Genomic DNA, 72,089 nt, shown 5'->3' on the forward strand with positions numbered 1-72,089 from the left:
AGAGCTTTTTGATAGGGTTACAACTTGGGTCGGGTTTAGAAATCATGGGTCTTGGGTAGGGTCGGGCTTTAGTTTAAAAAAACGGCTCAATCTTGAGTAGAGTCGAGTTTAAAGAAAAAAATACCCAAAACCCAAAACCCAACCCGACTTATGTAGGTGTACTATGACATTTTTAATTATCTTTCGAATAACATAGTAAAATATTTTTCAATATATTGATATATTTGTTTTCATTGAGGTGATCATCTTTGTGATGTGGAAATATAGTTTCCTTGTTAAATTTATACATTAGATTACATAAATTTAGAGATTTTTGGTGTGAAGATTTGTTTTTTTTTATATACAACGCGTCAACGTGAAAAAACCCGATCCGACTCGACCTGACCTGAGAATTATCATGGGTAGGGCCGGGTTTGGGAATCGTGGGTTTTCCGGAAAAAAACCGAATCCGACCCGACCCGAGATATTTCTCGGGTAGCGTAGGGTTCTTGAAAACCCGACCTGCCCAACCTGAGTTACAACCCTATTTTTTGAGACTTAAAATAGCTTTTGACAGCTGGTTAAATTATAAAAGACAAGGTGAGTTCTGTTGTTATCAAAAAATGGCACTGCCCACATTGGTAGCCTAAATAAATAAAGGCTACTGATATTGGCACTACCATGTTTTGATACTTGAACTAAATCACCTTGTCTTTTCTTTTTTAATTTGCTTCTCAAAGCTTTTTGGGAATTATAATAAGCCTTTGACAGCTAGTTAAGTAATAAAAGACAAGGTGAGTGAGTTAATGCAATTATCAAAACATGGTAGTAAGTAGGGCTGCAACTCGAGCCGGGTTTTACCCGACCCGCATCGACCCGACCCGAAAATAGCTTGGGTCGGGTTCAGGTTTCATGGGTTTTGGGTCGAGCCGGGTTCAGCATTCAAAAGCCCGCATGAATCTCGGGTCGAGCCGGGTTTGAAGGGGCCCGACCCGACCCGACCCGAGTTACATAAGTTATAGTATGTACATTTTTTTCTATTGTTAGTTAAAAGTTAAAGGGATAATTACATTTACACCCCCTCTAGTTTCTGACACATCCGCTTCCACCCCTATAGTTTAAAACGTGACAAATACACCCTTGTAGTTTCAATTTGTTTAAGGTAGGCCCCCTCAGCTGAAGGTTCGTCCATAGATTGAAGGGTTAGGATGATCCGATGGAGCTGATTTTTTTGGCACACCCTATCTATGTCAGGACCCATCAAATGAACGCTTTGGATCATCCAAACAATGTGGGCCCACATTATTTGGATGATTTTTTGGTAGTGTTTGGAATCGGGTAGGGGCCCACATTATTTGGATGATCCAAAGCGTTCATTTGATGGGTCTTGACATAGATATGGTGTGCCCAAAAAATCAGCTCCATCGGATCATCCTAACCCTTCAATCTATGGACGAACCTTCAGCTGAGGGGGCAAACCTTAAACAAATTGAAACTACAGGGGTGTATTTGTCACGTTTTAAACTATAGGGGTAGAAGTGGATGTGTCAGAAACTAGAGGGGGTGTAAATGTAATTATCCCAAAGTTAAAAGTGAAAACCCACGCACCCACTGTATGTAAGTGTAATTTCTGCTTCTATGAGTTGAGTTGATTCAAGTGTTTGATTCAGCATTGTTTGATTGTAATTACAACATTGTTTGATTACATCATTGTTTGATTCAAGTGTGATGTGAGTGTAATTACATCATTGTTTGATTCAAGTGTAATGTGAGTGTAATTTCTGCTTCTATGAGTTGAGTTGCCTTGCCAAACAAGAATTTTCCTTAAAAATTTGCGTCAACGTGAAAAAACCCGACCCGACCCGAACCGACCCGAGATTTATCATGGGTAGGGCCGGGTTTGGGAATCGTGGGTTTTCCGGAAAAAAACCCGACCCGAGATATTTCTTGGGTAGGGTTGGGTTCTCCAAAACCCGACCCGCCCGACCCGAGTTGCAGCCCTAGTAGTAAGGATATCTAAATAATAGAGAAATAGAATCTGGCGTGAGACTCATGTCCTCCTTTTACCTTCTTCTTTTCCTAACATTAAATGGAAAATAATAAAATATAGCCTAATTTCCAATGCACCTCTCTCAATTCTTTCCCCAACACCTGGAGCAATGATAGAATGAAGGGTGCCCTTGCAAAAATCAGCTCCAAGGGTGCCCTTATTGGTTGATTTATGCATAGTGCAGCCTAGAAAAGTGGAATGTGCCTAAAAAAGTGGAAAGTGCCGTTTCAACAAAAGAAAAATATTGGAAAGCGTAGGAGAGCCTTTAGAGCTGACTTTTGCAAGGGCCAAAAGTAGAAGGAACCCAGTAACAAAAAAAAAAAAACCTCCAATCCATTTGGGCACACCCACAAGAAAAAAAGGAGAAAGAACACAAGACAGCCTTTTAATCAGAAAAATCCTTTTCTCTTTCGCTCCTCTATCAATATTTTTTTTCTCTCATACTACAGAAAAAAGAAGTATTTCTTGAGTATTATCTTCCCCAAAACCAGTCTTAGGATTGAAACCCCGCATATGAGCAACACCATCAACATTAGAATCCACGCCGGAGTTCCGGCCCCCTTCTCCATTCCGGCCACCGTCAGCGTGTTCTTCGCCATGTGGGGGTTTGTAATACATGCGAGCAGTTTGAGGGCAGTGAGAATGGAATCGAGCCACAATCCTCACACCCAAATCTAACATCTCTACATATTTTCCCATCTTTCTCTCTTCTTCTTTTCGCTTTCTCTCTTGTATTTGTTTATATGTTTCTTCTTGCCTTCTTCTTCTCTTACAAGAAGGGGAAGAAACAAGGAGAGAAGAGTTGGGACTGGAGATTTTTTAGGTTTAGAAAACGTCCCAAATACAAGAGCCCATGAGATGTGGCAATTTGAGGTTGGGCTTGGAGATATGGGAAATGATGAGAGGGACTATTTATAGACCCCTTCTTTACTCTTTTCCTCTCATAGAACTCCTCCACACGTTTTCCTCTCTCTTTCCGTCCTCTATTCTGTATTCTTTATTCTTTCTTTTAGGGCACTGATACTGGCACTCCATGTTTTATAATTGCACTAAATCACTTTGTCTTTTATGGGATTTGATAGGGGACCGACATAGCAGCTGTTGCATGAGAGACCAGCCACTTCGGCTTAATTTTCAACAGAATTTTTCTTTTGTCTGAGGTGGCTGGTCTCTCATGCAATAGCTAGGGGTGCAACTCGGGTCGGGTTGAGGCCAACCCGACCAGACCCGAGAAACACATTTTTCCAACCCAAACACTACGCAACCAGATTTCCAATCAGACGAGGGTTGACCCGGCCCGACATGGACCAACACGAGTTTTTAAGCTTAAAAAAATACTTTTGATAAAAAAATGTTGGGTTTCACTCGGGTCGGGTTGCCCAAACCCTCAACCCGAACCCGACCCGAACTCGATCCGACCTTTTTTCGGGTTGAACCCGACCCGAGTTGTACCCATAGCAATAGCTTGCCCAAACGCCTTATATACGATGGTCCCTAGCAAATCCTATCTTTTATTATTTAACCAGCTATCAAAGTTTATTACAATTCCCAAAAGGCTGTTAGAAACCAATTAAAAAAGAAAATAAAAGTTGAATTAATGCAATTATCAAAACATAGTAGTGCCAATAACAATTGCCTCTTATTTTTGGGGGTTTCAATTTCAAGGACCGCGTCCACATGGAGGGAAGTTTCCATGTTCGCCTCGTTCTCAAGCACGAGAAATCCAATGTGGGAACTAAAATTGGCAGGTGGGTGGGGTCTGTTGCTAGGTTGGCGACGATTAGAAATTGTCTCAATTTTCAAGGGGATTTGTTCAAGTGCCCTAATTCTTTAATTTGGACCACTTGTTTGTCAAAGGGAAAGACTTCTGAGATTTATACAAGTGCCCTACTTTTACTTTGTTCAAAAGGAAACACTTCCCAATGTTGTATTTGGTTGAAAAAGTGACGAGTAAAATGACAAGCAGTGTTTAAAATTTTGGTTTCGGTAACCGTTTCGGATCCCACCGAAAACCAAAATTTCGGCGAAATCTGAAATTCCGAAATTTTGTAACACCTTTTTTTTTAATAAATATTATATGGCATTTAATCGAAATTACGGAAATTTCGGTCTGAAATTTGGTAAATGGCGACAAATGAAATTTCGGAAAACTGGTGGGGGCGAAATTTGTCTTAAGGAAAGCAATTACGCGACTTGAAGCAACTCTACAGATTCATTATAATTTCTATATTTTAGAAAATCCCACCAACACAAGATACTTAGGTACCTTGGACATAAACAGAGTGGCGTACAAGATACTTAGATACCTTGGATAGGAACAGAGTGGTGTACAAGATACTTAGATTCCTTGGATGCCATGATAAGCGACTGTGGAAAGGAAAGACTACAACTATAGTGACAACTAAAATCCTACAGGTTGCCGATGGCTAGAAGTAAAAAAGATAAAATAAAGATCATATCTTTGGCAATGACCCAGAACCAATCAAAGGTTCTTGTATTTAATTATAGACATCTTACGGGGAGTCGTAACTTCTTTCCAATGTCTTTCTCTCTCATTGCTTCTTACTCCATACTCTGCTTCGCATGATGACTTCGTGTGATGTGAGGTGCTACCCATTCCCAGTGGCTTACGTAGCTGGACGGGGCCATTCATAAGCTTCACCTATTCCGTCCGTATGATTTACCACAGACACAGGCTAGGCTTTGGCCAACTCTGAGATCATATTTGGCTACAAGATCGAAAGGTGTTAGGCACCCGATCTTGTCTGATCAACTATCAATACATTCTGGACGGTTTAGAGGTTAGGCCAGTATTTGCATTATGTTCGCTTTTTAATATAGAACTTGATGGATGTCCTCAATTACCTAGTAGAATCTTATGGCAAAGTTCAATTGCTAGGGCCCATCCTCCTAAACTCATATAGAGCAGCATTATTAAGAGAATAAACTCTCTATGATTCGATCACTCTAGTCACTTTTTAATATTTTTGAAAATATATGATGTATGTTTTGAGGAATCATGACTTGTTGGTCAGACAACAATTACACTTTATAAGGCTTAAGCTATTAGAGAAAGCTTAAGCTATATAATCATTTATACTCCGAAGGCTTAAGCTATTATATGAAACCAACAGTTACTCTAAAACCCTCCTTTTTACGAATGTCTTCATTTTTAATTCTATCTAAAATTAACCTCATTTTATTCATGCATGATCTAACAATAGTCAAGAGGCTGCTCAGCAACCTTTTCCAAAGACTCCCCAACCTTTTCCAAAGAGGGCATATGAAGAAAAATTAACCTCATTTTGTTCATGCATGATCTAACAATAGTCAAAACACTGAGGTCATGTGTTGCATTGATGATTTGTTATTCAATTTGGAACGTCGTGAAGCATCTCTTAATCGTTTTAAAAACTAAGCATGTTTTAAAAAATTTGAAGGTAGCAGTAGAGATGTAACTTAAAAAAAGGCGGTTTGGTGGCCGACCAGCATTTGAAACAGGTACTTTTAAACTTCTTAAGATCCCTTTCAAACTACCTATAATGGTTTAAATTCCCTTAGCAATCGATTTGTTGTAGGGTCAAGTCTAGTGGGCGTAAATAGTGGGTAAAGCAATTGTTTACACGTTACCTGAAAATCATGCCTCTTCGAAAGGGAAAAAATCATGTACTTTACCCCATTTTACCTCGTAAATGGGTTGCTCTCCCTCCATTTTAACTCTAGACTCCAAACGCCTGAATGGCTTACCACCAAAACCATAGTAAGTACCAAGGTGGTAATAATTGAGTAAGTTTGCATATGCAAAGTAAAAAAAAATGAAAAAATAGCCAAAAAAATAGAAAATCCTAAATAGATGGAAAATTCTTTTAAAATGAACTTATAACATAGAAAATAACCTAAATACCCCATGATCATAGAAAACAACAAAATACCCATTAGCTCATTCATTTATCTCAAAGAAAATGACCAAAACACCCTTTTTATAAAAGGAGGAATTCTAGACTGAAGGGAGCCCTTGTAAAAAAGAGGTGGACTCCCCCATTGGCTGCACATCACCGTCATGTTTGACTTTTCAGCCGTTATTAATGCATGATGGTGATCTGTAGCCCAATAGGAGATCCCTTTCACCTCTTTTTTGCAAGGGCTCCCTTCATTTTAGACTTCCTCTTATAAGAATACAATTTTTTACAATTTTCAACCACTTTCTTATCTTTAGCAATTTTTTCTTTATAGAATTTTCTATTTGGATGAAAAACTATTCATTTTAGCCACAAATTCTACTATGAGATAGACCACATACTGAGCCCACTTATTTGACGATTCAATCAATTTATTTGGTAGTCCTTACCATAAATTGGTGGAGATGGAGAAATCTCCTCATGGAAATCCCTCTAAATGTTTGGTGACATATGGATGATTGAGAGGAATTATACATTTACCCCTTACATAACGTGATCACTTGAACACCGAAAATTGAATAAGAGAATTAGGAACGATGGAAATCAGTTCTGAGGGTAAACCACTTTAAAGGGAAGTACATCCCTCCAAAGTGATTTACCTTAAAATGGCTTACCCCTCCTATTTAACCCCACTAGAACGGCCACGGGGTCATTTCAGTTGGGTTTCAAGTCAAGGAAAGGAAAAGAAAACCCACCGTAGTTTCCTTGAAATCGTTTATCGGTCGGATCAGATTCGGATCTTTATCCCGATCCTACTTCCCATGTCTCGGTCACCACAGATTACATATCACTGTCCATCGAGTGTCCTTAGTTCCTACATACATTGTACGGTCAAAATTCTCATAATTGGGCAAGAGAGTATGTGTGGCAGCAGCAAGGGTGAGTCGCAAAGACGGTGCCACAGTTGGTTAGGGACTTAGGATCATTGGTTAGAGAAAAAAGTAGGGATGCAACTTGGGTCGGGTTGATGCCAACCCTAACCCAACCCGAGGTAGCATTCCCTCAAGCCTAACCCAATCTGAGCCTCGGGTTGAAGATGGTCAACCCTAACCCAACCCATTTGCAAATCGGGTTCGAGTTGAGTCGGGTTGGGTTCGGGTTGAGTAGGATTGGGTTCAGTTTCATCTGGGGCCAAAACATAAAAATACATTAAAAAAGGTCAGGTTAGGGTCGGGTTGGGTTACCAAGGCCTCAACCCTAACCCAACCCGAGCCAAAATAGGGTTGAACCCGTGGGTTTGGGTTAAGCCCGACCCAAGTTGCACCCCTAGCAAGAAGAGAATGACTTTGGGAGTGGGTGGGTGGGTGATGATAAAGTAAATGGAAAAAAATAGGCATCATATGACTTTTTTTAATAAAATACCCCTGAAATAATACTTTTTTAAGTTTTGAAAACTTAGATGCCATTCTTATAAAATAGTATAATAAAATCGGATTTAGGACCATCTCATTGGTTTTTTTGTTAGTTGCCCAGAAATATGAATCTGATTAAAAAAAAGGGAGAAATGATTTTTTCACCCCCTGCATTATGCATTCACCCCCCTTTTAACGTGATCCCACTGTTCACGTTAAAAGGTGGGGTGAATGCATACTGCTGGTGGTGAAAAAAATCATCGCCCAATAAACTATTAAGATCTTATAATAGGGATCCAAAATGTGCCCATGGATCCCAGTAACGTGTCTGGATGCTATATATACATTTATATTGGAACTGGTATACATTTATATTGGAACTGGTAATGTCCACTGGACCGTTTGGGTCTATTGACACCCCTAATGGCCCCGAGAAAATAGAATACAAATACAAATTGGGCCTTGTTTGAATAGGGCATTTGCTAGGGACCATCACAGAAGGCATTTTGGAACCTATATGGCTGCACACTCATGCAACAGCTATTAGCCGAAATGCCTTCTGCGATGCTCCTTAGTAAAGAGGGATTAGTCCCACCCTAAAATGGCGTGGGATACCCTTTGCCATCAACCAAAAAAAAATGAAATGAAAGGAGGCTCTCAAAGACAGCTCCATCAAATGTATTTATGACTACCCGTTAACACTAGCGGGGACTAGGCCAAGTTATTAAAAGGGGGCGAATTTATCATTTCCCCAGATTTTATATGGTGTAAGCCCTTATAGTCCCGTATTTTGTAAAAAGTACTGTACGGACCACATCATAGGATGATCCAAACCGTCCATTTTATGGGTCACAACCTAAATAGGTAGTACTCCAAAAATTCATTTCCATAGGATGATCCTAGCCCTCCGATCTACAGAGTTTCCATAATAGATCGGAGGGTTAAGATCATCCTATAGAAATGAATTTTTGGCGCACTACATATTTAGGTTGTGACCCATCATCACATGGACGGTTTGGATCATCCTATGATGTGGTCCATACAGTACTTTTTACAAAATACAGGACTATAAGGGCATACACCATATAAAATCTCATCATTTCTCATATAATAAGTGAGATTTTTCTTGCCCCATTTGTGGGTGCTAGAGTATACTGCCCTGCAAAATTTCCTAACCCCTTTGTTAAATCCCACCTTAAAAAAGACCAAAGACATCCATCCACAGTATCCACGAGAGAAACCCAAGTAAAAAAAGGTGTTAATAAATGGGAAAAGAAAAACAATTTCCGGAAAGAATAAAAGAAGCCTCCAATAATCAAAACACAGCAGAAACACCTAAAGAAGAAGTGGCCAAAACCAGGAAAAATGGCACTCCTGCTGCTCTTTCACTACTTTTTTATATCATACATTTGAATAAAGAATGAATTCTTGAGTATTATCTCCCCCAAAAGTGCTTTTAGGATTGCAACCTCGCTTAGCACCAACTTCAGTATTAGAATCCCTGCCGGAGTTATGGTCACCATTAGCATTATGGCCACCGTCGGCATTCTCTTCACTGTGTGGAGGCTTGTAATACATACGAGCAGTCTGAGGGCAATGAGAGTGGAATCTAGCAGCTATTCTCACCCCCACGTCCAAAATCTCCACATATTTCCCCATCTTTGTCTTTCTCCTCTTTTGCCTATAATTTTCTTTAAGTCGAAGGAAATAAAATAAAGATGAGAAGGTGAAGAAAGAAGGGAAAAATCTTAGTCAGGAAATGTCCTAGATTGAAGAGGTGATTAAGTTGTGAGAAAAGGTCACTGGAAAGGATGATGGAGAAGAGATCGGTTTGGTGAATTTATAGCAATTAGCAAAGCAAGCTAGCTTGGCGCTTTTCTTTCCTCTTTCCTCTTTCCTGAGTTAGAAAAACGAGAGAGAGGTCAAAGGGGAAAGAGTCCGAAAACGCGTTGAAGAAGCCAGTAGTGACTAGTAGGTTCGCACATTAGGTCAATGCTTAGAAAATGCCCTTACTTTTGCAAGAAACTATGCAACTTGAGCTTGGGAATCTATACTGTATTACTGTTATAAGGGACTGATATCCCCACTACTATATTTTTATAATGGCACTACTATATAAGTTTCCTACTTTTTCTTGGGGCGCTAATAAATTCGCCCCCCCTACCGGATGAATCCGCTCCCCTTAACGTTTTGCGGTAAAGGACCTCTCTCTCTCTCTCACAGTTTCCTAGATAGACTGAAGGCCCTCTTTGGATTGCTAGAAAAACATTAATCAATATGGCATTATGGGTCCCATGCACTTTCAATTGATTTGAGCCGTCAATTTGATAAGCTTTGCTTTGGATCTTATATGGCTCAAAAGTCATGACAATCATGGGATCCTAACCTCGAAAAATGTATTTTTTCATGTCATTAATAACATGAATGATGTGCTATTGATTGATAATCCAAGCGAGGATTCAACCGAAGATTTCGGGTCTTCTCATGTGAAGAAATCTTTGATGCAACTAATCGCTTTCAATTTGCTGTTTGAAGAAATCAAAGAGTATGAAGAAGAGGGACGAAGGGCATCGACCGTTGACATTAGGCAAGAATGGATTTTTAGTCTTATCTTTTAACTTTTATAGGAAAAATATTTTTATCGTATGAAGCTCATGCTAGGTTGAGTCGGTTTTTTTTTTTGAAAAACCTTGGGTATATAGTATAGCCCTAATTATGTTCTAATATAAGCCCAATAAGATAATGGACCGGTGTAGTGGGCTTACATGGGCTAGAGTCCATTAACCAGTCAATAACCCTAGTGTATCTCCATATGTATAGGAGCTGGAGTCAATAACCCTAAATATTTTACAGGTTATAGGGCCTGAGTTGGCTCTGATCACGGCACATAATGCTATGCTTGGCAAACTCTGAGATCATGTTTGGCTACAAGATCGAAAGGTGTTAGGCACCCGATCTTGCTTGATCAACGATCACTATATACTTGACGGTTTAGAGGTTAGGCCAGTATTTGCATTATGTTCGCTTCTTAATATAGAACTTGATGGATGTCCTCAATTACCTAGTAGAATCTTATGGCAAAGTTCAATCGCTAGAGCCCATCCTCCTAAACTCATATAGAGCAGTATTAATCAAAGAGTATGAAGAAATTTCTGAAACGGCTTAAGCTATTAGAGGAAGGCATTATATAATCATTTATACTTTTAACACAACCCCCACCACCCCACCCCCCACCCCCCGCGTGTGGCCCCTATTTCTAGGGTTGGCCTACACGTGGCACATGTGACCTTGCTTTTGGGTTTAGCCATTGCATGTGGATTTCGCTATCAAGGTGGTTTGAACTCGGGACCTTTGGCTCTAATACCTTGTGAAACTATCTGTTACTCCAAAGGCTTAAGCTATTGGAGAAAGGCGTTATTTAATCTTTTATACTCAACTCAACTCAACAAAGCCTTTGTCCCAAACTAGTTGGGGTCGGCTAAATGAATCCTTTCATGAAGGTGAAAGGAATCTACCCGGCTCTAATCCTGGTTCTAGTCGGGTTCTTCTATGTGGATCATTTTCTTTCTTTCTATCCTATTTAAGGTCATGTTTTCTGTTATGTTCATAGCTATCAAGTCTTTCTTCACTGTTTCTACCTAAGTTGTTTTCGGTATGCCTCTACCTCTTTTTACTCCATCAATTTGGCACGAGTCGTCTCTTCTCACCAGAGCATCCAAAGGCCTACATTGGATATGTCCAAACCATCTTAAGCAGTGCACTCTCATCTTCTCCTCAATTGGTTCCACGCCCACCTTTTTACGAATGTCTTCATTTTTAATTCTATCTAAAATTAACCTCATTTTATTCATGCATGATCTAACAATAGTCAATAGGCTGCTCTGCAACCTTTTCCAAAGACTCCGCAACCTTTTCCAAAGAGGGCATATGAAGAAAAATTAACCGCATTTTGTTCATGCATGATCTAACAATAGTCAAAACGCTGAGGTCATGTGTTGCATTGATGATTTGTTATTCAATTTGGAACGTCGTGAAGAATTTCTTAATCGTTTTAAAAACTAAGCATGTTTTAAAAAATTTGAAGGTAGTAATATAGATGTAACTTTAAAAAAGGCGGTTTGGTGGTGGCCGACCAGCATTTGAAACGAGTAATTTAAAACTTCTTAAGATCCCTTTCAAACTACCTATCATGGTTTAAATTGCCTTAGCAATCAATTTGTTGTAGGGTCAAGTCTACTGGGCGTAAATAGTGGGTAAAGCAATTGTTTACACCTTACCTGAAAATCATGCCCCTTCGAAAGGGGATAAAATCGTGTACTTTACCCTCTTTTACCTCGTAAATGGGTTGCTCTCCCTCCATTTTAACTCTAGACTCCAAACGCCTGAATGGCTTACCACCAGAACCATAGTAAGTACCACGGTGGTAATAATTGAGTAAGCTTGCATATGCAAAGTAAAAAAAAATGAAAAAATAGCCAAAAAAATAGAAAATCTTAAATAGATGGAATTTTTTTAAAAAAATGAACTTATGAACTTATGAACTTATAACATAGAAAAATAATTGAGTAAGCATGTATATGCAAAGTAAAAAAAAATGAAAAAATAGCCATAAAAATAGAAAATCCTAAATAGATGGAAAAATCTTTTAAAATGAACTTATAGCATAGAATGGACCATCTCATTGGTTTTTTGTTAGTTGCCCGGAAATATGGATCTGATTAAAAAAAAGGGGAAATGATTTTTTCACTTCGCCCCTCCCCGGCATTATGCATTCGCCCCCCTTTTAACGTGATCCCACTGTTCACGTTAAAAGGTGGGGTGAATGCATACTGCTGGTGGTGAAAAAAAATCATCGCCCAAAAAAAAATTAAGATCTTATAATAGGGATCCAAAATGTGCCCATGGATCCCAGTAACGTGTCTGGATGCTATATATACATTTATATTGCAATTGGTAATGTCTACTGGACCGTTTGGGTCTATTGACACCCCTAATGGCCCCGAGAAAATAGAATACAATTACAAATTGGGCCTTGTTTGAATAGGGTATTTGCTAGGGACCATCACAGAAGGCATTTTGGAACCTATATGGCTGCACATTCATGCAACAGCTATTACGCGAAATGCCTTCTGTGATGCTCCTTAGTAAAGAGGGATTAGTCCCGCCCTTTGTCATCAACAAAAAAAAAAATGAAATGAAAGGAGGCTCTCAAAGACAACCAAATCCGGTAAAGCATATACCATTCCCAACTGTTACTGTTGAAGAGAACTTACTGCTACAATACCGGAATTGATATATTCGCCGCCCCTTTTTTACTTAGGATAGCCCATCAAGTGTATTTATGACCAAGGTTTTAAATTTCGACCGAAATCGGAAATTTGGGTCCGAAATTTCGGGTTTCGGTTGAGACCGAAAAATCGAAATCAACTATGATCGAAACGGTACTTTATTTCGATTGAAATTTCGCTTATCCCGAAATTTCGTCTGAAATTTAAGGGATTTCACCCAAAAATATTGAATGTTGATGATTATTTAATATTATCCTGAAATTTAGATCGAACTTCCGTACCCTATAAAATAGCGGTAATTGAGATTTTGTCAGATTTCGCCCAAATTTCAGAAATTTTGGCCGAAATTTCAATTTCGGTGAGGACCGAAACTGAAATTTGAAAGATGTTTATGACTACCCTTTTGCACTAGAGGGGACTGACGACTGTCCCAATTTTTATTTTTTTTTAAAAGGGACGAATATGTCATTTCCCATATAATAAATGAGAAATTTCTTGCCCCATTTGTGGGTGCTAGTGTATAGTGGCCTGCAAAATTTCCTAACCCCTTTGTTAAATTTCCACCCACAGTATCCACGAGAGAAACCCAAGTAAAAAAGGTGTTAATAATTGGAAAAAAAGAACAATTTTCAGAAAAAATAAAAGAAGCCTCCATTAATCAGAAGACAACAGAAACACCAAAAGAAAAGGTGCCTAAAAACAGGAAAAATGACACTCCTGCTCCTCTTTCACTACTTTTTTCTCTCATACAATTGAATAAAGAATGAATTCTTGAGTATTATCTCCCCCAAAAGCTCTTTTGGGATTACAACCATTGGTAGCACCAACATCAGTATTACAATCCCTGCCTGCGTTATGGCTACCGTCGGCATTATGGCCACCGTCGGCATTCTCTTCACTGTGTGGAGGCTTGTAATACATGCGAGCAGTCTGAGGGCAGTGAGAGTGGAATCTAGCAGCTATTCTCACCCCCACGTCCAAAATCTCCACATATTTCCCCATCTTTCTTTCTCCTCTTTTGCTTGTAATTCTCCTTAGAAATAAAATAAAGATGAGAAGGTGAAGAGAGAAGGGAAAAATCTGAGTTAGAAAATGTCCTAGATTGAAGAGGTCATTAAGAAGGTCTTTTGAAAACAATGATAGAGAAGAGAATGGCTCGGTGAATTTATAGCAATTAGCAAAGCTACGTAGCCCTTTTCTTTCCTCTTTCTCGAATGAGGACTAAGTTTTCAAGATTCAACGGTCGCCCATTACGACAATGCGTCGGATATGCCCTTACTTTTGGAATAAATTACGCAACTTAAACTTCAGAATCTATACTATTGTAAGGGACTGATATCCCCACTACTATGTTTTAATAACACTACTCAATATGTTTCTTACTTTTTTATCAGTTTTCCCCCTCACGCTAACCAATCACAAAAGTGTAAAACAATTTCTGTAGTGCCATCATACAAAACTTAGACAGCTATAAACAATTTTTTTACAAATACTACTAAATTTTAATGGGATTTGCTAGCCTCCTTCGCATAAGCACCTTTGTGCTCTGTCCTTTGCAAGTGATGACACCCATGTCAGATGAATTAAATGAATAAAGCAAAAGTCAACATATGCGGCTGTCATCATTTGTATTGGACGGAGCGCGAAGGTGCTTCTGCGAAGGAGGCTAGCAAATCCGAATTTAAATACATTAGAAATGTAAATTTCTTTCAAGCTAATAAACATCTTATAGAATTGAATTTCTCTTTAGCTATAAAATAGCTTGTATATGTAAATTTCTTTATAGCTATTAATTCTATATTTAGTAAATTAAAAACATTAGAAATGTAAATTTTTTTAAAGCTAATAAACATCTTATAAAATTGAACATCTTCTGTTAAAGTGTAAAAGATTAAATAACGCCTTCTCCAACTACTTATTTTGGAGTAATTGGTTGTTTGACATGGTATCAGAGCAATTGCCCTGGGTTGAAAACTCCTTGATATTAAAAATCAACATCTAATGTCCAACCCAAAAGAGGGGCCACGTGTAGGCCAACCCAAAAGAGGGGCCACATGTGAGGGGGAATGTTAAAGTGTAAAAGATTAAATAACGCCTTCCCCAACCGCTCGAGTAATTAGTTGTTTCGTATCTTATAAAATTGAAATTCTCTTTGGCTTTTAAATAACTTACACGTGTAAATTTCTTTATAGGTATTATTTCTACCATCTGCCAGAAATCTAAGGGATTTCTCACGTCACTTGGCATGTTGTGGCAAGAATCAATTTGTTGGGTCCCCTTTTAGGTCGTACTCTCGGTTTCCCTAGCATTACTCTTTAAAGAAAGCTAAAAAGTTAAAATTTTAAAATAAATAAACTCAATTCTCACAATATAGTACGTTTTCTCAAAACATATAAAGAATTTTAGTACGCAACATATTTTACATACTACAAAATACAAACACTAAACATTAAAAATTAATAAATTAAGAAAATATTTAGAAAATAACAAATATATAGAAATAGACAAGATTTGCATTGGCCAAGCTAATCATGAACAAACGGACATGTAAAGAATATTTCTCCCACTTGGGGCTAAGAGAAGCACTTTTGATTGAGCAGTAATTAAATAAGTCATTCATTCCCTTCTGGTTGGAACTTAAACTTACGTGATAGGAGCGTTAATAGGGCTGAAGGGGGTAGCGGCCACGTGCGAACTTATATGCCTTTTTTTGAAGCCTCTATGATGCAGGTGCATCTTGCACTATTGAGGATATCAACGTCCCTTATTTAATCAAGGGTTTAAATTTATTTTATTTTATTTTGCAATTTTTTTGATTGGCCAATTTTAGGTAGAGTTTGAGTTTTGCTAGGATTTTTAAGTTCGGCAACACTTCTCATTCTCACCTAAAGAATCTGGTGGAAATGGAGTGATGAGAAACTTTAGAAACTTTCTACATGGGGATACAGTGAGTAAATTGATTGAGACACCATTTGATTATACCAAGAAGCCAATCTCTAATGAAGGAGACAGTGTGAATCAGTTAGATTATTTTAAACTGATTGGTAGTCTCATGTATGCTATGAGTTGCACTAGGCCAGACTTAGCCTTTACAGTTGGCATGCTGAGTCGTTTCACTAGTAATCCTGGCCATGAGCACTGGGATGCCCTTATGAGGCTGATGAGATACCTTAAGGGTACTCAAAGATATGCTCTATGTTATAATGGTCATCCTCCTATCTTGGAAGGATATTCTAATGCATCATGGGGCTCAGAATTAGGAGACAGTAAATCTACCAGTGGTTATGTTTTTACACTGGGAGGAGCCGCTGTTGCATGGAAGTCAAAGAGATAGACTTGTATTGCTCTGTCATATATGGAATCAGAACTTTATGCTTTAGCTTCTGCAGGAGATGAAGCAGAGTGGATAAGAGATCTGATCCTGGACATTCCATTGACCCATTTAAAGATTAACTCTTTAAGTTTGTTCTGTGATAATCAAGCTACAATTACGGTTGTGAAAAACTCACTCTTTAATGGTAAGAGGAGACATGTCAGGCTGAAACATGCCACGCTGAATTATCTTCTAGAACAAGATATTATCACTTTGGTTGATGTGAGATCGAAGGATAACATGGCCGATGCTCTTACGAAGGGATTGAACAAAGATCGAATATTCAAAACTGTAGGGGAGATGGGGTTAAAGACTGTGTAGACGTGTCTTAACCTACATCCATGTTATTTTGAATTTTTCGAATCTCCCTATCTTGGCCAAGATAAGCATTTGATATGTTTCAATGATGCTTACAGTTGTCTTTATGTCATTCCATATTTGATGACATGTCCTTCTTAGGAAAGGTTGTTTCATGCCAAACTTGATGATACAGCTTAACTCAATTTGGATATGATGCCCGTAACATTCTAAATGAAAACATGGAATGGTTCTTTATAAAAGAAACTGTTTAGGTCTTGTTCTTGATTGAAACTTGACATTGATGCTTATTGATATTTATATTTATTTTTTCAGCCATTACGAAATTGTACCAAGTTCTTCTGGTAGAATTAGGTACTTTTAGTAAAATACACAAATGATTGGATTCATTTTTTTTAATGAAATTTATATTTGGTAATTTACAGGAATTGGCAAAAATTGAGGAGATTGCCTCAATTTGGATCTTGATGAGGATGACTTACTTGATGAGTGAATCCTTATATAGCAGTGAGAACTATTATTTTCTTTTCAGTTGATTAAATAGTTCACCTACATGTGAAACTACTTATGTTTGAGTTTAGATTATTTCTAAAACTCTTAGTTATTCTTTAAAGTATTTTTGTTTTTAGTTGGATTACAGATCTTTATTGATATGGTGATATGGATGATTCAATAATTTTGTTTGGACATCACATTAACTATCTATTGGATTGTGCTATATGTAGAACATAGGAAGAGATTGTTGGGTATATAATATAACCCATGTATGTTCTAATATAAGCCCAATCAGATAATGGACCGGTGTAGTGGGCCTATTTGGGCTAGAGCCCATTAACCTATTAAAACCCTAGTGTATCTCTATATATAGGGGCTGGAGGCAACAAACTTGGTATTCCAAACTAGATACCTCGGGTGTAATGCTTCAAGCAACCTTGCTTGACCTAATTACCTATAACATTTTTTAGTCAAAAAAGTAGCAGAAATTTTGGAAACGGACCTTAGTGGGTCACGCAGCAGAACAAGATTTTTGAGATCTTTATGGCTTTCGTCATTCTCCACCCCTTAAAAAAGGAAAATCCCGTAAAAGAATAGTTGCTGAACGTACCCTAAGTAGCCAAAGAATGGACGGATTTCTTTTAGAGAAATTTTAGGAATTTTAAGGATTTTTAGTGGCGCGGAAATTCAGCCACCTGCTGCTGATTGGTTCACATACAAGCATCAATCCGCCGCATCTACCCTGCGTTACTTTATTAGTTATGTCAACCCCTTATGCACTAGCCCCCTACATTAGCCTCAGGATCTCACTGATCAGCTATTTGATTTGGCATTGCTACCGCACATTCTTTCAAAAGTAGAGGACTCATTGAGAAGTGGCTACATTGATATATGCCAAGGCAAGAATGTGATGCGGCACCAAAGGAGACGAGGAAAAGGAATCTACCATACCAAGATTCGATGCCAACAATTTGGCCCTTCTAAACGAGTGTTTGGAATGGATGCCTCACAACTTTAGAGACTACAACTTTTAAGAAATGGTTCTCAACCTCACTTTTCTTTCCCTCTTTTTTTCATTTTTTCTGCATAACTTTCAACATTTTTAGCCAAGGAGAATGATATCCTCGTTACCTTTTTTCACACTTCCCGTCTCTTTTAACCTTCTTGAATCTTAGCCATTTTTTTGCCTCATATATTAAAACTACACTAAACTCTCTCTCTCTCTCTCTCTCTCTCTCTCTCTGTCTCTCTCTCTCTCACACACACACACTTATTTTTTCGTCCAATTCTTAAGATATTACACCCATTAGTTTCCAAAATGCCTACAAACCCTCCTAAACTCACACTCTCTCTCTCTCTCTCTCTCTCTCTCTCTCTCTCTCTCTCTCTCTCTCTCTCTCTCTGGAATTTGTTTTCATGATAAATCGGTCTCCAAGTGGAGATGAGGGTTAAATCCCTAAAAATCAGGAAACAAAATCCCCAAAACTTGTATTTTTCAATCCGGTTTTGATTAGTGTTTTTTATTTCTGGATTAGAAACCATACATAAAATTGGCATTATTAAAAAAAAAAAAAACAAAGGTGGGACACCAAGAGATCTAAGCTTCAAGTTATTAGTATACCCAAAGCTCCATAAGTAAAGGCGGAAACAATACAAGACAGATGAAACAATTTTTTTTTTTCTTTTTTATGGGTAAGCTGGGGTTAGGCAGGACCCCAACCAGATGTATTAATTAAGGAAAAGATATACATGAAGCTTGGAAAGCAAACCCTCTACATGCAGAGGGGAACACCAACCCGGCGGACCCAAAAGGAGGGACCCCGCCAAAACCAAAAAAACAAGAAAACAAACATCTTAAAGAGACAGACAACTACCAAACAAGGAAGAATCCAGAGAAATACAAAAAAAGGCTAGTGGGCTCCACAACTAAAACAACCGAAAGGGGAAAAAACAAACACCCCGAATCATATCCAATGACCCAAAATTATCCTAATTTTAGAGGAGGCTTGGAAATGGAGGGGAGCACACAGGTAGGAGATGGGCATATTTAGATGCAGATCGAAGAGGAGAAAAGTATTAGAGCCCTCTAGCTAGCATTTTTTTGTAGTTTTCAATGGAGTCGAGCCGTTGGATTTGAAGTTGGTGCCTGAATCTCCTGATGAATGCCTCTGCACATTCATTTATGTCGTCTGATTCGCGATCTATCTTCCTCACCTCCACAAATGCCTTTTCTCTGGCATGGGACCTCTCAAGTGGATCTTCTTCTTCTTCTTCTTCTTTAGCCTTGGGTTGGGTAGGAGTCATGGAGCTTTTCTTCATCCTGATTTGGTTACTACGAGCCTTTATCTTTGCCAATGCCTTTGAGAAGAGATGTATAAAAGAGCATGCATGCTTGAAGTGCAATACTTTGATTTGTTTTATATGGGATCAAGTCAATACGTTGTTTGAGTAAAAAGCCGTCTTCTGTGACTAAAGGAAGCCTAATTTTATTATATTATTCAAGTAATTAGGTACACGCATGCGGTGCATGTGCAGTTAATGTCCAAAAGGAAAACTGTGGGTGGAAACACCAAAAAAATACCTTAAACGTGGTTTGTTGACTAAACCTGTAGTAAAATATAATCATATGGCTTTTAAAATAATCTTTAGGGATTTGCTAGCCCCCTTCGCAGCCCCGTCCTTTGCATGTGATGACAGACATGACAGTGAATAAGACAAAACCTGTCACAAGTCAACATAAATGGTTGTCATCACATGCAAAGGGCTGGCGCGGAAGTGCAACCACGGTTAAGACGTTTTTTTGTGTAATTCATCTCCAAAGCATCACCACGACAGGCTTACGTGTAGTTAGGTATTGTGTCCATGGTGGTGATGGCTTTCGTTCAATGTCCCGATGCTAGGGGTGCAACTCGGGTCGGCTTGGATCGAGCTCAGGCCAGCACGAACCCAACCCAAGAAATCATTTACTCACCGATGATGTTCAATCCGATTCAACTTGAGGAACCCTTTTTTTCAATATGAACCAACCCGAGTTTTTAAGCTTACTAAAAGAATAAAAATAATTTTTTTTTAAAAAAAATGTTGGGTTTCACTCAGGTCAGGTTGCCCAAACCCCCAACCCAAACCCGACTAAGTTGCACCCCTACCCAATGCCCAAGATTCCATGGGAGATTTTTGTAAAATCCAATGTCGCTAAAGATTCTACATCACATTCTTCATTTCCTAAAGTTCGGAAACAAAACGCTCGCATTTGTAAAATCATGGAAAATGACCTCTCTTCCATTTCATTTCCACCTAAAGTTGGTCAACCGAATGGACCTAAGGAATTGACTGAAGCAATAGCTATACCTTGAAGTATTATTTTGTGACTACTGATAAGGTATACCTGTGGTCATTCCTCTCTACTTGAGTTGGAAGTTTCCATAAACCATCTATATTGTAACAAAGACCTAAAGTTATTCTCATGCTTCAGGGCACTTTGTGTCGTCGTGAAAATAAGGTTGGTTTGGAGATTTTTCTTAAACAAAATGAAGTTTTTCTTAACAAAATGGAGATGTCACACCCATGCTCTGATGGTTCCACTAGTTATATTAAAAAATGAAAGGCTAGGAATATTAAATACAATTTCTAGGAAAAATACATGAGGACATTATGACATTTCTCTTCGTTTCTTATATGTTTTCCTCTCCTCTTTTTTCACATTTCCCCTTCTTTCCCTTTTCTACTCTTAGGGGCTGTTTGGATGCAGGGGCAGAATTTTGGAATCTCATTTTCCTATATGTTTTTGGCCATTTGTCTTTTGTTTAAAATTCTTCCTGTAACTAGTAGTTGTTTCATATAAATTAACAAAAAAAAAAACCTTGGGGCAATAAATTAGACGTCTTAACACTTTCTCTCAAGCTTCTTTACAAAACTTAAGGTTGTTCTTGTTTTATACAAAAACTCAAGGTGTCTAGATTGAATTGTACACAAGGGTCCATTCCAACAGTGTTAAATAGGGGGTAAAACATTCTTTCACCCCTTTACCTTGAAATGGTGGTTATTTCGGTGGGGATATTCCAACGGGGTTAAATAGCCCTCCTCAGAACCTGCAATGACGGGAGTCTCGTGCACTGGACCGCGCTTTTTTTTTAATCCTTCCACTAGATAGGTAAGTAGCTTATTATTAGCAATCTTACAGTGGAGATTCTAGCTACATGAGTAAATGTGTAATAAAAAAAAAGTAGTAAAGGCCTCTTCACTTGAATCCTTTAGCTACCAATCTTGTTTTAAACAGTTTTAGTTGTGTTTATTCCCTGATAGGGACAATCTTGTTACTATCACAAATATGACTAAATAAAAAATAATCAAGAGAGGGTATTTGGCCTTCGTATTCTTCGACGAGTTTCAACCAGTTACGATCACAGTCATTGCAATTAAATCAGTGTCTCACTCTTCCTCGATCGCAAGGGTCGTAGACCCTGAAGACTGAGACCCCATGTTAGAGAAAGTACTGAGAATGTTCAGAATCTCAGTTCTAATTCACCAGACGCCAGAAAATGGCGAGCTTGCTGAGAATGTTCAGAATCTAAGATTAAATTTCATCAAATGCTAGAAAATGGCAGGCTTGCTAGAATCTTTGGAATCTTAGTTTCTTCGTCTCAATAATCAGTTTTTGGACTCGATCAATTCTCAAAATCCAAAACAAAAAGGGCCTCAGTTCCCAAAATCCAAAACAAGGTCTAAGGTGTAATGTATCAGCAATAAGAAAACCAATAACATCTACAACAAAAATAATGATAATGACCCTGGAAATGGTTGTCCAAAATATTATTCCGGTGAGATTATATATCACCAAGGACTAAACAGCCTCACTGAAACAAGTACTTGGGGGAGTCATTATCTGACAGTAGCTGTAACCCAGACCTTGAAAAGGTATCAGGTTCTGGTTGGATCTAATTAATTTTTCAGCAAAAGCTCAACCCAATCTGACAAAAGTTGCTCTCCTACTAACAATATCTCCCCTCTTTTCTTCAAAAAAAAAAAAAAAGAACAGAAAAAAAAAACACTAACAAGCTATGCCAGTTGCCGATTGGAGAATAAGATAATCAGAAGTTCATTGTAAAAACTACAATTACAGAGAGATTGCACCACAGTACCTGCAACATGCTCATTGTAGAATCTATAAAACACACAGAAATTGCACCACAGTACCTACAATGGCCACATGTTGAGGAGTCCCAAATCAATGTTCCTATGGAATTAAATCTAACCAATATCTGAACAATTACCTACAGTACTTCACTATACATTCATTCATGTAAAAAGTAAAGAGATGCATAAACAGAAACCAGAGCAGCGACAGAGAAGTGACAATATCTAAAAACAACATAATAACAAGGCCCCATCTACCTACCTAGTGTCATATTTCACAATGACCTGGCAAAGGAAACCAATAGTATTGAATTTTTACAAAGGGTCATTAACCTCCATGTAGATTTATTTACAGGGGAGATAGATCATTTTCGTCCGAGCCTTAGCAAGTGTTGCTGGTGCTTGGCGGCAGCTGCCTTGTCAGCAGCTTCACGCTTCATGGCCCTCTTCGCCCTTCGCCCGGTCACATCTTTTGCTACTTCTTTATTCTCATGGCCACGAGATGATGAACTAGCACCACCATCTCGAAAATTTTCTCGATTGATGGGCCTTGCTTCCTTACGCCCTCCCCTAACAAAACCATTGTCTCCCCACCTCCGGTTACCAATACGAAGACTCGATGAACTACTAAAGTAAACTTCGTCTAAATCATCAGTGGCATCCTCATAAGGGTAGAACAAATCTTCTTGTTCTTCATGCACTTCTTCGTGAGTCTCAAATGTCAATGGCACGAACCACGAGGCTCTAAGAAGCAAGCAAACACTCTCCTCAAACATATAATCATGAATGCTGCACATATAATAACATTTCATTTTAGTAGAAAGGCCATGTTATAGCTTATTTTCAAACTTCTTTAACAAAAAAGAGCAAGTCATAGTCATACCAGCCATCGAGTGAACGATGAATGTTGAGAAACTGAAATGGAAGCTTACACTGAGGGCAAGAGGGATTCTGGTTATATGTGGCCCAAACCAGGATGCATGTCACACTACATAGTCAACAATCACAAAAGAGGCAGCAATTAATATCCCAATGGTAGATCCATCTGAAACTTGAGTACAATTTTTTTTCTGAATGGCAGTTAAGTATAATTGTATAAATCCCTCATACCATTCTTTTGTATCAGCTAGCATCTGTATACATATTATAGCAAAGATAGACTTTAATAATCAAGCTTTTCAAAGCATTTGCTTCTTCTTCTTTTTTGAATTGCTGATGCATGGACAAGACATGAGAATGATTTATGTACTACTTCAAAAGTAATCAATGAATAAAACAAGGGAGCAAGTAAATGGGTAAAAATAACTACAATGTACCTATCAATCAAAATGAATGAGAGACCTTGTATAGTGAAGATAAACGTAGGTGATGCAGGACCAATGAGGAAAGGACTAACTAATCAAATTAGGATTTGCTCAATGTGTCCAAAGTAGAATCAAATCCAACCATACGATTTCAGATCAAAGGCAACCAAAACAAGCCTTAACCATTTTAATTAGATCCGACATTTGGATCTTAAAATCTAATCACTTTTAAATTTGATGGCTGGGATTAATCTCACCAGCCATCAGATAATTGATCAAATCCGTTCAAAGTGTTTCTCACAATGACCATACTAAACCCCAAGTATCCATGAGAACTTTTTACCTCAAGGTCACAGAAAACAGACCAACTCTCACATCAGATGATTGAGATTAACCCAAATAATCATCAGATTTCAGATATGGCCAATTCAGAATGTCCCTCTTTATAACAATAGTAAAACCCTATCTTCCACGGGAGCTTTAGATTTCAGATATGGTCAATTCAGAATGTCCCTCTTTATAACAATAGTAAAACCCTATCTTCCACGGGAGCTTTAGATTTCAAATAAATAAAAATAGAAGGGTTCACAGTATCCAATGATTGATATCGAACTATCTGACCAATGGATACAAGGTTTAATTCGAACAAATTACTCCAATTTAAGCTCCCTTAGCAAAACCCTTGGATCAAATTAACAATCTCACATGAACACATCACACGAATGGATGCTTTTGTATTTGTATCCTAAGATTTTGGAACTTGGCAGACCCCCGCAGAAAATCGTTGCAGTATCTAGTACCCTCACATGTATCCAGGAAACAAACAAGCACTGAAATTACCAAAATTTATATTATTATTTCTAGACTTCCTCAATTCAAATTGCTCCTTGGTTGGGAAAAGTGCCCATTCTTCCGATGAATTTCCAACAAACAAGCGTATGTTTTCACATGTTGTAAATTAGTGTTGCCTGCATTGAGATGCACCTAGATACATATTCACGTATTTTTGTCAATCACAGAAGATTAACAATCTTCAGGAGCTGATCCCTTCAAACAGCCCTGAGCGGATTTGTTTAAGTACCACTTATAGGGGCTAATATTCCACCCTCATGGTCTTATCACCACTACACAATGTGTTCCATGGACTTGTCATGGCATAATTCGGTTAGTATGCATCCTGAAACCTTACGGTTAACATAGAGGTCTAAACTGCTAAGAGGATTTTAAACAATTCCATAATACAGATTATGTGCAATAGTATAAAAAAGAGAGAACTAAGATGAATTATAAATTTATAATAAAATTGTCTTGCTAAGACCCATATTCTTTGAATGGGTTTCAAATAAATCTGCTAGCATGACGTAAGTTGGTATGAACGTAATTTTAATATTCTGTCTCAGTTACTTCACCACGAATGTAGTGACGCAGATCGTATCCCTTGTATATGCTTCAATTTCTTATGTGTCTTTCACTCTTTAATGATAAATGTCATTGCTTGATTATCACAACATACTCTAACAGGTTCCACGACAGGTTCCACAACCTTTTAAGTCTCCCCATAAATTTTTCAACTTAATGCTTCTTTTCTTGTCTCTGTAGCAGCTACATATTCAGTTTCCGCATGATTGAGTCACTGAGGATTGCTTGTTGCTACGCCAGGATATAGCAGCTCCACCAAATGTGAAAATATATCGGGTGGTAGATTTTCATTCAAAGAGGACTCCTTGCAATCTACATCAAAATATCCCAGTAGCTTTAGTTCCACTCCTCTAAAACCCACTGTGTATCCTTACTGCTAGGTAGCTTTAAGGTATCTGGGTACACGTTTAGAAACTTTCTAGTGTAACAGTCTTGGCTTTCTACGAACCATTACCAATGGAAAGCAGAGGTTAGATTGCTTATATAGCATCACATATATTAGACTTCCTATAGTTGAAGTGTACGGAACATTTTCCACGTATGCTATTTCCTCAGTAGTTTTTGCACACTACTCTTTATTGAGTCTTTTTGCCAATGAAATGGGCATATCCATAAGTTTTTGTTGCTTATATAGAATCACATACAATAGACTTCCTACAATTGAAGTGTATGGAACATTTTCCACATATGCTATTTCCTCAGTAGTTTTTGCACACTACTCTTTATTGAGTCTTTTTGCCAATAAAATGGGAATATCCATAAGTTTTTCCCCTTCCATTACAAAGCATTTTTAGTAAGCATCAAAATAAATTTCTTGTTAGTCAGCATTTGGTTAGGTCTATCCCTACGTATTTTAATGCCCGTAATGCATGAAGCCTCACCTAGGTCTTTCATTTCAAATAATTGTGATAACCATGTTTTAGTTTCAAATAATAGATCCATATCGCTAACAGCAATCAGAATATAGTCCACATAAAAAAAAATACAACTCTGTATATATACAATGATAACTTTTTGTCTTTCAAAAATTAAAACTTTCCATGGCTCTATGGAAAAGGATTTCTTGCCTAGGAGCTTGTTCCATGTCAGAAATGATTTCTACAATCAGCTTGTGTTAAATTCATTTCCTTTATCAATGAAACCCTATCATTAAGTCATGTAAGCTTCCTCTTGCAAGTCTCCATTTAAAAAAATTAAAAAAAGTTCTCTTAACAGGCATTCAATTGAGCTCATAGTCAAAGTAGGCTATAAAGAGCTACCAAAATCCTAATAATGTAAACTTTACCATGGGTGAGACAGTATCTAAAGTCTATTCCTTCTTTTTGAATATAGCCTTTTGCTAAGTCCCATTTGTATTTTCCAATTGTTTCATTAGACTTTCTACTTAAAAATCCACTTACAACCTATCGTTTTCAGTCTTGAGGTGGTTCCACTAATGTAAAAACCTCATTTTTCATGATGGAATTCATTTCCTCCATCTGACGTGGGTATCTATCTTCGAAGCAGAAACCTTCTCTCGGAGTGCCGCTCCCACCTCGGAACCTCGATTCGGCGCTCCTTAGGAAGGAGCTTCAAGGGAGCGCGACCCAGAGAGACGGGAACCGCTCTAATGACGCTCCCAACATGCTTCTATTACTCTATAAGTCCCACTGCCACCAACTCCCTTACATCAAACTCCCCCAACTCTTCAAAGTACTTCATTGGAACAAGCACAAAGGCTTGTGCATCTTTAGAAGGCACGAGGAACGAGTGCACATGACTGAAGATGGTTAGAAACTAGTTTTAAGATGTACTTAAATTTTGAAAGATACATATGAAAATGGTTAGAAACTATTATTTCAGTTAAGCAATGGCTCCCCACAAAATTTCATAGGGAGATAAGGATGTGTCATCATCAATCTGGCCATGTCTAATAATGTTCTATTCCTCCTGTCGACAACAAAATTTTGTTGAGGAGAGTACATGGCATGACGATTTGGTGAATAATATCATGTTACTTGACCAATGAATCATAAGTATGACATATATTCACCAATGGTGCCATCCCCAAGTACCTTAATCTTCTTATCTAACTGGTTTCCAAAATCAAGTTTATATTCCTAGAAATTTTCTATGGCGTCAAATTTACCATTGATGAGGTAGACAAATGTATCTAGTCAAGTCATCTAGGGAGGTGACAAAATAGGAGTGGTTCTTTCTAATCAGTGTAGTAAAGGGTCCTCGAACATTAAACTACATAATGTGAAGCAATTCCTTGGATCATTCAGGTTTCCCAAAAGGTATCCTCCAACTCATCTTTTCCATATAACAGGATTTACATAGACCCAAGTCTTCTCATGTGATTCTTATGGTAACACCCACATCAATTAGTCTTTCCATTCTTTTTTTTTCTTGAATGGTAGTTTAGTCTTTCCATTCTACCCTTCCAAAGGTACCCAATCTAAGGTGTCACAGGTATATGCAAGAAATCTTTTTTCTGATGCAGCGTTTTAATTTCAAGTTATCATATTTGATTAAAGGCTTTCTTTCCTTTAGTTCTAGAGTTCTCATGAATGCTTTCAATCAATCCATTATCACAACATGGCACAACGATATAAGCTGAAAAATTCAATTTATTTCCAGAAAAAATTGTACATAACAATTTTCTAAAGCCCATTAATTAAATATGCAATAAGTACAAAGTGCCTCATCTCGATAACTACTACTACTAGGGGTGCAACTCGGGTCGGGGGGTCGGGTTTTCCAAAACCCTACGCTACCCAAGAATTATCTCGAGCTGGGACGGGTCGAATTTTTTACAGGAAAACCCGAGATTCGTAAACCCGACCCTACCCAAGATAGTTTCTCGGGTCAGGTCGGGTCGGGTTTTCATTTTTTTAGCGAAGGATAGTGACTAATTTTAAAGATCGTAGAAAAAAATAAAACAAATCTTCACACCAAAAATCTCTAAGTTTATGTCATCAAGTGTTAAATTTAAGGACACTATATTTTCACATAACAGACATGATCACTTCAATGAAAACAATTGTATCAATATAATGGAAAATAATTTTCTCTTTTTTTCAAGAGATATTTAAGAAGGTCACAGTTCACCCATATGAGTCGGGTCAGGTTTTCGGTTTCTGGTTTTTTTTTCTTTAAACCCGGCCCTACCCAAGATTGAGTCAGGTTTTCCAATTTAAAACCCAACCCTACCCAAGACCCATGATTTCTAAACCCGACCCATGTTATTTCTGGGTCGGGTCGATGTGGGTAGGGTAAAACCCGACCCAAGTTGCAGCCCTAACTACTACCTAGCAAATTTAATTATACTCAACTCAACTCAACTAAGCCTTTGTCCCAAACTAGTTGGGGTCGGCTAATGAATCCTTTAGGAAATTTTCATGAAGAAGGTGAAAGGATCTTCCTGGCTCAAATTGACTAAAAGTCTAATCTTGACACTAGTTGGGTTCGTCTGCATAGATCATTTTCTTCCATTCTATCCTATCCAGGGTAATGTTCTCTATTATGTTCCTAGCCCTCAAGTCTTTCATCATTGTTTCTACCCAAGTTGTTTTCTGTCTGCCCCTACCTCTTTTTACTCCATCAACTTGGCATGAGTCGCTTCTTCTTTGGAGCATCCAAAGTCCCATGTTGGATATGCCCAAACGATCTTAAGCTGTGCTCTCTCATCTTCTTCTCAATTGGTGCCACACTGCCATCCCCACCTTTTTACGGATGTCTTCATTTTTAATTTGATCTAACCTTGTGTGGCAGCACATCCATCTAAGCATTCGCATCTCTGCTACACTCATCTTATGCACATGCTGCTTCTTGGTGGCCCAACATTCTGAGCCGTACAGCATGGCTGGCGGCTGGCCTCACAGCTGTCTTATATAACTTTCCCTTCAACTTGGTAGGTATTTTACGATCGCACATAACTCTTGAAGCATGCTTCCACTTCAACCAACCTGCTCTTATTTTGTGGTTAACATCCTCTTCAATCTCTCCTTATGTAGGATTGAACCAAGATAGCGAAAGATATCTCTCTTAGGTACCTCCTGTTCAGTCATATTTACTACATCCTCACCCTGCCTCCTTACATTACTAAAGTTGCACTCCATATACATTGTCTTAGTCCTGCTCAGTCTAAAACCTTTGGATTCCAAAGTAGTTCTCCATAACTCTAACTTAGCTTTAACTCCTGCTTTGGTTTCATCAATTAATACTATGTCATCTGCAAATAACATACACCACGACACCTCGTCCTAGATACCCTTCGTAAGTTCATCCATAACTTAGCAAATTTAATTATAAATGAATATATAATTTGGGAACAAAAAGAAGATTCTTCCACATAGTCAGTGTGTACCAACCAAGTATCCTTTAGGTAGAGTTGTTATCCATCTAGAAATCTTAGCACGCACATTTAGATTCCGACCACTTCCATTGTCACGACAGTACTCATATAGATAAATCGCTCACCTTTTTAACTTTTTTAGGTCGCTGAAACCACCCTTGTGCATTGACATGTGAGGAGTGCAACCATAGTCGAACCACCTAGAATTGGCAGACACAAAAGCTACTAGAGATTATGTGCATACAAAGTAGTAGTCTCTTGGTTTTCGTGCTTTATTACTTTTTTTTGAACAGATAATTTTATTAATTAAACAGAAAATCAAACAACACAAATGAATAGGAAAAAAACAAAGGGGTCTATGGCCCCACAAATTGGGCATGTCATCCCACACCCTTAGTACATATAAGATTCTTGGATTTTGCTAATTTATCAGATTAGCATTTCTTTACCGATAGATGTGGGTAAAGGAGATGTCCTAGTAAGCCCCAAACCACTTATCCATGTCACAGAGGAGTCCTATGAATCTCCAAGGATGGATGCTCTCATTCTTCAGCCAAGATATTGTTCTAAGTGAATCGCCCTCAATCCACACTTTCTTGACATCAAAGTTCCTTAAACATCCAACCTTGGTTTCTTCACCCTTTATTGTGAACATTCCGCTCTAAGGTGCCTAAACTTGCAATAATAGCGACATCTGGACTTCCTCTTGTCAATTGGTTTACAATCAAACTTCTTAGTGTTTTACCTATCATTTTGACTCATCTTCCCCTTAGTATCACATATCATTATTTTTCTAGCAAACTCTGAGACACAAACCTAGTTTTGCTTTTCCTTGCGGGTTTATACAGTGTTCTTCCATCAAGAAGTGATACTTGAGTCAATTTTCCATTCTGATCGTGAGAAAGGCATAGGGAACGTTTTCAAAACGGTGGAAGTGAATACCCACCACAAGGAAGTCTTATGATATAGTGTATCCACGCACTTTAAGGTCCTCCACGAGAATAATCATCTCGTTATGGTGATCCTTAACAAATGTTTCCTCAAGCATCTTCCCATTGAAGTACTGGACCATCAACATTCTAGTCTGACAGACATATCCCAAAAAACTATTTTCAAAGCAATCATTAATTCTTTAGCAAAGCTATACTTCTCATACTTTAGCTAGGTTTTCAATCATGGATCGGAGCATATAAATCATAGTCAACTTGTCAGCCCTTTTCCAGCGATTGTAAGCTTCATATTTTTACTTGTGTTGAGAGCTTCATATACCAACTCATGAAGCTGGAATTCTTTAGATTATAATTTGTCAATATCTTATTCTCATGTAATTCACTCTTAGAAACAATGATAATGTAGATAAACAAGCAATCTGAAATGAATTAACACAACTACGATAGCTTACACTGCTTGGTGGTGTGATCTGGCAATCTTGATTTGATAAGAACAAATGTCTTGGGAATTCTTCCGGAAGGGTGTATCTCGGGATAATATTAAAAAAATTATTTTTGAGATTATAATTTTATATCATGGAAAATTGGAAAAATAAACGATTAATAATAAATAAAATTTAAAAATTAAGAACAAAATTAGGAAAACAATTAATATCATGAATTTATTGTGATATTTTAGTGATACTTTGCAGTAAAAAATACATATCTCGATGATTTTTCAGAATCTAAAAGCACAATAAAGATTTTGTTGTTTTATCAAAAATTTGCAATTTTTTTTTTTTTTTGGAAAATGATCAAAAATTTGCAACGTATTGCGATATTTTCAGAAGTATAAGAGAAATTTGCGACTGTGTGTGTTGATGGAGTACGGCTCAAAATGGTAATAGGGCCAACTCGATAAAGAACAGATGGCCAAGATTGTCTCACGATTTGAGCTCTGTATGACGTAGACAAGGCCCTATTAGTATTTGGTAGGTTTGGGTTGGGAAAAGGCAAGAGAAAATGCCACAAAAATTTTGATGAGAAACCCCATAAAATGACTTATGTCAGGTTGAAAGCCACACAAAATGGGAGTTAATGATGACAACTCATTTTGGGTGACCCGCGGGTCATCAAAGCAAGGGCATGATGGCATAACCTTACCACGAACTAACCACGAGAGAAAATTTGGGCAAGGGTTCATGAAACAACCAAGAGAAATGGAAAAGCAAGTAAAATCAGCACAAGAATTATGTCAATGTATTTAAAGAAATCAACAACAAGAAGCCAAAGCAAACAAGAGGGAGAATGAGAACCCTAGTTGGTCGTCTCATTTAAACATCACCTGGGGGAATTGATGCAAGTACATGCCTTCAAAGTACGTGAAAGGAGACACAAAAAAAGAACTTGAATCCGATTGATGGTGATGAGTACTTGGCTTTAGATCCCAAACGTTAGGGAGTTATCTACATCCTTTTATTGAGTTTATTATCAGTTCTATGAAGTTAAGGGGTATATTAATCATTCTCTTAAGTTATGCCTAATGAATATATGTATTTTGAGAACTTGACTCTGTAGAGTTGTATTACTGATACTACTGAAAGAGAGCAGCATCAAGCTCCAGCAGATCTCGTAACAGGACCCACGTGTTCTCAATTGGGAGGGGGAGGGGGTTGCCCTTAAACTTTACAAGAACCTTCCCCACAACACTGATTGTAGTGAAGATAGACTCGGAATCTAAAATGTATTCAATCTGGTCTGTCGGCTTCCCTGGGAGATCACCAACATGGGCAAAGATCCATCATGTGATAACTCTCATCATGATCTGGATAATCATATAGATCGGCAATATTAAAGATGTGACTGATATTCTAATATGTTAGGAACTCCTACATGCATGCATTGGTTCAACCTTCTTCACAATCTTGCATGGCCCAAACATTTTAGCCTTCAGCTTATGATAAGTGCTCTATGGGAATCTCTCCTTTCACAATTAAACCATAACTTGATCGCCCAACCTCATATTCCTTGCCCCTTCTCATGTCAAACCTCTCCTTGTATTGATCATTACTAGCATTGATGGTTCTTCAGTTCCTTATGTAATTGATGAACGTGATCAGCATACGCTTCAGCATCATCACCAACATACATGTTAGTAGGCAGAGAAGGTAAGTCCGGGACATGATTAGGAGACCTACCATTTGGCAATCACAAAAGTTGAACGACCCGTAGAGCAATTAGCACTAGCATTATATGCATACGCAGCTTGGTCTATGACTAAAACATTATCTCTTTAATATGAATGACTCTTAAAACATATCTCCATATAAACTAGGACTCTGGACAACTTTAACATGGGCTTCAAATAAGTCAAGAACTCTAATAGAAAAAGAACATTTGAAGTTTTTGTAACACTTTATGGGCCCCACTTTTATGATGAATTCACTCAAGTGATTGAAGCAATTTTATAACAAAAAGACTCTAGTACCAACTATCACTTAAAAGGACTCAAATAACAATCTAAGACTATAATTTAAAGACCCTTTTAACATTAATGATGGGACATATTTTCCTATTTAACTACTTGATTCTTGTGAAGGAGAGTCCCCAATTCCCCATCATTATCCCCTGCTTGACAAAGACTTGACTCCATTGAGAAAAAGGATCAGGGTGGACGTGCTAAGAAGTCATTAGTATTGATCCATGTGCAAGTAGACGCCTTAATAGATTTCCCAAAGTTCGGTCAGTCACCTCGATCTGCCTGTCAGTCTGTGGATGATGCCAGCCTAGCTCTAATACCAAAGATGTGAATCCATAACAGTCAAGAGAACGAGAGAAACGAAAGATAATCAAGATCAAGAACAAAAGAGAGTAGAGATCAGATGTTCCCTAATCTACAACTTCAAACCCAACAAATACCGATAAGCGGCAATCTCTTCGGATTCAGCCAACCCATTCGCAGATGCATGGTTTTTAATGCATCTGTGTATTCTTCTATGATTTGTGGACACGGACACGGGTGTCGCGTGTTGACACGGACACGGAGTGTCGGACACAGCAACCCTTCAAAATGTAGAAACAGGGACACAGCTACATACACATATATTAAAAACCAGTGCCAACACTAAAATTATGAATTTAGGAGGAAGGATACTAAAAGAGGGTTTTCCTTCTAGGAAAAAAAACCATAGAAAAGGGGTATTAAAAAAATATGATAATTTCCTTTTGCACTCATATTCCAATATCTTAAATCTAGGGAAATGGTATCAGAGCACACCCATATTTTGATATTTCCACAAACCCAGCCGTCTTTTCTTCTTTAATTGTCTTGTGAGAGCTTTTGGGAAATGTAGATAACCTTTTCACAACTCTTTAAATACTAAAAGACAAGATGGTCTATGAAAATATCAAAATATAGTTGTGCTGATATTATTTCACTAGTCTTTAAATACTAGAAGACAAGATGGTCTGTGAAAATATCAAAATATGGTTGTGCTGATATCATTTCCCTGAATGTAGTGTCCAATTGAATCTAAGGAAATTTGGTCAAATGGGGACAAAAAATAGCTGAAATAGTGAAATGGGGACACCAGTTTTAAACTTGTGAAATGGGTCTATTTCACTTTTCCTGACATTGTTTTTTACCTAAATACCCCTCCATCCAAAAAAGACACTGTAAACAATAAAACCTTTTCTCTTCCTTTTTCCACCCACCACATTTACTGCCCCTCTCCCTTCAACAATCCCCATTAATGCCTGAAACGAAAGAAATGGAGCAAAAGGTTAGTTTTGTTTTGTCCTATTAGGTTTTGTGCTTTAACATCTTCTCATTAATGTATTTGATAACCCTGTATTTTATATGATGTATAAGGGTGTATAAGGGTTATTAGTGTTTGATGACCCTGCTGATAGAGTTGCTACCATTGGCTTGAACCCTTGATAGGCACTTCATAACAAGCATGTATATGAACAGTGGTTTAGGAACGTGGTGATCTCTTATTTGTACGTGATAAGGGTTATCTAAGAGATAATCCAAAAAATAATCCCTTCTTTTGGCCTTGATAATCCCTTAGAAAACCCCCATTTAGGAACTGAAGTCCATAACCCTATTATTAAACTTGAGAACCCATTCTGTCCAATTGAAAACACCCTAGATAAGCCCCATTTAGCCACAACTTTATAGTTTAGAACCCCTGTGTAAAATTCGAGAAAAATGCCCGAATCAATGGTTTCTCTTCATTTACACTATGATGAACATTTGAATGATAAAGTTTCTTGGGAATATGTAGGAGGGAGGAAGACATTGTTATCGGTTAGCCGCCAAATCAATTTCGAAGAATTTCAAGCTGCAATCCAAAGAAAAATTGGTATAATAAAAAGGCATGTTTTATTATCAATAAAATGTCGATACGTTGTTAATCCATATATAATCACTTTAATCGACGTTGATGATGATGATGGAATCCAAACAATGTTGAGGATGTTTGACAAAAACATTCAATTCTGTGATGATATACATAACGAAAACCGTAAGTGACAATGGTATTAATTCATTGAATCTGTCAATGCTTCCCCCAAACAATGTTTGTATTAGTAGACCCTCTATTAATCCTGACATTTCATCTATTTCGATTCCGCTCCAAAAATGTCCACACGAATGGGAAAATGTCAAACTTCGCCCGCGTTTTGAAGTGGACTTGCAAAAATACTACAAAAGTGAATTTGATGGGAGATATGTAAGTGAAGAGATCCTTGATACCAGTATAGGAGGTGCTCCAGGAGAACTCAGCCTAAGGTATTTTAGTTCTTTGGTAATCTTTCAAGACTTACATATTTCAAATTATGAATTAATCATATGGATCGAGCCTGATTACATATTGCCGATCTATGCAAGTCTCGATTTTTTTTTTTCAAATGGAAAACAAATTAGGTCTCGATTTCACTTAAACAAAACATTGGCAAGTGGTTTGCATGCCAACCATGTTACCGGAGGTATAGATGAGTTACAAAATGTTCGAGATCGTGAACTGGACTTCAATAATGTTTTTGAAGATGTATTCCGTATAAGGGGTTTAGATTCAATAAAAGAAAGAAATCATGATGATAATTATTATTATGATGATGATGAGGAGGAGAAGGATGAGGATGATCATCATGGAAACATTTGTGTTAGTCCAACCGCTCAGCCTATCAAAGTAGGTTATCTTATCAGAGGTGGTACTCAATCGGTTCTGACTGACACTAGTCTGCCAAAGGAAGCAGATGGCATGTTTGTTAGAGCCCATGAGGTAGAAGCTGATAATTTACAATTTGACCAGTTAACGGTTGGGGCAATGTTTTCTGACATGAGATATTTAAAGAAGGTTGCTCGAGAATATGCTATTCGACAGAGATTCATTTTCGTGAAGTCAAAAGGCAACACGCAAAAAGTATTACGTTCGATGCAAGGAAGATGGTTGCAAATGGCATATAACGGTTGTGAATAGTATGACCTTCGTGGTAGTGAAGTTGTTTGTTGCCGACCATACGTGTACAACTAAAATAAAGGGCAATGATCGTCCTCTTGTTACAGCAGCTTGGGTAGCTGAGACATGTTTACGTTTATTCGCTCGCCCAGAAGACGTGCGTACAAGGATCATAAGAGAATATATCAAGATGCACTGGGGTATAACCATAAGCTATTGGAAAGCGTACAATGCGATGAACATCATACTTGAGATTAAGTGTGGGAATATCGAGGACTCTTACCGCATATTGCCTGCATTTGCAGTTGAGATTATGAGCAGAAATCCTAGAAGCTACATGCATGTTTTTCGACATAGAGATTTACGTCCAAGGGGAGATGATAAATTTGCTCGCTTATTCTGGACATTTGGTCCCTGCATACGTTCTTTTCGAACAATAAGACCTATAGTTTTGGTGGATGGGACACATCTGCGAAGAAAATATCTAGGAATCTTATTGATTGCAATCGGTGTCGATGGTAACAATGGTTTATATCCATTCACTTTATACTCCGATCGGCGGAAGGGGTTGTTGCAGGCAGTACCTACAGTATTTCCCAATTGTCATTATAGTTATTGCATGCGTCACCTCGCCGCCAACTTTTGCTCCGACTTCAAAGATCTTCTACTTGAGAGATTGTTCTGGAGAGCCGCACGGACATTGAGAGAGTGTTTTCAAAGAAAGAATGGAGAAGATTAAGGCAAAGAATGAACGTGCACACAAGTGGATAAATAACATTCCGAACGAAAACTGGGCTAGTTTTTATTTCAAGGGGGATAGGTATGATGTATTGACTATGAATAGATCGGAGTGCTTCAATGTTGTCTTGAAGGATGCCAGAAAATTGCCGATTGCCTCATTGGTAGAGCACACTAGATATCAGACTACTCAACTCATTCAGCAGCGTCAGAGATTGAGTCGTAGTTGGCACCCAAAGTTGACTGATTTAGCAGAAGAATGTATGAAGTTAGCAAGGGGAGAGAGCTGCAATATACACCATATCGAGTAGGAAATCATGAATTTGAAGTAAATTCCCTTGAAACTACAGATTCCGTAGATTTGATAACTCGAACGTGTCGTTGTCGTGCCTTCCAAGCATACGGACTTCTGTGTGGACATGCAATGAAGCCATTAACGTCACAGAATTTGATGCGTACGATTACTGCGATGAATGCTTTCATGTAGAGAGGTATCGAGATACGTATGCTGAGGTTGTGCACCCAACACTAGATCGGACGCAATGGCATGAAAGTCCCGAACCATTGATGACGATATTACCACCGCTTGTAAAGCGACCGCCTGGAAGGCCACGTACTAGAAGAACGGATCGCGAGTTGAAAGGTGGATTACATTACAAGTGCACCCGATGTCGACAACTTAGTCACAATAGAAGAAGTTGTAAAAAACCTCCCGTCGTAAGACAAAACCTCGACGAAACTACTATTGGACCTTCTGCACCCATACTCACAAGGTCGGGCATACCTTGTCAAGCTCCCTTCTTCACGGAAGGGTGTGGGCTTCTCTGCGGGAGAAGTTGTGTATGAATTTTTTTATGTACTCCGACGCTTTGATAAATTTTTTTGTTATTTTGTAAACTTTGGTTGTACTCGAAACTGAAAGGGTACTCATATGAATTTATAAATTTTTTGGAGAAGTTACCCTACTGTTCCAGTTCTTTTCTGTTTTTTGGTTGGTCTCCTGGAAGGGCTATCAAGTCATTACAATTTGGGTGATCATATATTAAACTGGGGATAAACATTGTGAACAATTGGGTTATCTAATATTAAAATGAGATTATTAAAATCATAATGGCGTTATGAACTCATAATTTTGTTCCAGTACTTCCCTGTTACTTCTGGAAAGGGTTATCAAGTCCATCTAAATGGGTTTATGTAATATGAACATGGGTTACCAAATATGGAAATGGGGTTGTCAAGTCATCATTTTGTTCCAGTTCAATTCTGATACATCTGGAGAGAGTTATCAAGTCCATCCAAATAGGGTTACTGAATATTAAAATAGGGTTATAAAATATGGAAATGGGGTTATCATGTATGCTCATTTCCAGTTCTTCCCTGTTAAGTCTGGAAAGGGTTACAACGTAATGGGGTTGTCAAGTCATCATTTTGTTCCAGTTCAATTCTGTTACATCTGGAGAGGGTTATCGGCAGGTTGGCCGAGCATGGATGGGTGGCCCTCATTGTAGCGGATGAATTAGTAGATTTTCTTCGTTGGTTTTAGCTGGTCTAGGAGTATGCTCCTGGCCATCCTTAATTGATTTTGTGTATTGCAAGTTGAGACCTCTGGTCCCCAATGTAACTTCCATAGTATCAACAAAATTATCATCTTTCAAAAAAAAAAATATCCAGAATAAGCGAGCAAATTTATCTCCCCTTGGACGTAAATCTCTATGTCGAAAAACACGCATGTAGCTTCCAGGATTTCTGCTCATGATCTCAACTGCAAATGCAGGCATTTTGCGGTAGGAGTCATCGACATTCCCACACTTAATCTCAAGTATGATGTTCATCGCATCGTACGCTTTTCCAATAGCTTATAGTTATACCCTAGTGCATCTCGATATATTCTCTTATGATCCTTGTACGGACGTCTTCTGGGCGAGCGAATAAACGTAAACATAACTCAGCTACCCAAGTTGTTGTAACAAGAGGGTGATCATTACCCCTTATTTTAGTTGTACACGTATGGTCGGCAACGAGCAACTTCACTACCACGAAGGTCATACGATTCACACCCGTTATACGCCATTTGCAACCATCTTCCTTGCATCGAACGTAATACTTTTTTCGTGTTCCCTTTGACTTCACAAAAATGAATCTTTGTCGAATAGCATATTCTTGAGCAACCTTCTTGAAGTATCTCATGTCAGAAAACATTGCCCCAACCGTTGACTGGTCAGCTTCTACCTCATGGGCTCCAACAAACATGCCATCTACTTCCTTTGGCAGACTAGTGTTAGTCAGAACCGATTGAGTACCACCTCTGATAGGAGTACCCCCTTTGATAGGATAACCTACTATGATAGGCTGAGCAGTTGGACTAATACCGATGTTTCTATGATGATCATCCTCCTGCTCCTCCTCCTCATCATCATCATCATTATCATCATCATTTTTTCCTTCTACCGAATCTAAACCCCTTACACGGAAACCATCTTCAAAAACATTATTGAAGTCAAGTTCAAGATCTCGAACATTTTGTAACTCATCTATACCTCCGGTAACATGGTTAGCATGCAAACCATTTGCTAATGTTTCGTTTAAGTTAAATCGAGACCTGCATAGTTCGGCAATATATAATCAGGCTCGATCCATATGATTAATTCATAATTTGAAATATGGAAGTCTTGAAAGATTAAAAAAGAACTAAAATACCTTAGGCTGAGTTCTCCAGGAGCACCTCTTATACTGGTATCAAGTATCTCTTCACTTACATATCTTCCATCAAATTCACTTTCGTGGTCTTTTTGCAAGTCAACTTCAAAACGCGGGCAAAGTTTAACATTTTCCCGTTCGCGTGGATATTTTTGGAGCGGAATCGAAGTAGATGGAATGTCAGGATTAATAGAGGTTCTATTCATACAAACATTGTTTGGGGGAAGCATTGACGGATTCAATGAATTAATACCGTTGTCACTTATAGTTTTCGTTATGTATATCATCACAGAATTGAACATGTCTTTGTCAAACATCCTCAACATTGTTTGGAGGCCATCATCATCATCGACGTCGATTAAAGTGATTATATATGGATCAATAACGTATCGACATTTTATCGATAATAAAACATGCCTTTCTATTATACCAATTCTTCTTTGGATTGCAGCTTCAAATTCTTTAAAATTGATTCGGCGGCTAACCGATAGCAATGTCTTCCTCCTCCCGACATATTCCCAAGAAACTTCATCCTTCAAATGCCCATCATAGTGTAAAAGAAGAGAAACCATTGATTCGGGCATTTTTCTAGAATTTTACACAGGGGTTCTAAACTCTCTAACATAAACTTCGAGTCTCTAAAATAGGCTATAATGTTGTGGCTAAATAGGGCTTATCTAGGGTGTTTCAATTGGACAGAATGGGTTCTCAAGTCTAATAATAGGGTTATGGACTTCAGTACCTAAATGAGGGTTTTCTAAGGGATTATCAAGGCCAAAAAACAAGGGATTTTTTTTGGATTATCCCTTAGATAACCCTTATCAAGTACAAATAAGAGATTACCACGCTCATAAACCATTGTTCCTCTACATGCTTGTTATGAAGTGCCTATAAAGGGTTCAAGTCAATGGTAGCAACTCTATCAGCAGGGTCATCAAACATTAATAACCCTTATACACCCTTATACACCATATAAAAGACAGGGTTATCAAATACATTAATGAGAAGATATTAAAGCACAAACCCTAACAGAACAAAAAAACTAACATTTTTATCCATTTCTTTCGTTTCAGACGTTAATGGAGATTGGTGAAGGGAGAGGGGCGGTAAATGTGGTGGGTGGAAAAAGGAAGAGAAAAGGTTATATTGTTTACTGTGTCTTTTTTGGATGAAGGAGTATTTAGGTAAAAAACAATGTCAGGAAAAGTGAAATGGACCCATTTCACAAGCTTTAAAAATTGGTGTCCCCATTTCACTATTTCAGCTATTTTTTGTCCCCATTTGACCAAATTTCCTTTTTAAAATGAAGAAAACAAGCCTGAGGGGTATTTAGGTAAAACACAATGTTAGGAAAATTGAAATTGACCCATTTCACAAGTTTGAAAAGCAGTGGTACCGGTTCACTATTTCGGCTATTTTTTGTCCCCATATGGCAATTTTTTCCTGAATCTAAGGACTGTCATCCTTGTTCCACCACGAAAGTGTAAATACATCCTTGGAAGGTACTATCCTCACTTTAATGTATTCATGTTGACAGATTCTATCTGTCAGGTGCTGTCTGTCTCAGGTAACAGATAACCTGTCACCTCATAAGTCTACATTTAACAGTAAATAAAATATAAAAAGAAACCCTCTTATCTGTATTTCACAGTAAATAAAATTTAAAAAGTTATAAAGACAAATGCTTTTCACAGTAAATAAATAAAGTGTAAGGTGTATTGACAGCTGGTCCCATCACATCATATCTCTGCTTTTCACAGTAAAAAGTTAAAAAGAAATTTACAGTGAATAAAATGTACAATGACAGAGACAAGCCTGGCACACAGTATATTAAGAGGTTAAAAAAGTTAAAAGACACTGTAAATTAAAAAGTCACACAGAAAAGCCTAGGAAAATTCAGTGGACGTGTCTGAATGCGTGTCGACACGTGTCCACAGCCGTGTCAGTGTCGACACTAAAAAGCCACGTGTCCACAAATCATAGGTATTCTTCTACTGTCGTGTCCTTTTGACGAAGGTTTGGGACCTATCGAACAGATTTTTCTTGCAAATGAGGGGAGAGAATTTTCCCTTATATTTTATTTTCATACGCTACTAAGTTCGAAGGCTCGATTTCCTTACAAGAACGAAAGACTAGACCGTTGCCACCATATAGCCACAACCCTTTTAATTTTGCTTTAACAAAAGCTACTATCCGACTTGCCAGCATGCCTTGTTAAAAATAAAATAAAAAAGGGCAGCCCAGTGCACAAGGCTCCCGCCGTTGCACGAGGCTCCAGCATGCCTTGTTACTCAAAAAAAAAGTATCTACAGTCATCACCCAATCGAGGAAAGTCTTAGGATGCATTTTACCATTAAACTTCAGCACATTGAGCTTCACCCCTTTTTTTAGTCATAGTACAACCTCCTGTATGGACCCCTTTCCGTGTGATTTTTTATCCTCCTCTTCCACGCCCCTCAACATGAGATGTAGGGTTGTGATGCCCCTCATCAGCCTCCTAAAAAGTATTGATTCCATTGTCTTCCAACAAAATGCCACTGAAATGCTCTTCTTCATGTTCTTCATCAAAGTCTTCTTCCAGGCTCCAGCACATTCTCAGGTTGCAACAGTCGATTGCTTCTCGACACATGACCATCACAAGGTTGCTCCCTACGCAAGGCTTCAACCATCTACAATAGTGCTGCCACTTGCTGAATCTTAAAAAAAGACGACCACTTGATGCTGGATTAATTGTCCTCGATTTTTCATGGCCGAAGCAAGAGTAAACGAAACCTCGCTTCAACCATCTACAATAGGCAGCCACTTGCTGAGCGAGATCCTAAAAAAAGACAACCACTTGATGCTAGATTAATTGTCCTCGATTTTTCATGGCCGAAGCAAGAGTAAACGAAACCTCGCTTTGGGGACAAAATTTGATGATCCAAGAGAAATGGAAAAGGAAGTAAAGCCAGCACAAGAATGATGCGATTTATTTACAGAAATCAACAAGTAGCCAAAGAAAAAGAGAGGGAGAAAGAGAACTATAGCTCATTCGTCTCTTCCAAACTCCACCATTCATGTTCTTTTCAAGCGAGCAGAACACCCCTGCCCCCAATGATATCAATTAATCCATCCTTCTAAAATTATTTTAGAACTCAAAAATAATATTTTCATTAATCATAATTTACTTTTCTAATATTTAACAAAAAAATGAGATCAGTAAGGAGGAAACATTCAATTTAAAAGACTGGTAAATTTTAAAAAAAAAAAAAATCACAACTTAGAAGGAATAATATGCCGTTAAACATCATAAAACTAATAATAAACTAAATAAAAGGATGTATAAAACCTGTGCAAGTTTGGAAGCCACTCGCCCCGGGTTTTTAACACTTAAACTTTGATGGTTCAAGCTTGGGGAACCCTGGTACTTTAGGAATTACAAGACTTTTGACGGATGAAGCGCGTTCAGTGTTATGGTCCTTTGTGAGTCCTATTGGAATTGCAGACTCTAGCAAAGCGGAAGTGCAAGCTGCTTATCAGGAGATCAAGCTCCTTGAGAGAGAAGCCTTGGATAACATAGTGGTGGAAGGGGACTCTCTCAATGTGATTTATTGGCTTGGTGGCTCCCATTCTTTTCCCCGGAGATTTGCTTGCTTCTTTGATGAGATTCAAGAGAGAGTGGGAGGCTCACAGATTTCTTATCGGCACGTGAAGAGGTTGGCTAATAGCGAAGCCGATTGGCTAGATAGGGATGGCGTCTCTAATGAGCTGAAGGGGCTGTTTTATTTTATTGGCTTGTAACTTTCCCCTCTCTCTATGTGCTCTTGTATAGACCATCTCGATCATTTCACATTAATGAATATCTTTGCCAATAAAATAAAAAACCCTTATCGATTAGAATCTGCAGTCAACTGCTTATCACCATGCATTGGCTTCAAGTTCTTGTGTTTGTTTCACCTTTAATACACTTTAAGGACTTGTTGGTCCACGACTGCATAAGTTATTCAATGCGGCCTATGGCATGTCAGATCCAATCACTAGGCTCGTGATTAGGACCGGCCAAAAAGGTAGGCAACCCAACACAGGGATGATCAAGCAGGAAATGGTCCTCATCGATAATCAAAAAGGGTTTACTGATGTAGGGTACCATAGCAGGAGCTTTGATGCCAATTTATGTTCCGTACAATAGGATCTTAGGGAAGAAATGGGGTTAATATCAAAGGTGAGGGTGGGGTTCATGAGCAGAGGTAGTGGAGTTTTGTTTGGGAAAGAAATGAGGATAAGGGGAATTGGTTAAGGCGGAGATGGAGTGGGATGCTTTGGGTTTTACGGGAGCGAATAAAGGAGTGGCTATGATGTATAAGGGGTGAGTCGGTCAAACAAGAAGGTTTGATTGGAGTGAAGAGTGGTAGATTGGCTTGTGAAGTTTCTGCTCACATAGGCGGGTTGCGGCTAACAGAAATTTCCATTGGAAGGTCGCGGCTAAAACAAGAGACTTTTAGGGATGTATTGCAAAGAATTTCGGCTACAGAAATATGAAAGATTGTGGCTGTATTTTAAGAAATTTGTGATGAGGGGGTGCTAAAATATAGGGGTAATTACACGGCTAAATGAGGAGGTGGAGGGCGGCTAAGTTTTTTTTTTTTTTAGATTGACATTTATATATATTTTCATACTTACAATTACATAAAAGAGGGACCAGGAGTCCCCCGTGATCACAAGCATGAAGGAACATCGAAACAAGCTCCAATCTGCAGAAAGGGGAACCTTAAACAAAAGCAAAAAATGCTATCTGCCCAACTTCCTGGACAATCTTTAACACAGCCAGACTATAACACATTAGCAATCTTCAGCAGGAATCTTGAGAACCTCTCCTTCAAAGAACCAACCCGAAACAAAGCATTATGTCCCATGAATCCTATTCTCCATCAACTTCTTCCACAAGAAGACATACTATACCAAGGGCTCCCTTCAGCTGAAGCAAGGAAATAAGTGGCTCGAAACAAGTCGAGCATCTGCATCGTTTCATACACTCAGTTTGCTCTTCAATTACCTCAGAACATGAAAGAAAAAACATCTAAAGCAGCGAAGAACAAAGTTCCTAAAGCCCACTCAGATGATCCTTTACTATCTTCCGATTAGAATTGTTGTTCGAGATAGAGTTGCCGGGACCCCCTAACCCTAACAAAATCCCGTAATCAAGTACAAAGAAGCCACCCAATAAACTAAGCCCCAGCAAACACCGCACAACCTGAGAATATAATGAACCATCTAAACAACCATTCCTTCAGGATACTAAAGAACCATCTCTAAATTCTAATAACTCCTTCACCTCTTAAAGCCTTAAAGCAAGACCGAACAATTCCAAAAACCATCAAAAGACTTATTGAGATCCCATCAAAGACTCACATCAGAAGGCCAAAAAACCAGGAAGCAAAAGAGGGAAACGCAAAAGACTAAAACCTTAACTACAAGAAAAATAGGAGAAGGAGAGGTTCTCTAAGGGTTGGGGTCAGGGGACTCATCCTTTTTCTAGCTCTGACTTTTGACCTCTTCCTTTTCCTTTTCATTTTCCTTAACCAATCGATCATCCTGCCAAGTCCCAAACATGTCCCCTAAAAACAGGAGGTCTGCCGATACATCCCATGAACTGGCCTTCTCTTTAGTTCGAAAGATCGACAGATTCGCATAGGGAACTTCCTCAGCCCCCACTCTCTCCCTTTATTGGGCTATCCACCGCAATCTCTTTTCCTCTCTTTTTTCTAGGAATGCCTCCTTGAAAAACGGTAGTTTGTATTTCAGGACACAGGTTCTTTTAATGTTCCTCGAACCAGTTAGGAGAAAAAATTCGTCTATGTTCTTTCTTGCATCGGCTTTGAATTTCTTCCAATCCTTCTTTAAGATTTCCATTTCGAGCTAGGAGTGTTGGAGTTAATATGGGTGTGTTGACATGTATTTGTGTAATAATCAATAATTTTATGTGCATGTACGTGTCACCGTTTCTAGATTTTTGGATGTTGGTATGTCGGGCAACTCATATCCATGTTGAAACTCGACACATGAATCCATATCAACAAATTATGATTAGATATACTTTCTATTTTAGCTGTGTCCTAGTTTTTAGATTTTGGGGGTTTGCGGTGCCCAACACTCCATATCAATGTCGACACGCGACACTTGTGTACGTGTCCACAAATCATAGCTTTTAAGCAATCCCATGATACAAATGGTGTATAAAAGAGAAACAAAAGAAAATTAAGATTGACGCCAATAAAATTGTCTTGCAAGGCCACATAAAGTGTCATAAAATCCCAACATAATACAAACTGAAACTAATTGATTTTCTTTTTAAACTAATTGATTTATACTGGGTAAATCGTAGAATAGAAAGTAAAGTGAAAACACTCTTTTTCCCCAAAAGTGGTTGAGAATGTGTTCAGTTGACTTTTTCTTTTTTGAAAGATGTAAATGTGTTCAGTTGACTGGGGAAATGGTTTTTCAATATTTGCAACGTTTCTTGTAGAACCCATGTCAGCTGAGTTGGCGCCAACTGTTACCTCATTTATTTTCCTCTTAAAACAAGAGGGAAAGAGGGAAATCCACTCCCTCCTTCCTCTATCTCTCTCTCTCTAGCCTACTTCCAGCAACATGGGTTTTGGAGTAACTTCAAAACAGACAATCCCTCCCGCTCTCTCTGGACTAATGGCAGCAATGTGGGTATTGGAGCATCTTCAAAAAAAAAGATCCACCTCGGTGAGGTTCGAGTATCTTCAACAGAAGCAAAAACACATTCTAAAAGAAGGGTTTTGCTTTAAATGTTTCAAATATCGAGAGCCCCTCCTCCTAAAACAGGGATTTTGGAAACTTCATAAAAATTAAAAAAAAAAGGTCAATAAAGAAGATGGTTCATTTCAGCAAGCTGAACGAAAAACAACACTAAAAAAAAAGATGATTAATTCCAGAAAGCTTAAAAAAGAAAACTTGATAATTTCAGAAAGCTCAAAAAAGAAAGCTCAATGTCGGTTACAGAAATTTCCAGCCAAAAGGCTAGATTTTCGTCTGAAATCACTGATTTGCAACTCCTCTGATACGTTAATTTAACTTATTACAGAGATTTTCACCAAGAAGGAAAGATTCTTTCTCTCTAGAATATTCCTCCCTTTCCCTTTCCCTTTTCCTGTGGGTCAAACAACCAGTCGAATGAGAAAATTTTCGGATTCCCATTTATCACTTTCCTTGTCTATGCCCTATCAGCCACTCTCCTCCCGGCATCCAAACGGATCCTAAAGGGGAATGTTAAGGTGGGAAAACTGATATCAAAAGTCCTCTGCGATTTACTTTTCACACTGCAATCACAGTGATGAGAAGTGTAGTACCCTTGATTAGATGAGCTCCTAAATAGTCAAAACAAGTAGGCCCAAGTTATTTCCATTCAAAGAGGATGATAAGATTCACCAAAGAAAACACTCAAGATTACTTCACATTTTTTATTTATATTTCCTTTTTTTCATCAATTCACATCTACATCTATATTTGATGTTCACGAGAAATAAGAAAATCCATAAGCCAAAACAATGTGATAGATTGCCATCTATTATCAACCAATGATCACATAAAGATTGTTAGACAAAAATAAGATAGAGATTTTTAGACAAACCAGTAAGCATGCTCGCAACCTTTTACAAGGGCAGTTTCTTGAAGAGGTATCCTCTCCAAGCATATTGCGCAGAGCCCAAAATCGTTGACCATTCCACATGAGATAGTGCACTCAATCCCCTTGTGATCAATTGATACCTGAAAAATTGGGAAAGTAATGAGCTGAAAGACAAAGAGCAAGCAAGCAATCAAAAGGAAAAGGAATTAATACAATTCCATCAACTTCATTCCAAATAAAAAGACTGAAAGAACATATCCCCTTCTCATCAACAGACACCTGAAAAATTGAGTAAGTAATGGATGGAAAGACAAAGTGCAAGCAATTAAAAGGAAAATGTTACGTGCCTAATTGGCCATAAAACAAATAAACAAAGAGGAGAGAGGTTGATTCGAGCAATTCGAGAGGAACCATGACTCTCCTAAAATTGTTTCTGTAAAATTTTCTTCTCTGCCATTTTCATTGAAATACAAGAACAAAGTTAGTCACACATCATCAATCCATTTACCAACTTACAAGACGCATTATCAACAACTAACACCCACTACCCTAAAAAATGCATAACCCATAACTACATAAAAACTAAATTTTAACCCACCCCACATACATCATAATAAAAAGAATTAACACAATTCTATCAAGTTCATTCCAAATAAAAAGATTCAAACAACAGATCCCCTTCTAAAAGATTGTAAAAGTAATTGGCGGAAAAATAAAGGGCGGCAAATCAATTAAAAGGATAATGAATTACACAATTCCATCAAGTGCATTCCAAATAAAAAATATTCGAAAAACAGATCTGAGATTGAATGGGAAATAAAATAAACAAATTTGGTAAGAAAAAAATGAACAAAAAACCCTAACCCTAATGCATCATTATCCTTACACGTTAAAAGACAAAATCAATGCAAATAAAGAAGAAGCAATATTACCTTTTTGTCCCTCTGCTCTTCCTCCATGAAGATCTTGATGTTAGAACGGGAAGGAAGAATCAGAGGATTTCTAAGACTGTGGAGAGAGAGAGAGAGAGAGAGAAATATAAGGGTTCAAATTGGGAATGGCACACCCTTTTCAGATGGTCGGGTTACGGGTATGAAAATTGAAAAAGTTTTTGTTATCGGAAGCGTGGGTGGAGGACAAAAGGAAGGAGCGGGTTCACCGATGAGATGTCAGCGCTGGGAAATGGAATATTAATGGTTCCGAAAAGGGAATCTTTGTTTGGATATGCGGAAAAAAAATTATGGAAAATAATCTTTTTTTTGGGAGGGGGGGGGGGGATGATTTTTTCGCCTGGCTGTAGGATTATGCGCCCCACTGTTCAGGTGATTTGACGTAAAAAAGGGCTTAGGTCTGCCTACGATTCACGTGACCAGGGCGTTGCATAATCCTAGGGGGGAGCGAAAAAAATATCTCCTGAAAAGATCATCTACAGGCAGGGGCGGAGCCAGGAATTTACACTTGGGGGGCGGACCAATTTACACTTTGTATGCATTGGTCATTGGGGGAGGGGGCGGAGAGGGGGGGGGGGGGGCTAAAAAATTTCATTGGAAAAAAACTATAAACTATTTTTCCATGGGAAAAGATTTCATGCTGCCAAACATGGTGTTAATGGTCCAAAGTCCAAACCCCTCTAACTTCAATCGGCCCTCTCAAGTCTCAAATCTCTCTCCTTCTCACTCTCTAAAAAAAAAAGGAAATCAGAAGAGGAAAGAACACTAGGAAAAACATAAGCATAAACTGATAAATCCTAGAGAAAAATGAAATAAAAAGAACATAAAAGAATCAGAAACCTTAGAAATACGGGGGAAGAAAGGAATAGAACTAACATTTTCTCCTTCTTCTTCTACGATGGAGATTGAAGCAAGTCAACCAACTCAAGCAATTTTTTTGCAGAAAGTCAGAAACCCTTCTTGAGCGCTCAAGGAAAAGGGTAGTGAAGAGTTCAAAAAAAAAAATCTACCGAGAAACCCTAAAAACACTGTTGGGTATATATAATATAATCCATGTCTGTTCTAATATAAGCCCAATAGGTAATGGACCAAGTGTAGTGGGCCCATTTGGGCTGGAGCCCATTAACGGAAACCCTTCTTGAGCGCTCAAGGAAAAGGGTAGTGAAGAGTTCAAAAAAAAAAAAATCTACCGAGAAACCCTAAAAACATTGTTGGGTATATATAATATAATCCATGTATGTTCTAATATAAGCCCAATAGGTAATGGACCAGGTGTAGTGGGCCCATTTGGGCTGGAGCCCATTAACCTCTCATAACCCTAATGTATCTCTATATATAGGGGCTGGAGGCAACAAACTTGGTATTCCAAACTAGATACCTTGGGTGTAATGCTTTAAGCATCCTTGCTTAAACCCTAATACTCTAACAATCTTAAAGCATCACAAAAAACCTAATTTTTTCTTCTACGTCGGCTCCTCTTGAGATTGACCATCGCCGGTGAAACCCATCTCACGGCATCTTCTTTGCCAGTCGGTGAAACCCATCTCCAACAGAGGGTTTCTCACGGAATCTTCTCTGCCGCCGGTGAAACCCATCTCACGGAATCTTCTTTGCCGGTCGGTGAAACCCATCTCCAACAGAGGATTTCTCACGGGATCTTATTTGCCGCCGGTGAAACCCATCTCCCACAGAGGGTTTCTTAAAAAGAAACCAACACAAGAATCGGTTTGGGCGTGACCTTCTTCTCTTTCAAAAATCTGTACATAAGAGGCGAAACTTGTTGGGCACACAAGAATCGGTTTTCCAGATTGGGCATACCCATCCTCCTGTCTGACCAGCAGCCCTCTCTCCGTCGGATTCTCTTTTTCCGTTGGTCTCCCCTGTTGCCGCCGGTTCTATTGGGGAGTTGCAGAAATTTGTCCTGTGTTTCTGTCTAGTTGCTCGTCAAAGAAGAGGTGAAACTTGTTGGGTATAGAAGGATTCGGCATGGAGGTTTTGATGGGTAGAAAGGAAATTTAATTAATTCTCTCAACCTCCTGTGGTGGGAGAATTGGTTCAGAGGGGAGGTGAAGTGGCATCACCAGAGGGGTACAATAGTGAATTGGAGAGAGAGGGAGGAGTAAAGTTTATTGTTTTTCCCTCTTACCTTCCATCTCCTGTTGGTCGAATCACTTGGTGTGGCCAAACCCCCCTTGGACACATATTTGAGCAACCCTTGTGACCGAATCTTGTGAGGAGCTATAGCTTGTGGTGGAAACTACTTTGGGGCTTGATCTTGGTAACCGAAAGTGGTTCTTGCAATTCGGATCACGGATACGGTTCTCTGTTTTGGTTTGCAATTTGGTTCTCTCCAATCAGGTGCACTCTATCTATTTTTTAATTTCCTCTGAAATATCAAATGGAAAAGATTTCTATGCCTTTTGAGATGGTCAAACTTCACTTCTTTGGTGGATCTGAGTTTAACTCATGGAAGCGAAAGACTCAATTCAGTCTAAAATATATGAATTGTTTTTACACTGTTTGAGTACCTTTGCTGAGACGGATGAAGAAGTTGATGAATCTCAATGGCTTAGAGATGAGGATTTCTACAAAGACTACTTGTTGAATTGTCTTTCAGATCGTCTTGCAGAAACCTATAGTAAATATAACACTGCTAAAGCAATATGAGACAACTTAGATGCTCAATTCAAGAAGGAGGAGGAATTGTCCAAGACTCATCTTATGGACAAATTCATGGATTTCAAGTTTCAAGAGGACAAGGAAATCACTCCTCAAGTGACTGATCTAGAGAATTTGAGATCTAAGTTGAATAATGAAAAAATAGTTGTCCGTGATTCATTTCTTGTGAGTGCAATTATATACAAGTTACCATCTTCATGGCACTCTTTCAAAACCGAGATGTATCGGAAAAAGGTGCAAGTGGGACTGGATGATCTCAAACGATTCATTCGAATCGAAGATGAGAATCGAGCTACGAATAACTTGGAGATGGTTAGACAGCAACAATCTGCTGCTAACGCTGTAATATATCCCAAGAAATTTCCTCGGAAATCCAAGTCACCTAAAAGTGAACAACCCAAGTTGGAGGCCAAAAAGACTATCTTTCAGAAAAAGAAGGGCAAGTGCCACAACTGTGGGAAATGGGGTCACTTTGCTGCAGAGTGTAAACAACCAAAGAAGGCTAAATCTGACACATCACAAAAGGAAGCTCATATGATGGTGGACAGTGCTGCGCATAAGAATTTTGTTGCCATGTTAGGCAATGGTAAGGCCAGTACTTCTTCAGACTGGTGGTTAGATACATGAGCCACCTGCCATGTTTGCAACTCGAAGAAACTACTTACGGATGCTGTTGGCGTGAGAGAGACCGTTACAGTGGCTAGTGGAGCTGAGGCAAAGGTGACTCACACTGGAACTGCGAACCTGGTCCTTTCTTCAGGTAAAATACTAACTTTAAAAAATGTTAAAGTAGTTCCTGCTATTCAAAAGAATTTAATTTCTATTAGTCTTTTAGACAATGCTCGCATGTGTTCATCTTTTTTGGGTGGAAGAGTAACTTTAACTGTTAACTCTTATTATTTTGGCTGTGCTTTCTTAATCGATGGTATGTATAGACTGAGTTTAGCAAATGAAACCGTTAGTCAGGTTAGTTCCACTTTGATTGATCCTAAGTTGTTACACACTAGATTGGGACATGTGAACTATAGAAAACTGGTCAAACTTGCTAAAACTTATAATATACCTTTAGATACATCGATTAGATTTGACATATGTGAAGTGTGTGCACAAACCAAGATCACTAGAAAACCTTTTCGTTCGGTTTCTAGGAGCACACAACTTCTTGAGTTAATACATTCTGACCTCTGTGATTTTAAAAGTTTCACTACTCGAGGTGGTCGGGAGTATTTAATCACTTTTATAGACGATTTTTCTAGATATTGTCATATTTATCTCCTAAAATCGAAAGATGAAGCTTTTGATAAATTTAAAATTTTCAAGAATCGTGTTGAAAATCAATTGAATTTGAAAATTAAGCGATTTAGGAGTGATCGAGGAGGAGAATACACTTTGACTGAGTTCAAGGAATTCTGTGCCTCTCAGGGCATAATACTTGAAACTACTGCTCCTTACTCACCTCAATCTAATGGCATAGCTGAACGTAAGAACCGGACGTTAACTGAAATGTTAAACTCTATGTTATTGACAGCTGGCATGCCTACTAGCTATTGGGGAGAAGCAGTTTTAACTGCAAATCACATCCTGAATAGAGTACACCACTCTAATTTGACCACTACTCCTTATGAGTTATGGCATAAACATCCTTGTAGATATGACACTCTTAAGACTTGGGGTTGTATTGTTTATGTGAGGATACAAGACCCTAGGAGACCTAAGGTAGGACCTAGAACAAACACTTGTGTTTATCTAGGTGGTGCAGAAGATAGTGCTGCTGATCGGTTTTTGGATCTATCTACCAATTTGGTTATAGAATTTAGAGATGCAGTATTCTTTGAGAATAAATTTCTCAGAGATCATGGTTTGAACCTACCTGGCGATACTGAAATGGTTACAGAATCGCATGTAGAGTTTGAACAAAATACTTCTGACACCTGTCCTACAATGATTTCTACATCAGAACCTTTAAGAGTTTCTACAAGAGATAGAGTACCCAAGAATTTTGGTGAGGACTTTGTGACCTACCATGTAGAGAATGATCCATCAACCTATAAGGAAGCGATGAGATCTAGGAACTCTTTGTTGTGGGCAGAAGCCATTGATGATGAAATGAGCTCTCTGCTACAAAATCAAACTTGGCAGCTAGTCGATTTGCCAAAAGGGGCTAAGACTGTGGGCTGTAAGTGGATTTTGAAGAAGAAACTTAATCCTGGCGGATCCATAGCTCGGTATAAAGCACGTTTAGTAGCTAAGGGCTATACTCAAGTCAGTGGGATAGACTACTTTGATGTTTACTCACCGGTCTGTCATTTGGCAACGATAAGAATTCTTCTTGCTTTGGCTTCTATTGAGAAGTATGTTGTGCATCAAATGGATGTAAAAACGGCTTTCCTTAATGGAGACCTCACAGAGAAAATCTACATGAACCAACCTGAAGGGTTTGTCATGGAAGGTTTCGAGAACAGAGTTTCTAAGTTACACAAATCTTTGTATGGTCTTAATGTAGACGATATGTTGATTCTTGGTTCCGATCTCTCTGTAGTGAGTGACGTGAAAACCACTTTGGCTCAAGAATTCAACATGAAAGATCTTGTTGTGGTTGACACCATTCTTGGTATGAAAGTAAGTTTTGAAAGGCAAGGGATTACTCTTAGCCAAGCCCATTATATTGAAAAACTACTTTCTACATGGGGATACAGTGAGTGTAAACCGATTGAGACACCATTTGATTATACCAAGAAGTTGATCTCTAATGAAGGAGACAGTGTGAATCAGTTAGATTATTCTAAACTGATTGGTAGTCTCATGTATGCTATGAGTTGCACTAGACCAGACATAGCCTTTACAGTTGGCATGCTGAATCGTTTCACTAGTAATCCTGGCCATGAGCACTGGGATGCCCTTCTGAGGCTGATGAGATACCATAAGGGTACTCAAGGATATGCTCTATGTTATACTGGCCATCCTCCTATCCTGGAAGGGTATTCTGATGCATCATGGGGCTCAGAATTAGGAGACAGTAAATCTACCAGTGGTTATGTTTTTACACTGGGTGGAGCCGTTATTGCATGGAAGTCAAAGAGACAGACTTGTATTGCTCTGTCATCTATGGAATCGGAACTTTATGCTTTAGCTTCTACAGGAGATGAAGCAGAGTGGATAAGAGATCTGATCCTAGACATTCCATTGACCCATTTAAAGATTAACTCTTTAAGTTTGTTCTGTGATAATCAAGCTATAATTACAATTGTGAAAAACTCACTCTTTAATGGTAAGAGGAGACATGTCAGGCTGAAACATGCCACGCTGAATTATCTTCTAGAACAAGGTATTATCACTTTGGTTGATGTGCGATCGAAGGATAATATGGCCGATGCTCTTACGAAGGATTGAACAAAGATCGAATATTCAAAACTGTGGGGGAGATGGGGTTAAAGACTGTGTAGACGTGTCTTAACCTACATTCCTATTATTTTGAATTTTTCGAATCTCCCTATCTTGGCCAAGATAAGCACTTGATATGTTTCAATGATGTTTACAGTTATCTTTATGTCATTCCACATTTGATGACATGTCCTTCTTGGGAAAGGTTGTTTCATTCCAAACTTGATGATACAGCTTAACTCAATTTGGATATGATGCCTGTAACATTCCAAATGGAAACATGGAATGGTTCTTTGTAAAAGAAACTATTTAGGTCTTGTTCTTGATTGAAACTTGACATTGATGCTTATTGATATTAATATTTGTTTTTCAGCCATTATGAAATTGTACTAAGTTCTTCTGGTAGAACTAGATACTTTTAGTAAAATACACAAATGATTAGATTCATTTTTAAATGAAATTCATATTTGATAATTTACAGGAATTGGCGAAAATGGAGGAGATTGCCTCAATTTGGATCTTGATGAGGATGACTTACTTGATGAGTGAATCCTTATAGCGCAGTGGGAACTATTATTTTCTTTTCCGTTGATTAAATAGTTCACCTACATATGAAACTGCTTATGTTTGAGTTTAGATTATTTCTAAAACTTTTAGTTACTCTTTAAAGTATTTTGTTTTCAATTGGATTACAAATCTTTATTGATATGGTGATATGGGTGCTTCAATAATTTTGTTTGGACATCACATTATCTATCTATTGGATTATGCTATATGTAGAACATAGGAGGAGATTGTTGGGTATATATAATATAACCCATGTATGTTCTAATATAAGCCCAATAGGTAATGGACCAGGTGTAGTGGGCCCATTTGGGCTGGAGCCCATTAACCTCTCATAACCCTAATGTATCTCTATATATAGGGGCTGGAGGCAACAAACTTGGTATTCCAAACTAGATACCTTGGGTGTAATGCTTTAAGCATCCTTGCTTAAACCCTAATACTCTAACAAACACCAATTCAATTAGCGAAAGAAAATAGAAGTAATTTTTGGGACTGAATGATCCTAACCCTCTATAGTTCGGAGGGTTAGAATCAACCTATGGAAATAATTTTTGGGGCACAACCTATTTATGGTGTGGCCGATATAATGGACGGTTTGGATCATCCTATGGTTCAGGCCATACCGTACTTTTACTAGAGTGAGGATTGCGATCATTAAAATACAGTAGTGCTGATAACATTTGCCTTTAATAAAGGGCAATGTTATTCCCCCATCCGACGGATAAAATTCCCCTTAACTTTATTGGTTAAGTTTGGGGTGAATTTATCCTCCAGCAGTTAACCATTAACTAGGGGATTTTATTGGTTTAGGGGGAGTATCACTTCCCTTTAATCAACGTTATTCGTTGAGTTTTAAAGGCAATGTAAAGCGTTAAGAGGGGGGGTGAATTTATCCTCGAGCATTTAACTATTAACGGGGGATTTTATCGGTTTAGGGGGAAAATCACTTCCTATGATAATATCCCTATTTTATAGGGACGAATTCTCGATAAAATTGGGATTTTTTTAAATCCTAGCGGAAATTAAGAAGTAATTACTTAAAATAAAAGTTAACGATTTTGCAAATCTTTGGGGGGGCCGTGGCCCCCCTCAAGCTATACGTAGTTCCGCCCCTGTCTACAGGTGGAGCGAAAAATTTTATGGGTTTTTTTTGGGAGAGTTTTTTCACCTCCCCTTAGGATGGTACACCCCACTGTTAGGTGAATTATGAGCAGACCTTAACGCTTTTCGACGTCAAATCATGTTACCAGTGGGTGTATCAATCTTACAGGGGGTGAAAATTTTATCCCTTTTTTAATTTCTTTTCTTCAATTTTGTTCGCGAAATGATAAGGGAAATGTTATCAGCACTTCTGTATTTTGATGAGGGCACTCCTCACATTATTAAAAGTACGGTATCGCCTGCACCATAAGATGATCCAAACCGTCCATTAGATGAGCCACAGCCTAAATAGGTTGTGCCTCAAAAATCATTTCCATAGGTTGATCGTAACCCTCCGATCTAAATGCTAGAGGGTGGATCCTAACCCTCTATAGATCGGAGGGATAGGATCAACCTATGGAAATAATTTCAGATCGAAGGGTTAGGATCTACCTATGGAAATAATTTTTGGGGCACCACCTAATGGACGGTTTGGATCATCTAATGGTGCGGGCCATACTGTACTTTTAATAAAGTGGGGAGTGCCCTCATCACAATACAGTAGTGTTGATAACATTTCCCAATGATAAATGCGCCCCTTTTCATCACTTGAGACAACCAGCAGCAGTGTATCAATGACTGCAAAGGGGCTCATGTACTTCACGTCAAAAGGATTCAACGGATTAGATTGCCACATACACTGCAGTTGGGCATGTGATGAAAATGGGTGCATTTATCGTTTCCCTTTTGTTCAACAGATTTTAATTAGCTATTCTATGAAAGAAACTGAAAAAAAAATAAAATAAAATAAAACAGTCAAGAAGAACAAACAAAGAAGACAAATACAAAAAAATACAAACGAGTAACAAGAAGAAAACCAAAAAATATATATAAATTAAAAATAAAAATAAAAACAGACAAATATAAAAACAAAGTAATCAATCAGTATTGAATCCAAAAAAAGTTCAGATCAAAATGAAAAATACCATAGATGTGGAAGTGTGGGCTCCCGCGCTCGCGCACTGTTGCTCGGGGCCTTTTGGGCTAGTCTTTAGAGTATTTTCAAAATAAAAGCGCTTTTGAAAAAGATTTATAAAGAAAGGTACATTTTATTTAGAAAATGAGTGTTTTTTGAAAGAGGTGAAAAAGTGCTGGAGGGAAGACCAAGCAACATAGTACCACATTGAAAAGTAAAAAAGTTGAAGAGTTGATATACTCCCTCCTGCTTCTTTTTGTTGCACAAATGAATTTTGACAAATGGTGGAGTCATGGGACAGTGCAACGTACCATCCGCACACATGCGGCATGGGCAGTAAGGTGCTAGTGACGCTTTTTTTGGCGGGTAACGGTTAATGACCAACCTGGTACAATATGGATTGTCGAGATCACGGACAGTCACGTCCCAACGATCAGAAGCCGATAGGATGCGATCTGAGTCGTGGATTGACAATCTAGCGATTACGAGGGAGGACGGAGGTTTTACACAAACCAATAGTCACTCTGGGATCAATCTGGACAGTAGATTCACGGATGGGCAGATCTAACAACCAAATTTCATCTTGCTCTGAAATGAAGCCTTGTAGAGGTGCTTTTCTAACAGAAAAAATCACCAGATAAAAAGAGCAGAAACTTGTCATTTCATATAGATTACGAAAATCCACGTGGGGAATTCAAATTTGAGAACTTCCTAAGAAATTTCACTCTCTTGAAAGCCTTTTAAATTCGTTCTTTATTCTCTTCTATAAGTTTTTCTCTAGTGTTTTGTTATTCTGCAGAAACAAACATTAGTATCTCACTTACCTGCAAATCCAAAAGGTGATTCAGGGTTTGTTGTTGTTTAGTGCAAAACAGTTGTAAACACATAAATTTTAAAAAAAGTTCCTTTAAATAAACAATTTAAAAAAATATAACAAAACCACTCTAACGCCTAAAATACCACTCTGTGATTCTCCTTTTAAACTCTCTCATTTTCTAATACCACATATTTTCTAAATATTTTAAATCTTAGTTTCTTATATTAGTTAGACATCAAACCAAAGACATAACAGATTTTCCATTGGAAAATGATAAATGCGCCCCTTTTCATCACTTGAGACGCCCATTTGCAGTGTATTAATGACCGCAGAGGGGCTGATGTACTTCAAGTAAAAAGGATTCAACGGAACGTACACTGCAGTTGGGTGTCCCATGTGATGAAAAGGGGCGCATTTATCATTTCCCTTTCTATTTTAGATATATTTCTTCTTCTCTCTTTATATCTCTTTCACCACAAAGGAATCTTACCATTTCCAAAGAAAGCAAAACCTTAATTGGTGGCACATTTCGACATGTCTTTCTACTCTCCATCCTCTCTCTCTCTCTCTCTATATATATATATATATATATATAGAGAGAGAGAGAGAGAGAGAAAAGTGAAGCTACTCGATCGTGTAGCAAACCTCTCTACACCCACTCTGCTTTAACATATTACTTTAACGCTCCAACTACGACACTCGTCAAATCAAACTTCGAGGCCGTCTAATTGATGATTTGAACAAAAACAAAAGCTATCGAGGGCTGAGAGAGAGAGAGAGAGAGAGAGAGAGAGAGAGCGAAGGGCTTCGAGAGAAAAAAAAAACCAAAAATACAGACCTTCGTCTCCACCCTCTATGCGGATTAGGGTTTCAAAAAATTACAGACCTTCGCTCTCTGCTTTGGGCCTTCTCTCTCTCTCTGGGTTTCAATTTCTCTTTCTCACTGCAAAAAGGACCTTCGTCTCCAAATAAACGGCGGGTTAGGGTTTCGGAAAAGGTGCTTTGTCTCTCTTTCTCTCTGCAAAAAGGACGGTTAGTTTTTTATCTTCTTATTTGGGTATTTTTTCTTCGAAATCAGAAATCCCTCTCTCATGCAATCGATTAGGGTTTATTCTTGATAATGTAGTTCACGTTCATCTCTGCAATCGGGTTTTGTTTGTTGAGATTTGGGTGTGTGTTTTCTTCTTCTTAGGGTTTTCTTTGTTGAGATTTGGTTGTGTTTTTGTTTTTCTTCTTAGGGTTTTGTTTCATTAAATGTATTGTTGTTCATCTCTGAAGCATTTTTTCAAACCATGTGGATGTGTAAATAAAGTATTTTTCCAAGCATTTTTTCATCTCTGGAGCATTTTTCCAAGCACTTGTTGATCTCTGAAGCATTTTTTCATCTCTGAAGCATTTTTCCAAGCATTTGTTCATCTCCGAAGCTTTTTTTTCCAAGCATTTTTTCATCTCTGATTATATACATTTTTTTCACCTCTGATTATACACATTTTTCATCTCTAAAGCATTTTTCATCTCTGATTATACACATTGGTTTTGAAATTACTCCCAAATTTAGGGCTCCTGTTATGTTTCCTGGTAGTAGGTTTTCACAAAACAAAAATAAATAAACAAATAAACAAACTTGGGAGTGATACCCTAAAGCTGGTTTGTTTCCTGGTAGTCATACAAAGATTTTGTGTGTGATACCTTAAACCTGTTGTTGAAAAAACATATTGTATGATACCCTCAGTGTACTGAGGGTTTCAATATTCTTATTTACTTGTTGCAAAAAAAATAAAATTGTTGTTGAAGAATAGAACTCTTTAATAGAGTTTCATATGGCTTTCTTTTGGGGTTTCTGTGGGACCCTCGAGGGAGATGGGAACCCCTTGATCTCCACATGAGATGGAGAGCTCAGCAGTGGCTCTCTCGAATAGTGCCCTCACAGTATGAGTTCATGGCGTGCGATACCACTTGATTTGGAGTAAAACTCGAAACCAAGTCATACCTTACTAAATGTCCCCACACATATCCAAGTATATGATGGGAAACTGAAAATAATAGAGTCGCCATCTAGGATTAAGGCGTGGAACCCATAAATGATCTCTGTGTAATGGATAAAAGCAAGTATAAGAATGAATAGGTCCGTGACTGATTACGAGTGGGGAAGGTGTTAGGCACCCCACTCGTCCGAGAAAACTCGGTCTCTAATGCTATTTTTATTGATTTTAAAGAATTTTGGGCAAAATATGGAATGGGAACCTGCATCCCCTAGAAAACGACCTATCTGCAACATACATAGCTCGAGGATGAGAAATCACATCCACAAAAGAAAGGAAAAAACCATCCATAACATAAGGAGGGTTGATATCAGTATCACCCAACATTGGAAGAAACCCTAGAGTCCCCCGTCTCCCCCTCTCAATATACAGACCATATACATATAGAATATGAATCAATAAATCTCATATCACTTAGGGAGGCAGGAAAAACTAGTGCAAATCCAATATCAGATGACCTTGATACCTGTCTCCACTACAGCCTAACACATCTCATCTAAGAAAGCAGTAAAAATCTAAATACATGCTACAACTAAGCAGATAAGCATATATATATATATATATATATATATATATATATATATATATATATATATATATATATATAAGAAAACGGTTCCTACACATATGTGTAGATAAGTTATCTACACACTAGCTTAAAATACAGTGGGGGCCACATTATTTGGGTGATCCAAACCATTCATTTTTAAGGCCCTCACATAGATAGGGTGTCCACCAAAAATCAGATCCATAGGATCATCCTAACCATTCGAACTGTGGAGGCAAAAAATGGACTAATTTGTAAAGGTTTAAAGACATCCATTTTACCTCCACAAATCGTAGGGTTGAGATGATCCTATGGATCTGATTTTTTGTAGACACCCTATCTATGTGAGGGCCTTTAAAATGGATGGCTTGGATCACCCAAACAATGTGGGCCCCCACTGTATTTTAAGCTAGTGTGTAGAGAACTCTCTACACATATGTGTAGGAACCGTTTTCTCTCTCTTTCTCTCTCTCTATATATATATATATATGCATAGATAATAATAAAGGAGCAATAAGAAGATAATCAAGATAGAATAAGCAGGTAATGCTATGGCTAACCATGTGAATAAGCATATGATCGAAGCAAGCAAAGACAAATAAGCTACAGCTAAGCATGTAATCAAAGCAATAAGGAAATAGCTAATGCTACATCTATGCATGTGAACAAAGCAATAAGGAAATAGATAATGCTACAGCTAAGCATAAGTAAGCATGTGATCAAAGCAAAGCTATGCTAATCATGTTAATACACAAGTAAAAGAATCAAACAATCAATAAAAAGGGTTTGCAAAAGAAAATGAGCTTATAGGCTCGAGAGGGTAATTGTCCTTACCAACAGCCTGTGTCCAATGAAATCAACTCTCCTAAGAGTGTTGATTTTATAGTGCCGTCTGTTAGCCCAAGGGTTCTCATGGGTTCATTCAATCACCTTGTTTTGATGATTAACAAATTCAAATTGATTAGTCGTTTATGGACTGATCGTTTGCCTTGAGTGTTGTGCCATAGACAGGTAATTCACAGGTCAATCCATGCTAGCACACACCATTGATGGCCTATGCTTAAAGATTGACCAAATACAATGCAAATGAGATAAAGCATACTTGGATCAATCATACCTTGGAGGATCAATGAAGGCCAAAGCTTGTGGATCAACAACTTGCAAAAGAGCTTGAACCAAATGGTGGCATCATCCTCAAAGGTGTAAAGCAAAGAAGCTCAACATTGAAGATCCCAAAGCAAGCCATGTACTAAAGAGAAGATCAAGCAATGGCTACCTCAAGAGTTCATTTAAGAGAGTGGTAAAAATGTTAGATTGTATCACCTATCTCTCTTGTGTTTTCTCTGGTTAAGGCACATCTTAAAATCCCTAAAAATATATTTTTCAAAGAGACCAATAAGCTTAAAGGACTTAAATAAATAAGTGAATGGCCATGGTGGTGTACCAACATGTTGGGACCCATATGGCATTCCATCACAATTGAACAAAAATTGAGTTCAGAAGGCCAACCTGGACCAGCAACTAAATCCTATCAAAACTTTTTTAAAATATTTTCAAATATTTTTAAAAATATTTTTAACAGATAGCTCTCATTTTTCTCATATCCGTAGAGTATAAAAACGTCGAAATTCGACAAAAAATGAAGGAGATATGAATTCTACAAGATAGAAATATCCTACTGAAAATGGCCTACTCAGAACTCCGAGACAATTTCTCGGAGCTCCGAGAAATGGTCCAGGTTCAAAAATTAACCTGTAACGGTCCACTCGGAGTTCCGAGTGTGGAATCCGAGAAGACCGTTGGGGAGTCTGAAAAAGCCATATTTCACTCTCCCATATATATATGAACCTTGGGGCCTTTGGATAAACACTAAGTGATTAATCTAACATTCCTTGAGCATTTATAAGGGTATTTACATCATTCTAACAAGGAAATCACTCTCCCATTCTCTCTTGTGCCTTGACTTTAGATTGTTCTTGAGACCTTAGGGCTTTTACTTGTTCATCTTTTTTTTTTTGATTGAGAGTGAGTGTTATTTACTTGTAATCAGCCTACTAAGAGGCAAGTGTGCTACATCCTTTCTTCTCTACATTGTACTTGGCAACGAAGGGCGTCGTATTTAAGACCCTTGGAGCTTGGACGCTTGGATTGTACTTGACAGAAGGAACGCCATATTTATGTTCCTTGGAAGAAGACTAGTGGAATCCTCAAGGAGAGAAACTTGAGAAGAGTGGAGTAGGTCTTGGGTTTAAGACCAAACCACTATAAAAACCCTTGTGTCAAGCCTCTTGTCTCTTCATCTCTTCTCTATTAGTAAGTGCCTTAACTCTTGAATTAGAATATCATTCTTAATCTTTTTAAACTAAACTAAAACTAATGTGAGCTAAGTTTTTAAATCCTTAAAGTTTTTTTTAAAAGAAACCCAATTCACCCCCGTCTTGGGTTGCTTAGTGGAATTTCACTTGGTATCAGAGCTTAGGCTTTTACAAAGGATTTCTCTTGGAAACCTACAAGGAAATCTAAATGACAACCTTCTCTCAAAGTAATGAAGGGCAATCTACTACTAGACCTCCCTTCTTCAATGGCTCAAATTACAATTATTGGAAAGCTAGGATGAAAGTGTTTTTAAAATCTTTAGATTTTGATGTTTGGAGAAGCATCCAAAATGGATATAAAGAACCTAATATTGACATGAACCAATGGATAATAATGAAAAGAGAGAATCCACTATTAATGCTAAAGCCATGAATGCCCTAATTTGTGCCTTATCTCCCTAAGTTCAACCGAGTGTCTACTCTTGAAACCGCTAAGGAGATTTGGGGCATGCTAGAGGTAGCTCATGAAGGGACAAATCAAGTCATGTACACTAGGTTCACAGACATAACCAATGGTTTGAAATCATTAGGTAAACAAATATCCAACAAGGAATTAGTCACTAAAATACTTAGGTCACTACCTAAAGATTGGGATCCTAAGGTTACCGTTATTGAAGAGGCAAACGCTGTTTCAAAAAGGGGCTTAAAGGACTTGATTGGATCATTGATAACTTTTGAAATGGTTTTAAAAGAAAGAGAAACTTTAAACAAACATAAAGAAGACACTAAAAAGAAAGGTATAGCTTTCAAAGCAAGAGTTGAGAGTGAAAAAAACATACAAGATGATGGTCTTGATCTCTTCACCAAGATATTCAAGAAATTTCTTAAGTATAAGAAATGAGGCAATTCAAGTCAAGGAAGAAATAGACCTTCAAGCAAATAGGAGATGAGATGCTACAATTGCAAGAAGGTTGGACACATAAGGCCAAATTGCCCACTCAACAACAACAATGACAAAAACAAGAAGAATAGAAAAAATGGAAAGAAAGCTTTGTGTGCGGCGGCTTGGGATGAAGGGAGTGCTTCATCTGGAAATGAATCAAATGAAAAATATGAAGATGACCTTTGCTTTATGGGACCTGCCAAGGTGACAAATGACATCTCCATTTCCGAGGTAAATGATCTTGATGATATTTGTCATGAATTCTCTAATGATGAATTGATTGTTGCTTGTGAAAAACTTCATGAAAACTTAGATTTACAAATTACTAAAAACAAAACAATGAAAAAATCCGTGCAAGACATAACTAGAGATTTTGGTTATTTGAAAAAGGAACTTGATTTGCAAGTCAAAACAAGTAAAAAATTGATTATGAAAAACAAAGGTTTAAATGAAGAAATTGATAAACTAATTTTGAAAAATAAAAGTTTGAAAGAAGAAAATGAAAAACTTGATTTGAAATTGAAGGAAGTAAATATATCTTTTAGAAAGTTTCCATGTGGAAAGAGCAAATTAGATAAAATTCTTGAGAACAAGCTTGTTTCTCTAGAAAAAGTTGGTCTTGGATACCAACCCTTTTCTAAAGGAGAAGCTTCCTCCAAGAACAAATTTTTGAAGTACTCCTCTCACATGCATTCTAGTTCTAGCTCATTTATTCCTACTTGTCACTTTTGTAGTAGAGTATGACACTTAAGATTTGCATGTAATGTTAAGAAATAAAAAACATCTAAGTTTATATGGGTTAGAAAAGATGAACTTGATGATGTTGATAACCTTGAAGGGCTCAAGATGATTTGGATTTCAAAACCCCCAACATGAGTATATCTTGCTTATCTTAGATTTAGAGGTATGCGCTTTAATTTGAAAATCTTTTGAAAAATGTAGTATAGATACAGTGAGTTATCTTTGATTGATTCCCATGTATCTATGTGCATATGAGCTTAATTGATAAATATCTTTTTAAAAATTTCAAAGTCTATATGCTTAAAGCTTGTTTACAATAAGACTTTGATGCATTGCACTTAATTGAATTTGGGCATTTAACTCACTATGGTGGTTGGGACACTATACATTGTGTTGAGAACACTTGTCTCCCACACATTTTGGTTTTAAATGGGCTTATGCACTTTATGCTTAATGCCTCATCTTTTTGTTTGTGGTAATGGATATAGATGTAGATGTTTGGACCATGTACCGCTGTTTGTTAGTATCTACATGCTTGAGATGTCAAAACTCAATATTAAAAGCTATTCAATCGGTACTTATGCCCTCTTGAGGGAACAATACCTTCACATTAATTAAAATACTTAATCATTTGGCCTTGTGCCATCATCTCAATCATGAATAGGTATACGTATGATCTCCCTAGTTTATGTGTATATACTTAGGGAAGTAAATTTGAACTTGTACAAAATGATATCACTTAGGGGGAGCATGAGCCAAAATTTGCCTATCTTTTGTGCTATTATTATTAATCATGTAGAGCTATACTATGATTATTATTTTAATTATGATAAACCATTACTTAGAGTGTAAGTGTCATTGTAGCCCAATGGTTGATCTTAACTTGTTCATTTGAAGATCTTTGGAGTCTATGTTTGGACATCCTTTTGAACACACTAGTTATATAATTCTTTTTCAAAGGGAGAGCATTATAGGTAAATTTTTCATTTGTCGCTTATCATATGTCTCTTAATGTGGTTATCATTCCACATATGATAAGTACACTCATTTGGAGCATTGTTGCCCCATGTGTTTTGTTTGGGCTTGTTTTGTGTTCTTATTTTGATATCATCTATCATTTCTCGTATAAGACAAAAAGCCTATAGCCTTAGCCGTAATGTCATATCCTCTTAGGATTTAGATTTATCTTGGATGGTCTAATATGTTATCACCTATTTCAAGGATAAGTTTTATTGGCCAAGCATTCATTGTCATATTTTGGCCAATTATGTCTTGTCATCCCTTAATTCATAGGTTTTATCCAATGCCAATGACAAATCTTAAGGGGGAGAGCTAATTATTGCTATCTTTACATTTGCATGGATTATTGTAAGATGCTTACATTGTCCATTCCAACATTTTTCCATCAATTATGCTTTATGTTGCATATCTTAAAAAAAAATGGAGCGGCTTATCATGCTAAACTTTATATTTACTCTATTTCCTTTATGACAAGTATAACATGAGCTTTATTTTGCCATATTATTCTTGTGAAATTAATCATGGGTCATAGGGTTATTCAATTTTTAGTTTTATTCATATACGCTACAAATTTGAGCTGAAATTTAATGTTTCTTTGCTTTTTCTCCAACATAGAGTTGATTTACATTTGGTATCTTGTTTTTATGTTGTTATGCTCTTATCATGGCATCTATATCATGTTTATCTTGTATTCATGATAAGAAGTTAGGGGAGCATCTATATTCATTGAATTTCTTTCATGCTTTGTATTGTGGTTAACTGTTAATCCTTCATTTTTGCTTATGCCAAAAAGAGGAGAATAATGAAATTGATTAGATGTCCATAATTCATATGTATTCTATACTATAATTTGGTAAATCTAACTTATGCATATATTGAGGGGGAGTTGTAATCATTATCTTGTTTATCTAATCCTTATAAGAGGTTCCTCCCACCTATCTAATCAATTTAGTTTGTCATCATAAAAAAGGGCGAGATTGTTAGCCCAATGGTTCTCATGGGTTCATTCAATCACCTTGTTTGATGATTAATAAACTCAAATTGATTAGTCATTTATGGATTGATCGTTTGTCTTGAGTGTTGTGCTATAGAGAGGTAATTCACAGGTCAATCCATGCTAGCACACACCATTGATGGCCTATGTTTGAAAATGGACCAAACACAATGCAAATGAGCTAAAGCATACTTGAATCGATCATACCATGGAGGATCAATGAAGGCCAGAGCTTGTGGATCAACAACTTGTAAAGGAGCTTGAACCAAATGGTAGCATCATCCTTGAAAGGTGTCAAGCAAAGAGGCTCAACCTTGAAGATTCCAAAGCAAACCATGCACTATCAAATAGGATTAAAGCTCCAACATAATTTATGTTATTCCCAAAATACCCTTATGGTTAATACTTAACCATTTTGGTATTCCCAATGTATCCCATAGTAAATATACAATATATACATTGTATATCCTTTCAATGCATCCAAAGCCACGAAACTAGTTCGTATGAGCAACTAAATAAATAAATAAGGGACCTCTATCCAATAGATTATAATAGGTCAATCGAGTAGTGAGTGGGATCATAGTAGGAATTTAACGGTAGATCCTGCAGAACCCACATGGGCCCCACTGCGATTATTGCTCTGTTACTAATGCTACAATGGCATTGAGTCAGTGGCCTCCATCAAGACATAACCGTGAAGATAATCATCAAATCATCATATCCATAATCACATCAAATATGCAAGTTCTTCCTCCAAGTCCACATCTACCGAGTTGAGTCTAACGGGGGATGGACATTAACTACTCCCTAGGCTCACTCATGGTATACCTTTCAGTCAAGCAGTGTCGGCTCGTAAATGCATTTGCTAAAACAATTTTAAATGAAAACTTATTTTGGTAAAACTTTTTCGATAAATATTTTATCAAATCCACCTGGTTAGGTATTTTTCTAGGCCTACTTCTCTGACCAAAACCGTAGATGTTATCCTATTAAATAGGTGGAGAATTCCATGTCGGGTATCACTATTGACCTCGAGGGTTTGTCCAACACTCTAGTACTACCTCTGGTGAGTGCAATAAGAACTACTGTTAGATAGACAAAAAATGAGACTCTCCAACAGACCAATATGACCCCTCAGGTCAAAGGACATGTAAAGGGTCTTGTTTGGTAGAATAGCTCAACTGTCTCCTGTCCACAAACTATTCTAATATGATCTTATTCAGTACGCAATCTCACTGTTGTACCAATTCTATCTTGGTTAGGGTCCACTACACAAGTAATTGAGATAAATCACTTCACATCGTGTGCATGTAGGCAACATAGATGCTAGTTGTGTACAGGAGGAGGTGTCCAACCTCAACCCCAACTAGGAACTACTAAGGTCTGCAAAGAACCAGAATCTCATATCTCCTTGCTCCCTAGGATCTGTGAATCCATGAGCATGGGTTTCCTACTTTGCTTCCTAACGATAAATATGTGTCAATAACAAGTGACATATCACACATATTTAACTTTTTGTACCCTTAAATGTCATGAAAAAGAAACTTTTATTGATTAACATGCGAAATATACTGGGTTTTAGGGCACCTACACTAACAATATTTTCATTATTACAATTCTTCTACTTTATTTTCATTTTACCTTTCGTATTATCATGGCATTTACAAGACAAGTATCGTAGATCGAGCCAACAATCTTGTTGTTCTTACCTTCAACGCTTGTCAAATCAACCCGAAGATCACAATTCTTTGGACGGTGATAGATGTTGCTGCCCCATATCATTCTAATTTTCTTTCAATTCCATTTATCTTGTCTCCTAAACATTCCTTACTATTGTGTTGTTCATTTTCGCGTCCATCTTCTTGGATACCCCACGTTTGCACATGGGGTATCCAAGAGGGGCATCCTTTGGGCGTTTGTTTCCTTTAAACCCAATTTCTTTCAAAACTAATATGTCACTTACTCATCTATCCTTCTAATGTCACTCTCCATATATTTATAGTCCATCAGCCATTTCTTCTACTTTATATTACTTTCGTACCTTTTTTGTCTACCTCATGTTTTCTAATGAGACATCCAAGAGGGACATCCTATAAGTGTCTCATTCTGCCAATGCCATCTTATTTAAAACTAAGACCATCTTTAACTTCTTTGCCACTTGATGTACACAACAAGTGACAAAGAGGGGCAAATGTAAACACATAAATTAAAAAAAAATTCCTTTAAACAAAAAATCTAACAAAACCACTTTCATGCCTAAAATATCACTCTATGATTCTCCTTTTAAACTCTCTCATTTTCTAATACCACATATTTTCTAAATATTTTAAGTCTCACTTTCTTATTTTATAAACACACCAAACCAAAGAAATATTAGGTTTTCTATTTTAGGTTCTTTCTTCTTCTCTCTTTATATCTCTTTTACCACAAAGGAATCTCACCATTTCCAAGGAAAGGAGAGCCTTAATTTGTGGCACATTCCAATGTCTCTTTCTCCTCTCCATCCTCCTCTCTCTCTCTCTCTCTCTCTCTCTCTCTCTCTCTCTCTCTCTTTTTCACCCATTTCACACATCTTCCTACAAAGCAATTAGCTTTTAATTTCTTCTTTCTTGGTACAAATTAGTTTCTCTACTATTCCTCCTCTTCCTCGTTACTTTTATACTGTGGCAACGACGTCGCACCGTCGGCATCTCTACGATCTTCACACAGGCCCCCTGGGCCCACCCATTTCGCTTTCTCTTGTGTCGAATCACACGTTGGGGAAGTACCAACTTACTTTACTTTTTTATTTACATCACTGTTCTTTATTTGCTTATAATTTCTCAATCCTTTTTTTTCTCAAGTTTCGATAATCTATCATTATATTCATACAATATCATCTTTTACTTTTTATTTTTTTAGTAGTTTTCAATGTCATCAAATATTTGGTGAAGATTCATTGGTCTTCATTGTATCTTGGAGGCGAATTCATGTTTTCCCTTGCACACAATTGGTGGGGGTGAATATCATCTTAAGGAAAGCGACTATGCGCCTTAAAGCATCTCATTTCCATCTTACATCATCTCCACCATCAAAATTCTCCACCAAGTGTTTTCCCCGGGATGTTGTTGGCAATGGGTCCCTATCTTGGGATGTGCATGATTTGCTAATTTTATTGGAAAAACTAGGGGCTTCTACTCTTTCTCTCTTTTTAATTATAAGCCAACCCACCCATTGGTTACTCATGGATTTCTGTTCCTAATGGATCCACACCATGAAATTTCCGAGGAGATCCCATGGGGTTCAACTAGTGTCTCCACAGACTTTTGTTCCTAATGGATCCACACCATGAAATTTCCGAGGAGATCCCATGGGGTTCAACTAGTGTCTCCACCTAGGGTTTTGGGCCTAGGACCCGTATGTAGCTCTAGATTACCGGTTACGTCACCATTGATCATGTTTGATGCCAAGTTATGAGAAAGGAATATTCTCGCCCGAAAGTTCTGGTCTCTAAATCCTAGCCTTGTTGTTTTCTTGAAAATGATAGTTTAATTGACCAGAAAGCAATTAAATTTTGTTAAAATCCAAGAAAATGGTGAAACCAGCCTGTTGTGATAGAAATCTGAGAATTGTGGTCACATATTTCCATATGGGAGTTTAGTTTACCATTGCCGATTTGACGTGCTTAAGCAAAATTAAAAGGAAAACAGGGGAGAGGGAGGGAGGGAGAGAGAGAGAGAGAGAGAGAGGGAGAGATATGTTTTTCTTCTTTTTAAAACTATCTTTACTAAATAAAAGAAGGACAATCTACCTAAAAGCAGGAAAGGAGGGTATCACACCCCGATCGCATGATTGATGCAACCGCCGATCTCCAGACAGCGTCCCACTCGCGGCTCCTTGCTCTATTATTTCACTTTTCTCGGCATCGCGTCTGTTCAGCATTTATCTTTGTTGTAATTAGGTATTTGCATTTATTATCCAAATTTGTGCCCGTTCTTACTTATTGGCTGACTTAAGGAGAAGAATCAGACGTTCCCCACTTTTTTATATGTGATATCTTGGATCGAGGAGGTATGTGGCCTTAAAGATAAGGGACATACCTCTAGAGGTGTGTCATGGCCCTATGGGAATGGGCGGCATGCCTCTTTTCTTTTCTTTTTTTAAGAGTTTCCCCTTAACAAATAACGGTTCCTAGGTCCTGATGTGACTCTGTTTAATACTACGCTTGAGATTCCAGTTACGGAGTTGATGCAAGTAGTAGTAGAAGCATCTTCGGATTCATCGAAGTATGAATGGATCTTCTACGAAAAATCTCAATTCTTGCAAAAGGATGCAACACACAAATTTGGTATTAATCTTGCATTAAACATGATAAAAGATGAAAGAGACTCAAAGATTAGAAGAGCATAATCTCAATTTTTCAATTTCAATAGAAGGGAAAAAGATAGAGGAGTAATGAAAATCTCTCCCTCTAATTTCTCACAAAGAGGAATCTTTACAATCAGAAATTCAAATCTTCAAAAACTAACAACAAATGAGAGGGAAAAGGCTTTATATAGGCAACCCCTTATGCAACATCAAAGGTCTAAAATGCCCCTGATGAAAATATAATGCTGAAACTACCCCTTCTAATGTAAAATGACATGAAAATACATGAACTACAACTACTAAGCTAAAAAATGAAAAAGCCTAGACCAGTGAGCTATAAGGATAGATGTAGAGAATGACAAAGGGAATGCTCCTGCATCAAATTTCCCTTCTTGAAAAAACTCACCCTCGAGTTCCCCAACAGCCTCACCAATGTGGTAGTCTGCCTGGGCCAAATACATAAATGACCCACCCCCTCAGTGGGAGTAGAAGGCGATCAAAGACTCCCATGAGAAAGATCGTCAGAAATAGTCCATCACAGGAAGTATGGTGGGATGGAGAAATAGCAATCCTGATCAATCCCTTCATCTAATGAGTATGGCAGAAAAGTAGTGGTCCACCATGCCAACTTGTTGTACGCACATAAGAAATCTCGTCGGCATCAGAAATAGCATCCATAGGAAGCACTATATCCATGTGAACAATGTCTGCCAATATCTCCTTTGTAGTTAGGGAACCATTTGCAATATATGTGTCGTCATGCCCCTCATCTGCATCTAAAGGTACATCTTCTGCAATGACACCTAGCTCACCTCTAGCATCAATGGGATCACTAGTGCCAAGCTCGTCATTGTCTATGTCTGTCTCTAACATAACAATCTCCCCCACTGTATCCCGACACTCTGTCTATCCATCGTCTTCATAAACAATAGTAGTAGCCAGAGGTGGAGGTGGACAAGCTACACTGACAATATTAGACGTAATGACAGATCTAAGTGGCGGTGGTGTTAGAATAGGCACATAACTCCTGAACCTATGTTGTGTCTGACGGTGGTAGTCAAGTGGAATCAATTCCTGCCCAAGTTCCCTTTCCATTTCCTCTCATGTATGAATTGGAGGTCCGTCAAAGTATGCCACCAATTTTGAGCCTCTCCTCAAAATCTCGATGCAACTAAGGGTACTTGTCTGTCTGGAATGTCTTTCTTAATGTTGAACTTCCACTCAATGGTGCTCATCGAACCATCGATCTCTTTGGCTTCCATTTCCCAATGAAACTCAGGGATCCCCACCCATCTGTCATCATATGTGCATGAAGAAAGTGAGGGACTGCTCTAGATGTCAAGTCCTGCTCATACTCTTTTCTCATATAGCTGTTCCACCACCTTCTTGAAAAGTGCGCTTACATAAGGGATGGGATTGATTGGGTAGTGATTATTTGTCGCTCTCATGGTTGCCTTATGCTTTGTATTTGTAAGTGTTAAAGTGAATGCCCTAAAAGCCAGTCGTGTTGAAACTATGTTTTATTGATCCATGGCATCTATTGGGTACATACATTATATGGGTGCAACTCGGTTCGGGTTCAACCCGAAAAAAGTTGGGTCATGTTGGTTTGAATTCGGATTGGGTTTGGGGTCGGGTTGAATTTTCCCAACCTGGGTTGAGTTTGAGTCGAGTTCAGGTTGAGGGCTTGGGCATCATGACTGGAGTGAAACCCGACATTTCTTACCAATTTTTTTTGTAAGCTTAAAAAATCAAGTTGGGTCGGGTTGAACCTTGTCGGGATGGAAATCAGGTCGGGTCGGGTTCAGGTTGGCCTCAACCTGACCCCACCCAACCTGACCCGAGTTGCACCCCAAATACAATAGTGTGTGATGTGCTTCTTAACACACGTCCGTCCTTAGATAGCATCGTAGGATGGGTCATGCACATAGAGATTATGTGGCAGCGAGATATGACCATCCAGTTCTTTGTAGTTCTAAGCCTACGTCCCCTGGAATGATGAATCCCCTTAAAGGAATACCTTGGTGGTTGGGGTTGGGGTTGGGATTGGGATTGGACATCTCGTACCTTTACACAACCAACATCAATCCTGCCTCCATCCATGCATTGGGGTGGCCTATCTCGGTCACTTGGTAATTGACCCTAAGCTGGTGGAATGG

The 72,089-nt window shown here is 38.0% G+C and overlaps 2 protein-coding genes across 2 annotated transcripts; both read right to left on the reverse strand.

The window, feature by feature from the left end:
• Positions 1–18,492: 18,492 nt before the first annotated feature.
• LOC143882916 (uncharacterized) lies at positions 18,493–19,192 on the reverse strand. The gene has a single exon (XM_077386298.1). The coding sequence runs from the start codon at positions 19,131–19,133 to the stop codon at positions 18,891–18,893; it is 243 nt and encodes an 80-aa protein (XP_077242413.1). The 5' UTR covers positions 19,134–19,192; the 3' UTR covers positions 18,493–18,890.
• A 2,836-nt stretch (positions 19,193–22,028) lies between these two features.
• Positions 22,029–47,665, reverse strand: LOC143889360 (uncharacterized). The gene is made up of 4 exons (XM_077393563.1): positions 47,404–47,665; positions 46,475–46,611; positions 22,831–22,935; positions 22,029–22,736 (listed from the first exon to the last, which is right to left on the reverse strand). The coding sequence occupies exons 1-4, from the start codon at positions 47,428–47,430 to the stop codon at positions 22,313–22,315; spliced, it is 693 nt and encodes a 230-aa protein (XP_077249678.1). The 5' UTR covers positions 47,431–47,665; the 3' UTR covers positions 22,029–22,312.
• Positions 47,666–72,089: the final 24,424 nt, after the last annotated feature.

This window comes from Tasmannia lanceolata, unplaced genomic scaffold, assembly GCF_043159265.1.
Source record: "Tasmannia lanceolata isolate RefF3 unplaced genomic scaffold, GAP_Taslan_0.1 ptg000002l, whole genome shotgun sequence".
Lineage (NCBI taxonomy): Eukaryota > Viridiplantae > Streptophyta > Magnoliopsida > Canellales > Winteraceae > Tasmannia > Tasmannia lanceolata.

Excerpts from the sequence above, each read along its gene's own strand:
- LOC143882916 (XM_077386298.1), bottom strand. The coding sequence starts at position 19,133 with ATGAAGAAAAGCTCCATGACTCCTACCCAACCCAAGGCTAAAGAAGAA.
- LOC143889360 (XM_077393563.1), bottom strand. The coding sequence starts at position 47,430 with ATGGAGGAAGAGCAGAGGGACAAAAAG. Across the intron at positions 22,936-46,474 it reads GGTTGCGAGCATGCTTACTG|TGTGACATGCATCCTGGTTT; the intron begins GTTTGTCTAAAA and ends TTGACTATGTAG. Across the intron at positions 22,737-22,830 it reads CATCGTTCACTCGATGGCTG|CATTCATGATTATATGTTTG; the intron begins GTATGACTATGA and ends TTATATGTGCAG.